This window comes from Mustela nivalis (assembly GCF_964662115.1).
Source record: "Mustela nivalis genome assembly, chromosome: 5".
NCBI lineage: Eukaryota > Metazoa > Chordata > Mammalia > Carnivora > Mustelidae > Mustela > Mustela nivalis.
Genome location: NC_139024.1, coordinates 144,964,751 through 145,033,810, shown reverse-complemented (window position 1 = coordinate 145,033,810; position 69,060 = coordinate 144,964,751). Strand labels below are relative to the sequence as shown.

The window sequence follows — 69,060 nt, the reverse complement described above, 5'->3', positions numbered from 1 at the left end:
CCTATAGTAGCTATTCGAACTAGCCTATCACCTTGGTCAGAATTGGTACCCAAAAGGTGCCCAAAAAGCACCAAAAAGGCAGGGCCCACTTTCTTTGGTAGTTAGGGAGACCGTATGTGCACTTTACTGATTGGATGTCTCCACCTGGCCTGACTCATGCTTGTATTCTGGGCTCTGTTATCAGGGACTGGTCAGCCATATTTTACTGGTTTCACAGACTTGCTTTTAAGTAAGTTCCCCTGGGGGTGGGGGCGGGGTCAGTTTAAGTTTTACTGCATAAACAACAAAATCACTGTTTAACCGAGATGGAATTGCTCTGGCTAAATAGGTCCTTACAAGCCAAATGTGGGACTCGATTGCAGTGGGGAGGGGTTCGTGACCTGAGCTGACCCTGGGGTCATGACCTGAGCTGAAGGCGGCCGCTTAACCAACTGAGCCACCCAGACATCCTGATTGTGTTACATATTAAAATGCCAACTTTAATTTTTATTTCTGTTCATTGTAATTATATCGTCTTTCAGTAGGGAAACTTCAGTTTTGGAGAAAACTATAAAGACCATTGAAACAATTTATTTTGCAACTTCTTTTCCATTTACTTTAGATTTTCTATGTAAACTATTAAGTTTTCTTTAATTTGAGTACACTTGATTTTTTAATCCTTTAGATCTTTCCTGTCCTAATGATGTAATTTTAAGGTATAGGTGAGGTTTGGTGGGGTGAGGTCTGGAGGCCTCAAACAAGAAAGAATTCTGGAGACGTCTTTGGTGCAAAATGGTGGCTCTATTAATAGACAGAGACAGGACCCTTAGGCAGAAAGAGTAGCAGAGTGGCTGGGAGAGGGGTGAGGGGTGGCTGATTATATACTTGGGAGTTGGGGGTAGGGAAAAAGGGAGGTTTTCAAAAGAATTTTCTTTTTTTTTTTTTAAGATTTTATTTATTTATTTGACAGACAGAGATCACAATCAGGCAGAGAAACAGGAAGGGAAGCAGGCTCCCCGCTGAGCAGAGAGCCCCTTGTGGAGGCTCTATCCCAGGACCCTGGAATCATGACCTGAGCTGAAGGCAGAGGCTTTAACCCACTGAGCCACCCTCAAAAGAACTTCCATACACTGAAGAGGACCTACAAGATACTGGAGGCCTTGCCATTGTCAAGGCTGTGTTTCTCTCTAGTAAGGCATTAACATTAAGTAAGTTGGCACTTCCAGGAGGAATGTTACACATATCCCACCCAGGAGGTGGGGGAGGGGAAGTTGCCAGGTGTTCTCATCACTAAGTAAACAAATCATGTGAAAATCTTCATTATTACAACATACCTAGTGATTTTGCTGAAATGAAGGAAAGAAATCGTTTAGAGTAGATAAAAAGGTATTAACTAGTAAAGTCTTTATTTTAGCATTCGTCTACATGCTGCTGGCCCAGGAACAGAACACCCATATGTGGCCAGTGACAATGACATTCATCATCTTCATTGATTTGGCAAATTACGGTCATGTAGAAACAACATAAAACCATGAAAACCATTGCTTATCCACATATTTTGTAATTTGTCAATAAGAAAGTGTATTTGTCAAGCGTGAGAGAGGAAACTCTGTTTTCCCCTTCTCCAGCTTAAGGTCATTGGTTGGGGTCCGTAAATTAGACTGATAAAAGATTTACAAGAAAAAAACAAGCAAAAGTTTACTAACTGTTTTGTCCCAATAGTGGGTCCGGGATTAAAGGAGCGAGACTGATACAAAGCGAAGGTCAAGCAAAGCTTTATTTCACGCCAAGCATCAAGAATCTAACCGAACTTTCGGGGCCACACCTCTTCCAAGAGAGGGCAACCCTTCTGTTTCACAGACTAGCTTTTAAGGGCAAAGGCCATGCGGTCAGGCCTGGCCACGCACAGGTGGCCAATGAGATTGTAACACACACAGGAAACTCCACAGTGATGCTAGGTGACCAATTGAGTTACAATTTACCCTAGTAGACATTTGAACCAGCCTATTACACCTTGATTGGGATTGGCACCCAAAAGGCTCCCAAAGGGCGGGGCCCATACTCCTTGGTAACCAGGGAGACAGTATGCATCCCCCCACTGATTGGATGCCTCCACCTGGCCTGACCCACCTTTGTATCTGGGCTTTGTTACCTGTAAATCCCCTGGGGGAAAGGGAGCAGGGACAGTTTCTAAATAGGTCCTTACATTAACTGTACAGTGGTCAGAGATGAGTAAGTAGGCATGGGTTAGAATTTGGGCTTACACAGCATTTTAACAAAGAACTCTTATTTTGTAGGGAAGTAGCAAGACAAAGGATGAGGACTTCCGAGCTTCCTGGGACAGCAAATTGTAGGAAAGTGAAACCTATGGAGAAGTAATGATAGCTAAGAGCTAGTTGTAGAAAAGGTTTATAATGTAGTCCTCTGATTCAATCTCTGGGCTGATCTAGAGTTCCCTCTGATAATTCATTTCTGTCCTTCCTGGTAGTGAAAAGAGAGGGGACACCATTACAGATCTTTGTCCTGCTTTTAGAAAATAGAGAACTTTCCTTGTATTGACTTCCTCTCAGTTGCTTTCAGTTCAAAACAATCCTTGTGTCAAAGTGGCATATTTGGGGATGGCATTTTCTGCTCCCCTCCACGAAAAAGGAGGTTGGACCATATTGTATTTAATGGTCTCTTGGCTTGATTGATAATGTCTAAATATTTGGGTATATAGGTAATGGCTCCTTCATTTGTTCTCTTGCTCTGATCCTTACAGATGTAGAGAGCACAGAGTAAGGAACAGAATTGGTATAGCAAAAAATAAAATTATTCTCGGAGAAGCAGACTTCAGGTGATCGAAGTAAATGCAGGAGAACAAAAAGCAATCATAGCCCTTCCAAAGAATAGAACAGATGTGGAAAATGAAAGTGACCCAACATATGATAGTCATCCCTGAAATAGAAACTCAGCCAAGAGTGGTTATGTTTTAACCCTTCCTTGAATCCTCTAAGTTGCCATCACAGTCTTCAGTGACAACTGTACTGTCACATACCTTTCTTTCTTCTTTTAGATTTTATTTTATTTTTTAAATTTTTTTAAAGTCATCCCCACACCCAACGTGGGGCTTGAACTTGCGACCCCGAGATGAAGAGTCCCACGCTCTACCAATTGAGCCAGCCAGGTTCCCCTATTGATGTAGTTGTTGAGTGTTTTTTGGTGATGTTGGTGTGTTGGTGGGGTCGCAAGCCAACAACCAAGAAAGAATTCTTGCGATGTCTTTGGTGCAAAATGGTGGTCTAATTAAAGCACCAGGACAGGACCCATGGGCAGAAAGAGCTGCTGCCTCCACGAGATTGTGAGGAGCAACTGAAGATATACTTTGGGGGAAGGAAATATTAGGGAAGTTTCAAAACCCGAGGTTTAGCTATTGTCAACAAAAGGCTGTTCTTCATTCCAGCAAGGCATTAACATTAAGACTGTTGGCAGCTTTCTGGAGGAACTGTATACTCTTCTCACCTCTGGTGTTTGTCAATGGGCTGCAGGTTATAAGGGCATTTAATTTTTATCTACATTTCCTTCTGCCTTTGTTTCCCACATCACTGTCACATACCTTTCTTACTTTACCTTATGCATAAGTTTCTTATTTCTCCTCCCTTTTAACTTACTGTTTCTCACCCAATAAGACTGTGAGATGGGCTAATGTATTTACTATCATACAAAAGAAGGGTAAATGGGCACAGAATGAGTGTCCAAAGGCCTTTGTGTGGCATAAAGAGCTCAGGGTTGATAACTCAGAGCCATCCTTCACTTTCAGTTTCAGGGTTATGTTCTTAAACTCTGAAATTGTCAAAAAGATGGCCTCCCTAAAAGGGAAGAGGAAGGAAATAGCAAGGAGAACTCTCTTTGAAGTTCATCTCAGCCCACATTAGAAGGTACATTCATTGGGATTTTTACCTCCTAGGGAAGCACTAAGAAGAATCCCCTCTTTCCTTATCCCTCCAACCTATTTACATCCTTCAAACAGAAATGAGTTTCCTATAAACTGTGTAGTTTGTGTAAGGACCTATTTAGAAACTGTCCCTGGTGTTTACAGGTAACAAAGCCCAGATACAAAGGTGGGTCAGGCCAGGTGGAGACATCCAATCAGTGGGGGGATGCATACTGTCTCCCTGGTTACCAAGGAGTATGGGCCCCGCCCTTTGGGAAGCCTTTTGGGTGCCAATCCCAATCAAGGTGTAATAGGCTGGTTCAAATGTCTACTAGGGTAAATTGTAACTCAATTGGTCACCTAGCATCACTGTGGAGTTTCCTGTATGTGTTACAATCTCATTGGCCACCTGTGCGTGGCTAGACCTGACCGCATGGCCTTTGCCCTTAAAAGCTAGTCTGTGAAACAGAGAAGGGTTGCCCTCTCTTGGAAGAGGTGTGGCCCCAAAAGTTCAGTTAGATTCTTGATGCTTGGTGTGAAATAAAGCTTTGCTTGACCTTCGCTTTGTATCAGTTTCGCTCCTTTAATCACGGACCCATTATTCGGGCATAACAGTTAGGTCATTGTTTCTTTTTTCTTTTACTTTTTAATTCATCAAATAATCTGTTTTTCTTTCTTTCTTTCTTTCTTTTTTTAAGATTTATTTGTTTGACAAAAATGCAGCGAGAGAGGGAACACAAGCAGAGGGTGTGGGAAAGGGAGAAGCAGGCTTCCTGCTGAGCAGGGAGCCCAGTTTGGGGCTCGATCCCAGGACCCTGGGACCATGATCTGAGCCAGAGGCTAAGGCTCAATGACTGAGCCACCCAGGCACCCCAATCTCTGTCTTTCAATTGGTGTGCTTAGACCACAGTTGGCAGACAATGGCCCCTTGGCCAAGTCCAGTCTACCACCGTTTTGGGAGAAGAAGAATATGTCACAGACATTGTATATGGCCCATAAAGTCAAGAATATTTACTATCTGGCCTTTTAAAAACTTTGTTGACCCCTGGTTTATATCATTTAGATCTTACTATTTCATTATTTGGATTTAGATCATACTATTTCATTATTTGCTTTTAGCTGATTCCATTTTTTTAAATTTTCTACTTCCCTTTTCCTTTCTCTTTTTGAATTCTTTGAACATATTTTATTATTATATTTTATTTATTGTGTATTTTAACTCTATTTATGTGAATAGTGTGTTTATGGGTTGCTCTAGGCATTACAATGTCCATATTAACTTTTTTAAGTCTACTTGGAATCAGTATTTAGCCCTTGCAGCATAATGCAGAAAACTTACCACCATATAAATCTCTTTATTCTTGCCCCTTTATTTTGTACTTATGTTATACATTATCTCCACGGATACTGAAAACTCCATCAGACATTGGAGGTTTTCTTTCCTTTTCTTTCCCTTTTTTTTTTTTTTTTTTTTTGCTTTCAACCATTAAGCATGTTTTAAAGAAGAAAAAGAAGAATAGTGCATTACATTTACCTAGGTATTTACTATTTTTATTGCTCTTCCTTCATTCCGAATGTTCCAAGCTTCCTTTTGCTATCATTTCCCTTCCACCTAGTGAATTTCTTTTAGCAATTTTTTTTTTACAAGATTTTATTTATTTGTTTGAGAGAGAGAATGAGAGAGAGAAAGCATGTGAGTAGGGAGGGTCCGAGGGAGAGGCAGACTCCTGGCTGAGTAGGGAGCCTTGGAGACTCCAGGATCATGATCTGAGCTGAAGGCAGTTGCTTAAGCACCCGAGCCACCCAGGCACCCCTCCTTTAGCAATTCGTTTAGAACAAGTCTGCTAGCAAAAATATCGTCTTAGATTTCCTCCATCTGAGAACATTTTTTTGACATTTTTATTCTAACTTCATTCCTGATGGAATTTTTGTTGGAGATAAGATTCTGGGTTGACAGTAAAGGCTAGAAGGATGCCACAGGGGAACAAATCCTATGAACTGAACATCAGTTAGATGGTACTTTGAATTTTTGTCTTCAATGATCTGCTTGCTACTATTCAGTTTTCAGAGTCCCCAAATACCTGCTCTATGCTTTCCGTCCAGATTTTATAGCTGTGTTGAGTTGAAGAGACCGGATGGGGTATGCATTCTCCATCTTACCTGGAATCGGATTCCTCTCCTGCCCTTTACTACTCTTCCATTATGGAGAAGAGTTAATCTGATTAGTATAAGCTGATCTCTCCTGGTCTATGTTTACTTGTAAAAAGGGTCATTCTTTATGTTAAAAGTCATACTCCGCAAGTTCCAGTTCCTTTGTTCTGTCTTTGACTTGCTTGCAACAAGACAATGAGCCCTGGATCTTTCTGTCATCACCGGGTAACTATATAGAGGGCAGGCCCAGAGGCTCTTCCAGAGACAGCTCTGGCCATCATTCCTTTCTTCTCTGCTGGTACGGCAGAGTATGAGAGGCCCACCTAGAGTTCTCACTGTTATGCCCCAATAATGAGTCTGTGATTAAAGGAGCGAGACTGATACAAAGCGAAGGTCAAGCAAAGCTTTATTTCACGCCAAGCATCAAGAATCTAACCGAACTTTCGGGGCCACACCTCTTCCAAGAGAGGGCAACCCTTCTCTGTTTCACAGACTAGCTTTTAAGGGCAAAGGCCATGCGGTCAGGTCTGGCCACGCACAGGTGGCCAATGAGATTGTAACACACACAGGAAACTCCACAGTGATGCTAGGTAACCAATTGAGTTACAATTTACCCTAGTAGACATTTGAACCAGCCTATTACACCTTGATTGGGATTGGCGCCAAAAGGGCTCCCAAAGGGCGGGGCCCATACTCCTTGGTAACCAGGGAGACAGTATGCATCCCCTCCCCACACACACTGATATGTCCACTGGTCCTGACCCACCTTTGTATCTGGGCTTTGTTACCTGTAAATCCCCTGGGGGAAAGGGAGCAGGGACAGTTTCTAAATAGGTCCTTACACACAGTTGTAGTGTCTCAGAGGGTCTGCTCTGTGAACCCATCTCTGCTCATGGAAGGTCCCCAAGTCTAGATGTGGGGGGGAGTAGAAGGGCCCCACTTTGGCTCCAGGTCAAAGTGTATTCTCCAATTCAACTTTGCCAGAACCTCCTGAACCTTGGAGGTTGTTCGGCCCCTGCCTTAAGTCTTAAAATGTTGATACTTCTTTTTTAACTTGGCCATTGGATCTCTGCATTTAGCCTCTCCATTCATTAGATTCCCGTGCTTAGAATAAGAGACACAAAGCCTACTGGTTTAAACAAAAGCCGTTTGTTGGTTTCTATAAATAAAAAGGTCAATTTCAGGTTAAGCTAGAACCAAGACATTGTTCTTCATCCTTCAGGTCTGTTTTCTTCATAATGCCTTCAGTCTCAGGCCACATGGTAACCCCAAGAGCTCAAGGTTCAAAACATCCTACACCTACCTAGGTATCAGCATAAAATAAGCCCTTCTCTTTCCCAGTAACTCCTAAAAAACTCCTAGTCTCAAAGCGCATTGATTCTCATTGGGTAACATGCCCTTGCCTGTGGTCTGGAGAAAAGTTGGCCAACCCAAACCACATGGACTAAGAGCAGGGACAAGGGGCTCCCCATGGAAAATTGGGGTGTTGAGACAAAAAAAAAAAAAAAAAAAAGAGGAGATGCTTTGGAAAGTGAGTAACATGTATTACACATTTTACCCAGCGGAAAGTCTTATTGAACCTATAATTGGTACTGACACTTACTAGTGCCTGCATGGCAGGCATTGTGCTAAGCACTTGACTGCATTTCATTACTGACAATGACAGTTTTTAAAACAACATGAAAAGGTACTCTACATCATTACTCATCAAGGAAATGTACGTTAAAACCACAGTGAGATACAATTCCATTAGGAGAGAATATATCATAATGTGGCTAGGAGATGGAATGATTGAAATTCAGCTACTGCTGGTGAGAGTATAAAGGGGTATGATTACTTTGGAAAACAACTTGACTGTTTCTGTAGCGTTAACCTACACTTGGGGCACTTGGCTATCTCAGCTAGGAAAGCCTGTAACTTTTGATCTCGGGGTCATGAGTTTAAGCCCCATGTAGAGTGTAGAGATTACTTAAATAAATAAAATTTTTAAAAAATTTAAACTACACTTAACATATGAATCAGCAGTTTGACGCTTAGATCCTTTCCCAAGAGGATGACAAAGATTTTGTCATTAACCAAATGTTGTTCAGGTTCTACAGAACTCCTTTCCTTTTTTCTTTCTTCCTTTCTTTCTTTTTAAGATTTTATTTATTTGACAGAGAGAGAGAGATCACAAGTAGGCAGAGAGAGGGGGAACTAGGCTTCCCGTTAAGCAGAGAGCCCAATGAGGGGCTCCATCCCAGGACCCTGAGATCATGACCTGAGCTGAAGGCAGAGGCTTAACCCACTGGAACCACCCAGGCACCCCTACAGAATTCCTTTCAAACTAAGCCTGACTTTTGGACTTCCCTGTTCCTTTCTGCATGGTCCAATTTTTAGCAAAATTCCCCATAAAAGAATTTAACCAGGATCCCCCATCCTTCATATCTGATCACCCTGATCTGCCTTCAGTAAGAATCCTGGAGGTTGGTCTAGCCAGAATCCAGCCAGAATCTTAGTCCTGATGTTTTCTCATAGTAATTCCCCATCCACTGACCCCCACATCATGCTCTGTGGCTATAAATTCCCACCTGTCTCCACTGTACTTGAAGTTGAGCCCAATCTCTCCCTCCATCACTACAAAATTCCATGGCACTGCTCCCAAAACCTGTGAAGATCGTCCTCTACCCTTGAACAAAGTCAAGGCACTTTAATTTAAAGTTAATGCACTTACTGTGCGTTAACAAGTGTTATTGAATATTTATTTCTTTAATTAGAGATAAATAACATATGTCCACACAAAGACTTATACAAGAATGTTCATAATAGCCTTATTCATAATACCCCAAAAAACTAGAAACAAACTACATGCCATCGATTTATGAACGTAAAAGGCTGTTGATACATATTGCTAAATTGCTTTCCCTAACAGTTCTACAAAAGTGTAACTCCTACTTTTAATGAGAATGTCTGCTTAAACCTTAATATTTCTAGTTGTTTGTATCTTGATAGCAGCTTAAACATCTCTTTCACCTCTCCCATAGCCTTATGTACTCTCCTCTGTCTAAGCAGCACTTTGTAGCTCTTAAGGCTCAGAACATGTTTTTCTTCCATCACATATGTGGACAAATAGAAGTGTATCAGAAAACTCCCGGAGGACAAGAACAGCCTCATTTTTCTTCTATCTCCAAGCCTGCAGCCTAGTGCATATTTCATTCATTCACTCCGTGAACATTTACTGAGTTCACATAATGGAACAGTACCTGAGACTGTGCATCACACATTCAAAACGCTTCCTGAACTGAACACCACTAGTTTCAGATCTCCTACGCCAGGAGGTCTCAGTTAACATTCATACCCCATGTTTTAAATTCCCCAGATTGAGACTTTATCCTTTCTTGATGTGCTAATCCGGAAACAAAAGCTCTGAAGTTTAGCCTTTTAATGTTTTGACTATGTAAACGACTCTCCTTTGCCCCTGCTAATTCCTTAGCATGCACCCCACCGCCAAGTTTTGGGGAACTTCAAATGAGGATGGTAAAATCTAAGCAGCCTGGCGGTGCAGGGACTTTCCTGTGGACTCTGAAGGGCGCCCGTGGCAGCAAACCGTGGCAGCCAGGAAGGCATCACAGATCAGGGAGCCCCCGCAGCCTCCTCTCCACCGAGCCGGACCCAAGCTCGCGCAGGACCCGCGCTCGCTTCGCTCTCGGGGCCTAGGATGGAGCCCCGCCCGCCTGGCCCCGCCCCGGCCCCGCCCCTCCTGGCCCCGCCCCGGCGCGCGCCCGGACCCCGCCCGCCCGACAGGAAAGGGCGGGCCCGGCGCCACCCTCCACGCAGCTCCGGCTGTGGACTCGAGCCCGCGCGGCGCGCGAGCGGGATGAGCGCGCGCCCGGGCCTGTGACCGCCGTGGCGATGGACTGCGGCTTCGTCGCGGGCGGGAGACCGAAGCGCCCGGCGGGCCGCCGGCGGCTTGTGCTCTTCCTGCCTTCAGGCCGCTGCGGAAGCCCGGGCGGCCGCGGCGTCCCGGTACGCCACTGCCTGTCCGCGCTGTCCGTGGGTCTGGGGGCGCTGAAGCCTCGCGCCCCGGCGGCCCCCCGCGGCGCGACACGTGCCTCCCCGCTGCTCCTCCTCCTGCTCGTGCCCTCCCCGCGCCTGGCCACGGTCGCCCCGCGCCGGCCCCTCGCGGACCGGGAGCGCTCGCGCCCAGGGCCCTCTGTCCCCGCGGCTGGCCGCGGCGGCGCGGGAAGGTGCCTGCCGGGCCTCACCCCGGGCGTCGCCTGGGCCGCCGGCGCCCTCCACCTGTGCCGCGGCCGAGTGGCCGCCCTCACTTCGTCCAGGAGAGGTGAGGGCCGCGCGGCCGGGGCAGCAGGGGGAATCTTCTCGCCGGGCCGGGGGCGGGACCAGCTTTGGCTTTGACCTTCCGGGCAGGACGGGACGGGGAGGCTCGGCGACCCAGAGGTCGGATGAGCCGAGGTCGCCGCGCTTCTCCGGGCGTGGGACGAAGGTCTGTCTGCCCCCGCCCCGGTGACCCGGAGTCCGGGGCACAAGGTGTGTTGGCTGCGGTTGGCGGGGATGCCGGGAGGGCCGTGCGCGCTGGGCGGGGAGCTGGTGCTCGCCGGCGGGTGGAGCCGCCGGATGGGCGCCGGTGACGCGTCCCTCGGGTCACCACTCGGGTGCGGGCGACTGCGGGAGATTCTGCGAGATTGAGGAGCGAAGCTGTGGGAACTGCAGTTTCACTCCCGACTGTCGGGGATTTATTAACTCACGGACACTAGTTGCCTGTTCTGCGCTTGGCTGGCGCTTTTCTGGGTACTTGGGAAAAATCAGAAAAGTCTGGGACCTTCACTCTAGTACCGGAGATGATGTAGATAGAAAGCTATAATTTATGTGTACGCATATAATTTACATATGATCGCGTACGGAAGTGGAAAGTACCGTGGGGGGGCGGGGAATGGAGGTGGTGAGGCTTAGGAAGTGAGGTGGGCCTCCAGCAGTGAGCTTAAATGGGGTTATCAGAATAGTTTTTATGGAGAAGGTGGCGTTTGGTTAAATACTTGAGAGAGGTGAGAGCAGTCACAGCCTGGCATAGAGATGAGGAAGTCTGAAACAGGCTCATTTTACTAAATAGCAAATTGTTGATGAAAATACCATTTGGGATAATCTTTACTAGCAAAGGGCTAAAAATACCACTTTGGGTGGTCTGTCCTATCAATCCATAGCCATCAGTAACCATACTGATGGCTCCCTCCTTTCTCTTTTTCTTAAGAGAAAAGCCCAGTAAATGTGGACTGTTGTGGTTTTTTTTTTTTGTTTTTTTTTTAAAGATTTTATTTATTTATTTATTTGACAGAGAGAAATCACAAGTAGATGGAGAGGCAGGCAGAGAGAGAGAGGGAAGCAGGCTCCCGGCCGAGCAGAGAGCCCGATGCGGGACTCGATCCCAAGACCCTGAGATCATGACCTGAGCCGAAGGCAGCAGCTTAACCCACTGAGCCACCCAGGCGCCCCACTGTTGTGTTTTTTTAAAGAAATTTTCCCCTCGTGGGTTTTTTTTTTTTTTTTTTTTTTTTTTAAGATTTTACTTGTTTATTTGACAGAGAGATCACAAGTAGGGACAGAGGCAGGCAGAGAGAGAGGAGGATGCAGAATCCCTGCTGAGCGGAGAGCCTGATTCAGGGCTGGATCCCAGGACCCTGAGATCATGACCTGAGCCAAAGGCAGAGGCTTAACCCACTGAGCCACCCAGGCACCCTGTTGACAGTTTCTAAAGTATAAAAATATCCACATCTGGGGAAAGACTGGAAGGACAAAAAAAGTGAAGGAAGGAAGCTTTACATACAAAGTGTGGGGAATGAGTGGTGAACTCTGTCAGTGTTACACAATAATTAGGAGTTCGAGATGACTTTGATCTTTATTTCAGTACTTCTGTCTTTTGTTGCTCTTCTTTTTTTTTTATAAGCTCTGACTTTTGATGTATTTTTATCCCCTCATTCAAGACTGTGGGGCAAAAGGGAAGAGTTCTCATGAGTTTTCTGATTTTGTCAGGAAGGTGGTACTTACTGAATTAGGCTCAGAGGATCTCCTTTCTTCAGAGAGTGAGGATAGGTAAATAAATACGGGACAAGCCACAGTTAAGGAACCACTCAGCCAACTGAGTTTTGTTTCTTTGCGTTCAGCCTAGTGATTTGTTCGGTGCCGCAGTTCTCAGTAGGGCTACTGAGACTTAAGGATGTTGTGAGTAGTAAGTTTGTACTTGGTTTCCTCCTCTGTTCAGGCCTAACTCCGGGCTGCTTTTGTGTGTGTGTTTTAATAAATCCCTTTGATATTCTGAAAGTCCCTCCAAGGGAGAATTACGCATTGCACTTTAAACTCCATTTACTTGCTTCCTGGTTATTAGTGGTAATTCATAGTTCTTGGGCCTCACTTTGTTGTCACAATAAAGGAGGAAAAATGAGTCTGAGGTATTCTAAATGCCAAGAGTATTGCTCCTCCTCAGGCTTCGCCCTTTGACAGAAGGCAAGATGGCATTCAGCTTCCATCAGTGGGGGTTGGCCTGCCAAGTGAGAAGGGGCCAGACCTTTTCAACACTTTTCAGATGACAGTACATAGTTTGTTGAAGTAAGCTTACAGTTTAAATGAATTCCAGTTGTTGTTTTATTTTATTTTATTTTATTTTATTTTTATTTGACAGAGAGATCGAGCACAAGTAGGCAGAGCAGGAGGGAGGAGAAGCAGGCTCTCCACTGAACAGGGAGCCCCATGGAGGGCTCCATCCCAGGACCCTGGGATCATGACCTGAGCCGAACCAACTGAGCCACCCAGGTGCCTCTAATTCCAGTTGTTTTGAGCAAGAAAAAAATCTGCAGCGTCTAAATTGGAATTAGCTCTTGCTTAGAAAGTAGTCATGATAGTCGGGGCGCCTGGGTGGCTCAGTGGGTTAAGCCTCTGCCTTTGGCTCAGGTCATGATCCCAGGGTCCTGGGATTGAGCCCCGCATTGGGCTCTCTGCTGGGCAGGGAGCCGGCTTCCTGCCTCTCTGCTTACTTGTGATCTCTGTCTGTCAAATAAATAAATTCTTTAAAAAAAAAAAAAGAAAGTAGTCATGATAGTTTATTTTGGGGATGTGTGTGTGTAAGAGAGAGAGAGAGGGAGATGTTTTAAGTCACACAGATGATTAATTTGGTCCTAGAAAAATCCCATCACTCTTCACTAGCCAGTTCTAGACTCAAATTGTTTTCAAACTTCCTGACCCATGGGACAGTTGAGCACAGTTTTAAATATGGGTGGCTTAGCCTCTAGAGGGCCCCTTGAGAGATCCGTTCGTTCATTCATTCATCACTGCTGTTTTTCAAGCTCGGTCTGTTCTGTCATCAGGCAGACATTGGGGGTCTCTTCTCCTGGAGGCCAGTTTTGTCTCAGACTGGGGTTAATGAAAAAAAAAAAAAAAAAAAAAAAGGAGGGACGAATGAAAAAAGAGGGACCAGATTTAACTGAGTTAATTTATGTACAAAGAGAAGGTCGTAGGTAAGGAGGTGAAAGGGGTTGATTGCAAATTTTCTTTCTAGACAGTCTCATGATCCAGATTGAGAGGTCTCTTACACAATTATTTCTGGCCTGCACTTGGCCAGGCCTTCTGCTATATGCTACTAATGTGAAAATGACTAAGACTGGCTGCTCTTGGGATATTTGGACCTAGTAGATGATACAGATGTGGAAACAGTGTGGTGAGTGCTGTGATAGAGGTGTGCGGGCTGGGCAGAGAACACAAGGAGCAATCCAGGCTGCCCTCTGACCTGGGTGGAACTAGCAGCTGGAACCACACAGTGTAGCATAATTCCCTCCCCAGAGCATAATGTTTACTTAGCAGATTATAAAATTAAATGGAGAGGGGTTGAAATGATGCTAAAATTTGCCAGTTGAAAAAGGGGGTCAAGCCAGACATCAGGATAGAGTACCAAGATATACAAGTACAGGACACAGAATAACTTAGGTGTCAAGAAAGAAAGATGAAAGGGTAGGTGTAGGCTAAATTAGGACAGGCTTTGTATTTGTGTGCCTTGCCAAGGACCTGATACTGTAGGCTAGTGTTTCCCTGAATGTAAGGACCTTTTTTTTTTAAGATTTTATGTATTTATTTGATGGAGAGAGACACAGCAAGAGAGGGAACACAAGCAGGGGAAATGGGAGTGCTCTAGGCTTCTAGACAAACATCTGATCTGTAGGGTTCTGTCCATGTCATGGTTTTGCTTACATGCAATTTCCTTTAGAGCGTTTAGAGGTGGAGGATTGACAGTAGGAGCTGATTCGTTGAAGTAGCTTTCCAGTCACTTAGGGGATTTACCTCAGACTTCTAAACTTCAAGTTAGTAGTGACTGTTTAGTAGTCACTATTACTTCTTTTACCACTCTTCTACGAACTTGGCATCATAGAAAAGTAAACACAGACATGTAGTAAAATTTTCATTTAGCTATGTTTATTACATTTAAATGAAAGTTTTTAAATTTTATATTGCCCATCTCTCTTTTTTTTTTCTTCTGCAGTCAAAATGTCTTTTATAGTATGATTGTAAGAATAAGGAGCTATTGTGTTTAATTGTCCTTCCTGGATAGAATTTCTAGTTGGCACTGCAATTGATACATATTTTTTCAACTATTTTTATGGTTCATGAAGTACAAAAGCCAGAGAACCATTACCATGCTACCGTCTTCAGATGAGCACCTTGAAACAAGCTTAGAAGAGGAGTTGGATCTGTGGCTAAATGCACAGAAATTCATAAGAAAGGTGAACGTACAAATTATTAGAACGCATCCCTCTAAAGATAGGTTTTTAGGTTTTTGTAGAGGCATCACAAAGATAACTATTGACCAATACCTCTTATGAACAAAGATAAAAATCCTCAACAAAATACTCAGCAAATCAAATCCAGCTATATGTTAAGGATTATACATCATGACTGAAGGGGATTCTATCCCAGGAACAACAGGTTCATTTAACATCTGAAAATCAATTCCTGTACGCACCATATTTAAAAAAACAGAAGAAGAAAAAAAGAAAAACATGTGATCATCTCAGAAGACAAAGAAAAGCAATTTGGCAAAATTAAGCACCCTTTATGATAAAAAATACTTGACAAGTTAGGAATGGAAGGAGCTTCCTCATTAATAAAGGGAATCTGTGAAACACTCATAGCTGACATCATACTTAATAGTGAAGGATGAGAGTTTTCCCTCCAAAGGTCAGGAGCAAGGATGTCTGCCATCACCAGCCATGCAACATTGTACTAGAAGTTCTAACCAGTGCAAGACAATGAAAAGGAGGAAATAAAACTATCATTGTTCACAGATGACAGGACCCTGTAAGAAAAATCTAAGGAATTCACTAAAAAACTACTAATTGGCAAGCTGAAGAAGATTGCAGGATATGAGATCAACATAAAAAATATAATTTAAAAAAATCAGTTGCATTACTCTACACTAGAATGAATAATCTAAAAAAAAATTACCTTTATAGTAGCATCAAAAAAGAGTAAAGTACTTAGGGACAAATTTAACAAAAAACACACAAAACTTATAGGATTGACCCTTGAACAGCACAGGGCTTCGGAGTGCCAACTCCTACACAGTTGAAAATCTGTGTATAACTTCTGACTTCCCCCAAATTTAACTACTAATAGCTTACTATTGGCCAGAAGCTTTACCATAACAGACAGTCAATTAACACATTTTATATATCACATGTGTTCTTAGAATAGTGAAAGCTAGAGAAAAGAAAATTTTAAGAAAATCATAAAGAAGAGGAAATAGAGTATGGAAAAAAAAAATCCGTGTATAAGTGGACCCATGTGGTCTAAACCAGTGTTCCAAGGGTCAGCTGTAGTGTGAAATCTGCATAACCCCATTAAAGAAATTAAAGAGCTAAAGAAGTGGAAAAACATCCTATGTTCATGAATTAGAAGACTTTGTACTCCACCAAATTGATCTACAGACTTATAAAAAAGGAAATTGATAAGCTGATGCTAAAGTACATATGGAAATGCAAGGGAGTCAGAATAGCCCTTGCAATCTTGAAAAAGAACAAAACTCGATATAAAAACTTACCACAGAGTTATAAGTCATCAAGAAAATGTGTCACTGGCATAGGACAGATATAAATCAGTAGCATAGAGTGGAGACCCCAGAGAAGATTTACTGTGAACTGATTTTTGACAAGTTCCAAGATAATGCTAAACAACTGGATTTCCACATGCAGAAGAAGTCGAAGCCTCATCTCACGCCACGTAAAAGTTAACTCAAATGGATCAGAGACCTATATGTAAGTGCTAAAGCTGTGAAATTCTTAGAAAAAAAAAATGGTGTAAATCTTTGTGTTCTGGAATTAGCCAGTAGTTTCTTAGATATGACACCAAAAGCACAAGAACAAAAATAAGTTGGACTTCATTAAAATTAAAAATTAATTATGTTTTGAAAGGCACTATCGAGAAAGTGAAAGCCAGCCCACAGAATGGGAGAGAATATTCGCAAAGTATATATACAGTTAGGAACTTGTATCTAAAATGTATAAAGAAGGGCACCTGGGTGGCTCAGTCAGTTAGGCATCTGCCTTCTGCTCAGGTCATGATCCTGGAGTGGCTCAGCAGTTTATCTGCTGCTCCCTCAGACCCTGCCCCTTCTCGTGCTTTCTCTCTTATGCTCTCTCTCAAATAAATGAATAAAATCTTCAGAAATAAATATATAAAATGTATATATGTGTTTAGATTTTTATTTATTTGAGAGTGAGCGCGTGCGCAAGAGAGAGAGCACCAGAAACCACCAACCAGGGGAGAGGCAGAGAAGCCGAGTTCCCTGCTGAGCAGGGAGCCTGACACGGGACTCCATCCCAGGGCTCCAGGATCGTAACCTGAGCCGAAGTCAGACGCTCAACCAACTGAGCCACCCACGTGCCCCTAAAATTGTATAAAGAGTTCTTAATGACCAACTGAATCACAGAAAGATAACCCAATTTTTTTAAATGATTTATTTATTAGAGCATGAGCGGGAAGAGCAGAGAGAGGGAGAGAGAATCTCAAACAGACTCTGCACTGAGCTTGGAACCTGATTTGGGGCTCAGCCTCACAGCCCTGAGGTCACTACCTGAGCTGAAACCAAGAGTTGGTCGCTTAACCAACTGCCACCCAAGCACCCCCAAAAATAACCCAATTTTCTGAATGGCCAAAGGGTCTGAATAGATGTTTCTCCAGAGATAGACAAATGGCCAATAAGCAATGAAAAGATGCTCAACATCATTAGGCATCAAGGAAGTTAAAGTCAAAACTGCTAGCCCCATGTTTATTGCGGCATTATTTACAATAGCCAGATTATGGAAGCACCCAAGTGTCCACTTAATGGATGGATAAAGAGGTGATGCATATATATATATATATATATAAAGATAGATATACAGATATAAAAAAACTATATATGTAATAGACTATTAGTCAGTGATAGAAAATAATGAAATCTTAACCATTTGCAATGATGTGATAGAGTTGGAGGGTATTACCCTAAGCAAAATAAGTCAGAGAAAGACAAATACCATAAAATTTCACTCATATGTGGGATTTAAGAAACAAATGAACAAAAAAAGAAATGAGAGACAAGCCAAGAAACACTTTTAATTATAGAGAACAAATAAATAAGTAAATACCATAGTTGAAGAGAAATCTAAAAAATAAAATTAAATTGCAGTGGGATACCACTTTATACCCACTAGGATGGTTATAATAAAAAAGACAGACAATAACAAGTGTTGATAATGTAGAGAAATTGCAACCCTCAGACACTGCTGTTGGGAATGAAAAATGGTGTAGCCACTTTGGAAAATAATCTGGCATAACCTCATAAGGCTAAACACAGTCACTGTGTGATCCAACAATTCATTTTCTGGGTATATACCCAAGAGAACTGAAAACTTGCTCATACAGAATCGCATGCACAGATGTTCCCAACAGCATTGTTCAAAGCAGCCAAGTGGAAACAACTTCATAGGTAAGAAGAAATTGGTATATTCCTAAAACAATGTGATTCAGCAATAAAAAGATAACAAAGTGCACATTAATTATAAGGTAGATGTACCTTGAAAACCTCACCTAAGTGAAAAAACTACACACAATACCACATCCCTTATTCTGTTCATATGTGATGCCCGGAGTAGGCAAGTCCGTAAAGATAGTAGGTAAGGGGTTGCCTGGGTTTGAGGGAGTTGGGAGATTGGGGCATGATAGCTAAAAGGTATGGGGTTTTTTTTTTGGGATGAAGAAGATGTTCTAGAGGATTGTGCAGAAGGTGGCAGAACTCTCTAGTAAAGATAAAATTGAACACTTGAAATGGGCAAATTGTATGGTATGTGAATTTCATCTCAGTAAAGCACCAGCCAGGTAGGCTTTTGAGGTATGCCATATTCTTCCATGGCTTTTGTTTACCATCATCATGTTTTGAGCCTAATTGTTCTTCACATTCTAGAGCTAAGCCTCTCGGCTGGGAGCCTACAGTTGGAGCACAGGAGAGATCTGGAGCACAAAAGGCGAGATTTCACCTCCTGCGGGAACAAGAAGCTCTACTTTGACACCCACGCCTTAGTGTGTCTACTAGAAGAAAATGGTAATCCTTTTGTGGGTTGCTCAGGGCCGGGAGTGCCTTGGAAAAACACTAAATGATAAGTTCTCCTGATCTTATCTAACTTCTATTTCTCCTTGACATTTAAGTCTACAAATGATCTTTTGGTCAATCTCTTTTTTTTTTTAAGTTCCTTTTTTTTTTTTTTTTAAATCTTTTTAAAGATCTTATATATTTATCGGACAGAGGAAAGAGAGAGAGATCACAAGTGGGCAGAGAGACAGGCAAAGAGAGGGGGGAGCCGGCTCCCCGCTGAGCAGAGAGTCCTATGCAGGACTTGATCCCGGACCCCGAGATAATGACCCCACCTGAAAGGTTTTTTTTTTTTTTTTTAATTTAATTTATTTGTTTGACTGACAGAAATCACAAGTAGGCAGAGAGAGAGGAAGGGAAGCAGGCTCCCCACTGAGCAGAGAGCCCGATGTGGGGCTCGATCCCAGGACCCTGAGATCACAACCCGAGCAGAAGGCAGAGGCTTTAACCCACTGAGCCACGCAGGCACCCCGAGGGTTCTTATTTTTTAAGGACATTTTGCTTCCGCTAGACCAGTTGAGACTTATTGTATACATTTTCTCTTTGTCCCTAAGAAATTCTTGTATACGTTTTCTCTTGGTCCCTGAGAAGCATATTTTTACAACATCTCTCTGGAGGTAGAGTGTTACAGATAACAAGTTAGACACAAGTTAGCAAAACTCAGGAATGTTTCCTAGGACACTTGCTTGATGCACAAAAGTGGTAGTTTTGTTACTGGGCGTGTTGTGTGCTTTTAAAATTGTTATGAAATTAAAATGTTGCTGAGCAGCCATTGCTAATTTCAACTTGTAGGGTTTTTTTAATAGTTCAACTAATATTTTCTTAATCACTATTAATGCAAAAGATGCTCCAACATATATGACGTTTATTGAAAGTGGATTCAGTGCATAGATAACATTCTCTTTGAATCTTCTAGACAGACCGACTCTAATTCTCTGTATTATGCGTGTTCACGACGCTCTAGATCTTGCCCCAGCTGTACGTGTTCGTATCTGCAGAACTGCTCTCCGGACCTGGGCTTCACTCACCAGGGCCAAGCAGGTGGCGGGAGCTCTGTGCTCACCTGGGGAGTTAGAAGCTCTGGGTTCAAGCTCCGCCAGGGCCCAGCTGCAAAGCGGGGCAGTTCTCTCCTCCTTCCCAGTTTTTTTTCTTTTTTTTTTTTTTAGATTCTGTTTATTTGAGACAGAGATAAAATGCACGAGCAGGGGAGAAGCAGACTCCCTGCTGAGTGGGGAACCCAGTGCAGGGTCGATCCCGGGACTCCACGATCACAGACCTTAACTGAAGGCAGACACTTAACTGACTCAGCCACCCAGGTGTCCCGGTCCTTCCTGGTCTCTGTCTCCTCATCTCATTAGCAGTGTGGGCACAGTAAAAATTCCAAAGGGTCCTTTGAGTATTAAAGGAAATACAGTGTACCTGAGTACACTTCAGAAAAACTGTTAAGTACCATATCATAATCTTCATTGCTTTCCTTCTTAAACTTGAAACATTGGGGGTTTTTTGACCAAAAACCTCTTTCGGTTCAGAATTTAGAAAAGTAGAATGGAAAAGAGAGGCATCAGAAATTATGTGGATAAGCAGAAGTCTTCCTGCTTTTTCCTTTTTTCTGTGGATCTAATGTTCTTGCATTCAAAGTAACCCATTGTAAAAAGCCATATTGGAGAGAACGGGGTGTTTCTCTACACACTGGGTTTGATGAGTAAGGGAGCCTCTTAAGTCGTTAAATGGCAAGATAGCAGCAGTGGGCTCGAGATGGCCACAGATCTTTCTCCCATTAACAGGTGGGGTTTATTTCTCCTCCCCCACCAAAAAAGTCTGTTTATTTACTTTTGATAAATAAAAATTGTTCACCTTAAAGTGTGATGTTTTGATAGATGTACTTCCTGCTTTTCTTCATTTCAAACCTTGACACATGAATTTTGGGGTATCTCAAGACTGGTGTTATGGGGACCCTGCCAAGATGTAGGGCGCAAGGCCTCTTAGACGAATGATGGATATTTAAGATGCTATAGGGGAGGGCCAGAAGGACCTGTCCAGGAGCACTCCCACCTACCATCCTTACCTTCTCCAGAGCTGCGCCTCCTGCTTCACAAAACTTTCTGCGTGTGTATAATCTCTCTAACACTGATGGTGTCTTGTTCTCTCATTATTGTTTTTTAAAGATTTTATTTGACAGACAGAATCACAAGTAGGCAGAGAGGCAGGTGGAGAGAGAGGAGGAAGCAGGCTCCCTGCTCAATTTCAGGACCCTGGGATCATGACCTGAGCCAAAGGCAGGGGCTTTAACCCACTGAAGCCACCCAGGCTCCCCCTACAGAGCATTATTTTGTATCTGGTAACCTGGTAGGTTTTCAGACCTAACTTTTGGTTTTTCTTACCCCTTTCTCCTCCCATAGGTGGTTATAAATTATAAGGCTGTGGAGTATATTAACAGCGTAAGTACTCCGCTGGTCTCTTTTTCTTTTCTTCATAATTGCCAAACCTAACTATGTTTAGCTATGAGCACTTTTTCCAAAAGTTTTAAAAATTGTATTTTCATTTTCAAAAAATGTAGGCAGAAAAGAAATAGGAAAAATATTCTGAATCCCAATACCCCAGAGCAAGCCAATGTAACATTTTGGTGGGTAACCTTTTGGATGATTTTTCTAGATGCACATGACCCACATGTTGAAAATCAAAGGAGTTTGAATAAATGAAGGAAATAGGTCTTTGGAGGTCTTTTTGTCTCTTTCAAATCTCTTTGTTTCTTATTATAGTTGGGGGCTGCGTGGGTGGCTCAGTCCCCTAGGACCCTTGATTTTGGCTCAGGTTAGGATCTCAGTGCTCAGAGCTGGAGATCTTGGCTTCGAGCTCAGCAGGGAGTCTGCTTGAGATTCTCTCTCCACTCTCCTGCCCACCCCCCTTCCCACTTGTGTATGTGAGCAAGCACGTCTGCACTCACACTCAATAAAATTTAAAAAAAAAATTATAGTCAGGGCACCTGGGTGGCTTAGTCGATTAAGCCTCTGCCTTCAGCTCGGGTGATGATCCCAGGGTCCTGAGATCGAGCCCCACATCAGGCTGCCTGCTCAGCGGAGCGCCTGCTTCTCCCTCTCCCTCTGCCTGTTGCTCTGCCTGCTGGTACTTGCTCTCTCTGTGTGTGTGTCAGATAAACAAAATCTTTAAAAAGAAAATACATAGTCGGGGCACCTGGGTGGCTCAGTGGGTTAAACCTCTGCCTTCAGCTCAGATCATGATCTCAGGATCCTGGGTTCGAGCCCCACGTTGGGCTCTCTGCTCAGCAGGGAGCCTGCTTCCCCCTTTCTCTGCCTGCCTCTCTGCCTACTTGTGATCTCTCTGTTAAGTAAGTAAATAAAATATTAAAAAAAAAATACATAGCCTGAACTTAATCTCATCCAAATTGTATCACTTACAATTTATGCAAACAAATGTGCCTTTAATTACAGGAATCAGTAGATTCTTCTGTAGTTCTTACAGGTGGAAGTATTTAATGAAAAAATTAACTTTCAGCATCTTGGTTTAAGCCTGTTATTAGAATTGCCAATGTGAAATATAAATTACTATCTAAAGTTATTTTTTTATTTCCAGCTTTTTAAAAAATTTAATATAAATTCAGTTAATTAGCATACAGTGTTTTATTAGCTTCACAGGTAGTACTATCTAAAATTATTAAACACAGTAACACTGCTGAGTTAGATCTTTCAATTCAGCATCTGAGTTTACTGAGTATCAAAGCTATTTTTTTTTTTTTTTTTCATCCTGGTCCTCTCTCCACAAGTGACTGAAGAGACTTGTGGAGGAAAAATAAAAAGAACAAATTTTTCCTTTTAACATCAGATGAATTGATAGCTAAATTACTAGTCGGGACGCCTGGGTGGCTCAGTTGGTTGGACGACTGCTTTCGACTCAGGTCATGATCCCGGAGTCCCGGGATCGAGTCCCGCATCGGGCTCCCAGCTGCATGGGGAGTCTGCTTCTCCCTCTGACCTTCTCTTCGCTCATGCTCTCTCTCACTGTCTCTCTCTCTCTCTCAAATAAATAAATAAAATCTTAAAAAAAAAAAATTACTAGTTGTCTTTATATGGTCAATGATTTGATGGATTTATGCTGGATGTGAAATAATTGAGCTTTCCTACTTAAGTAAATTATTCTTTACTAACGTGTGCACTTTAAAATAGGGAAATCAAGTCCTAGAAAATTTAAGCCACAGGGAAGGAAATAAAGATTACCTAGAATTTTTGTTAAGTTACAAAAGCAGTAAATTGCATCTCTAATTTTTATCTTGCTTTCCTTTCCTTGACCCCGCATTGTAGGCTTCCTCTATGTCATGAGACAGTCTCAGGAAATAGGATTGTTTGCAGCTAGGTAGGACGGTAGAGGACACCAGCCCAGCCCTTTACCTTTACATGTAGAAATAGATGTGTCATGCTTCTAGAGAGACAGACACAGCACAGCCTGCGATTCCAGTCTTCTGAATTCAAAACATGTTCTCCCCTTCTGTGAAGGGTTTTTTTTGTTTTGTTTTGTTTTGTTTTTTCTTTTTTTTCCCCCCCAACAAATAGAGTCGCCAGAGTGTGACTGTCTTTGTGTGTTTGCTTAGGCTTCACCACCCAGCAAGCAGAAATCACGGTCTCTGCCTTGGTCAAGATCACGGACGCCAACATGGATATCGTCTACAAGGATATGGTCACCAAGATGCAGCAGGTTAGCTTTGTCGGGGCATGGTAGCAAATTTAAAGTCTGAAGGTTGTTGTTTGTAATACGTATTTTTGGATAATACTGTATTGAAAAACATATAGTACTTTTTAAGATTTTGTTTATTTATTTGAGAGAGAGAGAGAGAACAGAAGCAGGAGGAGGGGCAGAGGGAGAAGCAGGGCTCTATCCCAGGACCCTGGGACCACCACCCAAGCTGAAGGCAGACACTTAACCAACTGAGCCACCCAGGCTCCCTAAAAAGCATATAGTACTTTTAACCATAGTTGAGAAGGAAATGATCCTAGTGGTATAAAAAGTAGTTTATTCAAGGGGCAACTGCGTGGTTCAGTCTTTTAACCATCCAACTCAATCTCAGCTCGGGTCTTGATCTCAGAGTCATGAATTCAAGCCCCACATTGGGCTCCACGCTGGGCACGGAGCCTACCTTAAATATTAAGCCTACCTTAAATAAAATACATATACTTGTATTTCTTTTTTCAAAGCTATCTTCTCAACTGTTGTAGAGTCATATTGGAAAACTCAGCTGTGTTGAAAATGGACTCTTCCAGTCCACCGTACTGAACACAGGGAGATGTGGCTGGGATCACAGCAGAGTGTTCTTGAGCTGCTGGTCCTCAGACCGCCACCCTTTGAACTGGCTCACTTGATGGGGATACTGGACTTGAGTCTTTATTCTTCTCCTTTCTTCATTCTGGAATAGAGGATGACCGTGCTTAACCTCTCTCCTCGTGTCCTTATTCTCCTGGTTTCTCACTAAGATGATTCCAGGTGGGAGGCAGACGTCCTAGGCCAGCCTAGGTTAATGTTTCGTTTCTCTTTTTTCCTAGGAGATCACTGTTCAGCAAATAATGTCTCAGATTGCCAATGTGAAAAAGGATATGATTATTTTGGAGAAGAGCGAATTTTCGGCCCTCAGAGCCGAAAATGAGGTAAAACTAAAGAGCTGCTCGTACTAATAAAATGCTCGCTGTTGAGACGTTGAGACATAAATACACAGACAAAAGTGGACAGGTTAGATGTGTTTTCACCAAGTGTCCACCACCAGATCAAAACATGGTATATTCTGGCACCCCAGAAGCCTGCTAACCCCTGCTAGGAAGACCCCTATATCCTGTGTCACCGTTGACTGGTTTTGCCTTTTCCAGAACTTCATCTGGGGGAATCCTGTGGTGTGTCTTAATGGTGGGTTGGTCTTGCTCATTGTCTGTAGTGTTAAATAAATGTGCCTCGTTACTCTACTGTGATGTATGCTTGACCCCTGAACAACACGGGTTTCAACCAACCAGCCAACCACTTCACACAGTTTAGTCAGTGTTTTCTCTTCCATATGATTTTCTTTAATACTTGCTTTTCTCTGGCTTTCTTTATTCTGAGAAGATGGTATGTAATACATATAACATTCAAAATACATCATATTATCAGTAAGGCTTCTGGTCGACAACAGGCTATTGAGTTTTCGGGGAGTCAGAAGTTACATATAGAGGTTGTTGGTTTTTTTTTTTAAGATTTTATTTATTTATTTGACAGAGATCACAAGTAGGCAGAGAGAGAGGGGAAGCAGGTTTCCTGCTGAGCAGAGAGCCCATTGCAGGGCTTGATCCTGGGACCCGAGATCATGATCTAAGCTGAAGGCACAGGCTTAACCCACTGAGCCACCCAGGCACCCCTATATATGGAGATTTTTTAACGGGGAGGGGGTGATTAGTGCCCCTCACCCCCTGTGTTGTTCAGGGGCCAACTGCATATTAGAATTGTTTCCAGCTTCCGGTTATCACAAAGTGTTGCTGTAAAATATCCCTTGGTTTGGCGGGGGTGGGGGGTGGGGTTCTTTTGTTGTTTGTTTGTTTAATTCAGTTTAGTTAACATACAGTATATTACAAGTTTCGGGGGTAGAATTTAATGATTCATCACTTACATTTAACGCCCAGTGTTCATTCCCTCACGTGCCCTCCTTAATGCCCGTCACCCAGTCACCCCGTCCTCCCTCCCCCCCACCAGCAACCCCCAAGTTTGTTCTCACGATTAGGAGTCTCTTATAGTTTGCTTCCCTCTCTGTTGTTACCTTACTCTATTTTTCCTTCACTTCCCATATGTTCATCTGTTTCTTAAATTCCACGTATGAGTGAAATCATGGTATTTCTCTGATTAACCTATTTCACTTAGCATAATACCCTCTAATTCCATCCACGTTGTTGCAAATATATCCCTTGCTTTCTTAAGTGAGGCGTTCAGCACTGAAGTGAGTGCTGTGTTTGCATCCTTCCTTTTGTTTTCGGTCCTAGCTAAAGTCTCATAAATGAAGTCCATTTATTAGTGATTCATCTTGGTCTTATGAACGGCCTTCTAGCAAGAGAATCCTTTTGCTAGAAAACAGTAGTTGGATACTTTCACATTTGCCCTTGAAATCAGCTATTTGAAGGCAGGATTTGTTAAAAGAAAAATTGAAGAAGGTATAAAGACAGCAGGGCCTCTGGAGGCAAACGTGTATGTTAAAAACAATGTGTTACTGGGATGGCTCAGTCAGTAAGCCTCTGACTTGATCTTGGCTCAGGTCTTGATCTCGGGGCCATAAGTCATGATCTTGGGGTCCTAAGAAACATGAGCCCCGCGCTGGCCTCCACACTAGGGAGCCTACTTTAAAAAAAATTAAACTGTGTTACTGATTTTATGTATCCTTCAGGATGAAACTGACCTCAAGATAGGCACATGCGAGTTTTTTGTTGTTGTTTTTTGGTTTTTTTCTATTTTTAATTATTTATTTGGACAGAGCAAGAGAGAGAGGGAACGCAAGCAGGGGAGTGGGAGAGGGAGAAGTCGATTTCCTGCTGAGCGGGGAGCCCGATAGGACTCTGGGATCATGACCTGAGCCGGAAGCAGATGCTTAACGACTGAGCCACCGAGACCCCCAAATAGGCGCATGCGTCGTAATCCCATTCTGGTATGACAGATAATCGTGTCTCCTCCCAAGACTTTCCAGCTCATGCTTCATTCTGAATGCAGCCAGAACTGTGCACGAAAATATGTTCCAATGTATGTTTATCACCAAGTTTTAGGTATTTTTTTCTAACCTTCTAGCCATATCCTTGACTTGTTTTTTTTTTTTTTATGTGTTTTTAGAAGATAAACGTGGAGCTACATCGATTAAAACAACAAATAATGGTGAGATCCTCACTTCTCCTTGCGTGCTTGTAGGCAGTTACTTAAACATAGTAATAAATACCATGTCAGAAGTTCTTTAGGTGTTCTTAAAAACTTAATCCCATGTTGAGCATTTGTGTAATATGTCTCAAAAGTACACACTGAAAGGTTTAGCTAAGAACACAGTGAATAAGTTGGTGAGGTCTGTAAACAAATTCATTAAGAAAATTGTGTTCTAGGATGAATGGAGTTATCTTTAAATTAAATGTTGAAGTTGCAACATATGGAGTCTTTAGGTTCTGTTAGAACAGACTGGGTTTAGAGAATTACATGTGATTTCAAAATGCTGACTATGCCAGCTGTTGGATTTCTTTTTTTTTCTTTCTTTCTTTTTTTTTTTTTTCTTTTTTAAAGTAGAAAGGACATGGATGTTAAGAAAGAAAAGGTTGTGATGAGTGTTAGAAAGAGGCTTTATTTAAACCAGAATTTCATATTTTCCTCCTTTGAGTCCTTCTCTGCTTTCCAGAGTTGGCCAGGGAACAGCTTCAGTCATAAATTCCATAAGGAGATTACACTGGGAGTCTCAAGATTAAAAGCTGCAGGAACCCACTCTGGCCTTACGCCTAAGCAGGCGTTATTTGTATAATGACTGGGGAGTCCCAGGCTTCACATCCCAAGAGGGTTTCCATTTCTCACTTTGGATTTCTTTCTCTCTTTGTTTGCCCTCCTGCCAGGATGAAGTGGTCAAAGTCCGAACAGATACCAAGTTAGACTTCAATCTAGAAAAGAGCAGAGTGAAGGAATTGGTATGTTTCTTTATTCAAAACAGAGTGTGAATTCATCGCTTTGTAGGATGGAATGCTCGGTCTGGTCTGGTCTGAGTATAGAGACAGTTCACCTGTGCATCGTTGATAGACACAGTTTTCTCTTTCATTATATTCTAGCTTAGAGCTTAAGTTTGATACTTTGAAAAATAAAATGAAAATCTTCGGAGGCGCCTGGCTCCCAATCTTGGGTCAGTCGGTAGAGCATGTATGACTGTTGATCTTGAGGTAATGAGTTCAAGTCCTGCATTGTGTAGACATTACTTAAAAGTAAAACCTTATTAAAAAATGAAACTCTTGGTTAAATCAAGTTTGAATCTCATTTTATTTCAGAGAGGGAGAGAGACTAAATTACGTGTGATTTAGATATTACCAAAGAAATCAAACCATGGTTTAATCTCACCCTATTTCATCTAACTTAAACCTCCACAAGTCCAGATTTTTCTAAAGTTAAGTTGATCGTCTGCCTTGAATAAATTAAATTGTACACTGAAATTCAAGATTAAAAAAATTTCCATATAGTCTTTTTAAAAAAATTTTTTTAAGATTTTATGTATTTGACAGAAAGAGATCACAAGTAGGCAGAGAGGCGGCAGGAGGGGACGGGGTGCAGGCTCCCCCCTGAGCAGAGAGCCTGATGTAGGGCTTGATCCCAGGACCCTGAAATCATGACCTGAGCGGAAGGCAGAGTCTCAACTCACTGAGCCACCCAGGCGCCCCCCATATAGCCTTTTTAAACTTTTAAATAGAGAAATCTTAATGACTTGATTGCATTGCTTCCAAATATAAATTCAAAACAATTTTTTAAGTTACATTAAATTAAAAGTTTTGTTTTGTTTTGTTTTTTAAATTATTTAATATTTTTTTTTTTTTAAAGATTTTATTTATTTATTTGACAGAGAGAGATCACAAGTAGGCAGAGACGCAGGCAGAGAGAGAGAGAGAGGAGGAAGCAGGCTCCCCTTGAGCAGAGAGCCCGATGTGGGACTCGATCCCAGGACCCTGAGATCATGACCTGAGCCGAAGGCAGCAGCTTAACCCACCGAGCCACCCAGGCGCCCTATTTAATATTTATTTGACAGAGATCACAAGTAGGCAGAGAGGTAGGCAGAGAGAGAGGAGGAAGCAAGCTTCCCACGGAGCAGAGAGCCTGATGTGGGGCTCGATCCCAGGACCCTGGGATCACGACCCAAGCCGAAGGCAGAGGCTTTAACCCACTGAGCCACCCAGGTGCCCCTAAATTGAAAGTTTTAATTATGAAAAGTACTTCTGTGCATTTGCTACCAGAAAGATCTCGGGAGAGGTGCCTGAGTGGTTCAGTTGGTTGAGCGTCTGCCTTTGTTTCAGGTCATGTTCCTAGGGTCCTGGGTCCCTCATCAGGCCCTCTGCTTGGTGAAGAGCCTGCTACTCCCTCCCTCTCTGCCCTTACCCTTGCTCATGTGTGAACACGTACGTGCGTGCTCGCGTGCACGTGCTCTCTCTCTCTGTCACGCTCTCTCTCTCAAATAAATAAATAAATAAATCTATCTTTAAAAAAAGAAAAGGGGGTCTCAGAAATGTAGGCTGTAAATAAGTAAATGGAAGGGCACTTGCCCCTATGTGGTTAACTTGTGGGATTGTGTACAGGACTCAAGAAAGTGTGCAGATACAGTTCTGCTGCCCTTGGTTTTTCAAAAATAATGCATAAACTACTATTTTTTTTTCCCAAGTTTGCACAGCAACACTTTTCAATTTTTTATTTTACTCAGTTAAAATTGACATAGAAGGCATTATGTTAGTTTCAGGGGAACAACATGATGATCTGCTACTTGCATACACTGCAGGGTGGTCACCACCGTAAGTCTAGTTACCATCTGTCATCACACGTAGGTACAAAATTTTTTTCTTGTGATGAGAACTTTTGAGTTCTGTTCTCTTAGCAACTTTCAAATAGTGTATTGTTACTCACTGCAGTCTCCATGCATGACATCCCAGGACTTAAATTATTTTACAGCTGTAAGTTTGTATCTTTTTTTTTTCTAAAGAGTTTATTTATTTGACAGACAGAGATCAGAAGTAGGCAGAGAGCCAGGCAGAGAGAGAGGGGGAAGCAGGCTCCCTGCTGAGCAGAGAACCCGATGTGGGGCTCGATCCCAGGACCCTGAGATGGTGACCTGAGCTAAAGGCAGAGGCTTACCTCACTGAGAGCCACACAGGCGCCCCTCTAATAATAATGTTGAGTTGCCTTTTGTGACTTTTAACCCATCTATCTTCTCATTCAGGCTTTATTTGAATTTGATAGCAGTGGTTAGATACCTTCTTTATTCTTAGAATAATGAGAAATGGGCTATGTGAAGCATATTTTAACTAATACAGAACTGGATTCACATGTAGAAACTGGGTATACACAGTTGTTCATTGTCTCCTGGTTTTTCAGTTTGCTTTTAACCAAAATGTACTACAATGATAAGTGAAGCTAATACTGAAGTTCAAATAAGTACTTAACTCTATTTTGGAACCACCTCTGGATTTCAAGAGTTAAGTTGAGCTTTGTTGTACAAAATCATTATTCCCATGTCACCTGTCTTTCTTGTCTCAAAAACCACTTTTCAACAGTAAAGATTAATTCACCTAGCATCACTAAAATATTTAACAGGTGCTAGTGTATGATTAGTCTCTAGAAAAGGAAAAAAATTTTAATTAGGATGAATAATGCTTCAGTAGTAAAATACTTAAATTAACATAAGATCTATGACATGAAATATCCAAACTTTTCTTTTGCCTTAGGTGTCAAATGTCTCTGCATAGCACTGTTATTTAGAATTTTAATTTCAAATTCTTCTACAATACTCTTTTTTTTTAACCATCTTAACAGATTAGATCTTTTAAATTTAAATTCAGTTAATTAACATATAGTGTATTACTAGTTTTAGTGGTTCCTCAGTCTTGTTTATATATTACCCAGTGTATATTACATCACGAGCCCTCCTTAATGTCCATCCCCCAGGTACCCCATCCCACACCCCCATCCCCAAGGAGAAACTTTTTTTATTTATTTATTCAGCAGACAGATCACAAGTAGGCAGAGAGGTTGGGGGGGCAGGAATCAGGCTCCCACTGAGCAGAGAGGCTGATGCTGGGCTCCATGGGGCTCCAGGAGCATGACCTGCTGAAGGCAGAGCATTTTTTTTTTTAAGACTTTATTTGTTTGACAGACAGAGATCACAAGTAGGCAAAGGCAGGCAGAGAGAGGAGGATGCAGGCTCCCCACGGAGCAAAGAGCCTGATGCGGGGCTCGATCCCAGGATCCCTGGGATCATTACCTGAGCCAAGGCAGAGGCTTTAACCCACTGAGCCACCCAGATGCCCGAAGGAGAAACTCTTTTAATTACCTTTGACCTTACGGGTTTTGTACTTAGCAAAAAATCTGAATGCACTTGATTTAGGAAGATGCCCATAGCTAAGAGCTGTGCACCTGCTGAACATGGGTGAAAGCCCGTGAGTGGATGGGCCTTTCTAACCTAGTTGAGAAGTGGTTTTTGGTCATCCTAAACTGAGAAGACTTGAGTACAGGACAGCAGTGTGTATTCACTGCGCATTGGTAGAGGAGTGACAGGACCTTCCCTCTCCTTGTTGAGTAAAGTTCTGTTTCAGTTCTATAACTGGTGCTACTTACAGCCAGGTTCAGAGCAGTATGACCTCTAAGCCACCGTGGGGTACAGGGAGATAGAGTCACATAGATGTTAATTTAAAAATCACGGCAGGACCAAGATTGAGGCTTGGCTTTTCTCTAGAGGCGGGTGAATACTGACTGAAAAATCCGGTCCACCCTGCCCTCTTGTGGCATTTCGATGCATAGCTCCTTCCTCTTCTAAAACCCTGAAGTTTAGACTAGATCAGCATTCTTTGGTCCTGATTGGTACTTGGTTTAGGGTTTGGGGGGTTTTCTCCAACTTCTAAAAAAAATTTTTTTTAATTTAAAAATTTCTGAGCAATATTATTTTTTATATCCTAGCACCCTGGTAGTCCAGGGGAACATTTTATAGCTAGAAAGTTTTCTAGATACATAAGCACTGATTTTCTCCTCTATCATAGTGTGACCTTACTGAAGAATTAAATACTAATTTTTCATTTGCTCAATTAAACCCTAATACCTACTACTAAGGAGATGTGTCTGATTTTGGTCTCGGTGTCAACAAAATTGCACTAAATTTTTGCATAAATGTCAATACCCAACCCCCAAAAAGTCAATAGCCAAAGGCAGGATACCACTTTGATTCTGGGGAGTGCTGGTGAGTTCCTTCAGTAACACTGGATTGTGACACACCCAAGTGGGTGGTTGTTTAATTTAAATCAACATGTGATGGTTTAATGCTTATCTTGTACCAGTGTATTTATATTGTATCTTTAGGCAATGCCTGTCACATAAAAATATTCCTTGAAACCATTTTTCCCCCAATTTTATAACATTCCGAACTTTGTCTAAGCCTCAGGTAGTGACCAGTTTTGTGATTGTGACAGGTTAGCTCCCAAACTAAATTGTTCCCCACTTTTACAACCCTCTGAAAAGCAGCAGAAAGCACATGACTCAGCAGCCATGCAAACTGGTGCCCGGAGAATGCTGTGACAGTAGGGGGAGGGGCCACATGGCATCACAGAGAACAGATGACAGGAGCAGAGAGGTGAAAGGTGACAAAGGGAACCTAGATACTGGAGCAGTGAGTGGCTTAGAAATAAGACACTTCAGGGGCCCAGTCAGTTAAGCATCTGCCTTTCCCTCAGGTCGTGATCCAGGGTCCTGGGATCGAGCCCCATCATCAGGCTCCCTGCTCCGTGGGGAGTCTGCTTCTCTCTGCCTGCCGCTCCCCCTGCTTGTGCGCTGACTCTCTCAAGTTAACAAACAAAATCTTCAAAAAAGAAAAGGAGAAAGGAAAGAAACTTCAAAAAAATATATCTAAAGGAAAGGGGCAAGTAGGCTACTTGATTCCAGATGTGATGTCTAGTGTCCTATATTCTTGGAAGTACTGAGACCAGAATATTTAAGGCAGCAGGAAAGGAGAGAGAGGAATACATCAGAATCTGACCTGTGTTCCGTGTTCATTGGTTTCAGTACTCGTTGAACGAAAGGAAGCTGCTGGAAATGAGGACAGAAATGGTGGCATTGGTAAGAAATGAGACTACTTTTCGTGGTCATTGTTCTCATCTTGGCTTCATCCACGTGTGGTTATTGTCCTTTGTAATGATACGTTATGGGGGCGGGTTCTCAAGTTTTGTGTCTTAGGGTGTGTTTTGGGGTTTTTTTTTCATTGTAGTAAAGTATACATAAAATTACCATCTTAACCATTTTTAGGCGAACAGTTCAGTGGCATTAAGAACATTCACACCCTTATACAACCATCACTGGCACTCATCCACAGAGCTCTTTACATCTTGTAGCCCTGAAACGACTTGTCACACGCTAACTCCCATTCCCTTCTCCCCAGCCCCTGCCTACCGCCATTCTGCTCTCTGTCCCTATGAACTGACTACTCTAGGAACCTCATATAAGTAGAATCACACAATATTTGTTTTGTGACTGACTGACTTCGCTTAGCATAATGTCCACAAGGTTCATCCATGTCGTAGCCTGTCAGAATTTCCCTCCTTTTTAAAGCTAAATAACATTCCATTTGCGGATAGACCCCAGCTGGATTATCCTGCCAGTGGACACGTTGGCGTCATCTTTTGGCCATTGGGAGTCACGCTGCTGTGGGCGTGGTTGTGCCAGTATCTGTTGGGAGTCCCTGTTTTGACTTCTCTGGGGCAGGTACCCAGAAGTGCGGTATCCTAGAATTTTCTTGGCACTTAATAGAATATTTGTTTATGTTCATGAAAGTTTAAATCCCAGTGATTGAAGAATAATAAGGAATGGCGATTTTTTAGATTACTTTTCAAATTTACAACATGCTTTACTTTTTTTCCGCCTTCTGTTACTTGGGACCTCTTAAACGTGCAAGACACTTCCATCAGAGAATAGTAGAGTATTACTCTGGAATATGTTTCTGCTCATCCAGACTTCTATTTCCTTGTTCATTACCAGACTTGTTAGCCATAAGGAACTACATACAAATGACCCTTGAACAGTAGGGAGGTTAGGGACCCTCCCACATAGTCAAAAATCTGCATATAACTTTTGACTCCCCAGAAACTTAACTACTAATAGCCCACTGTTGACCGGAAGCCTTCCTGATAACATAAACAGTCAGTTAACACATATTTTTTATGTTATGTGTATTATACACTAAAACAAAGTAAGCTGTTATTAAAATCATAAGAAAGAGAAAATAAATTTATAGCACCGTACCATATTGAAACAAATCAGGTGTAAGTGGACCCATGCACTTTAAACCATTGTTAAAGGGTCTGGGCACCTGGGTGGCTCAGTGGGCTAAGCCTCTGCCTTCAGCTCAGGTCATGATCTCAGGGTCCTGGGATTGAGCCCCACATTGGGCTCTCTGCTCGGCAGGGAGCCTGCTTCCTCCTCTCTCTGCCTGCCTCTCTGCTTACTTGTAATCTCTCTCTGTCAAATAAAATTAAATAAAATCTTAAAAAAAAAAAAATTGTTAAAGGGTCCATTGTACTTACTTGTCCTAGGATATTTAGTGAATTATTTTTGTGCATTAATGAAATGTTACAACCCCTTTATAACATCAGCCAAACTTGCCACCCTTAGAGGATGGTTGTGTATCTATTTTAACTGTATTGTATTTGGAAAAGAACAGAAATAAGTCTTTGGTATAACCACACCTTATACTCATAAAATACTTGGTGTTTGAACTTTGAAAGAAGAAAAGTTTAAAATGTGAATAGGAATTGTGTCAAGGCAAATACTTTTAGATTATCTAAGATTGCATTCACTTTTTTTTTTTAATTTAATTTTATTTTATTTATTTATTTGTCAGAGAGAGAGGAAGCACAAGCAGGGAGAGTGGCAGGTGGAGAGAGGGAGAAGCAGGCTCCCCGCTAAGCAGGGAGCCGAAAGCAGGGCTCGATCCCATGACCCTGAGATCATGACCTGAGCCAAAGGCAGACACTCAGCCGACTGACAGGCATCCCTGTGTTCACTTTTGAAAGCATTTTTTGTATACCTCTCACCAAGAGGGAAAAAAATGACGTACCTTTATTGTCTTTGAGTACAGACTGCCTTTTCACTTTAACCTTAATTTGTAGACCAGTGTATCCTTTACAGAAGCTTTTTTTTACATTATCACATTTGGTTGTCCTGTGTGAGGACAGGGCCAGTGGTGTTTGTTTTGGGGTTTTGGTGAGTTTTTTGGCTTTTTTTTTTTTTTTTTTTTTTTTTTTTCAAATTAAAGTAAACAGGCCCAGAGACAGTAAAGGCCCTGACCAACGCAACATAACGGAGGATACTGGAACTAAAGCTAAAGCCCAGGTCTCCCTAAGCGTAGGGAGCATAGCCCGTCTTTCCTGTGGGACGGCGGGAGCCGAGGGGACGGCAGGTGTATCCCAGGTGGTTTAATGCTGTGAATCTCTTTGTTTTGAAAGCATGCCCAGCAAGATCGGGCTGTCACCCAGACAGACAGGAAGATAGACACTGAGGTTGCTGGCCTCAAAACCATGCTGGAGTCACACAAGCTCGATAACATTAAATATTTAGCAGGTAAGCTCTTTTTCGTCTGGATAGTTCAAACAAGCGGAAAATACATAAAATTTGGGAAAACTGCGTTTCTTTGATTCTAACACATTTTTTTTTACCTTTTAATGTCTCTGAAATTAGAAGGCAGGTTTTCTGATAGGTGGAGTATCATACAGTAATTGGTATTTTTTTTTTCCTTAGTAGTAAAATAATGTGCTTTACAACCAGTGGAATCTTAAGTTTTATAAGATACTGTCATTGAACTGTCGTTACTTGGGATTTTTTTTAGTGAAATTCAAGACAGTATTTTTTGGATGGAAGGAAAGTCTTTTGAGTTGCGATCTTTCTGCTTCAATCGGGGACACTCCTTGTAAGGAGTTAATTTTGGTTTTGTAATTTTTGAGCCAAAAAAGGGAATGAAAATTCACATGTAAAAACAACCCGGTGATTATTATAATTCACATCTAACATTTTGGATTAATCAATATATTCAAGTTATACTAGCAGTTAGAAGTGGAATTTTGTTGGTGACATTTTAAAGGGTGTGGCCCTCTATAGTACATACACATATCCTTTGTGATCACAGAATTTCTGAGGTTCATTGAAAAGTTTTCGCTGACTCTTGGATACTTTTCTACTTTGAAGACTGTTGCAGAGAGCGGAGTGTTTTAGTGGGCAGGTGTGTCGTCCAATGTGGCACCTCCCATGTGATCTGAGTTTCCTGGGTTGGTTTTTCTGTTTGGTGGATAGGTAGAAAAGCACCTGTATGTTTTCTTAATAAAACGTTTTCTTTTAAGTAACTCTTAACACAAATAATACTGTGCTAAATTTTTTTTTTCTTACAGGATCCGTATTTACGTGCCTAACAGTAGCTCTGGGATTTTATCGCCTGTGGATATAATAAAATGTCTATTTAAAGAGATCCCTATTGTTCTGCCTTAAGAACACCAGATTGCTGGGTCTCTTCCCCCCCGCCCCCCATTTCCAGATTTTAACCCTAGTTTTGACTTAATATATATTATTTATTTTATGCAGATTATGGACATAAAACCAAGGAATAATGGTTCCTTTTGTCTTTTCTGTTTAGTTGTCTTTGTACCGCTGAGTGGTGGTGGACAAAACACGGAAGACCCCACTCAGCCGGACCAGTGAACTTGGTCTAACCTGTGGGACATGCCCACAGTAAATATTTATATAACCCTACAATTTTTAATCTTCTGTCACATAGAGGATTTGGGGGGCCTCCATTTAAAAGGCACAACGACTTCACTAAGTGCTAAAGGATCACCGAAACTAAACCAAGAGCACCAGACCCTCTGTCCCTCCGACCCGGCCCTTCCCCTCAGCCAGTGCCCACGTTAGGGGGCAGCCCCAGTGGGTTGGTGTGCTAATGATTCACCTGTACTATCCCCCTAAAGCAGTTATTTTTCTATTAATTTCCATTGTCTTAATAAGTTGTCATGGTTATTTTTCACGTGCCTTTCAGCCAGAAAATCTTGTTGCCTAATGAAATTTTGTAATCATTACAAATGGGGACTCTGGTTTTGCCTCTCAGAGTGCTAGATTTCTCTCCCACCCTTGCACTGTGTGTGTGTGTGTGTGTGTGTGTGTGCCTGCTGGGGTTCTTACCGAGAAGGACATTCTCCCGTTATTTGAATGACTGGTGTGGGAGAGAATAAGCATTTTAAAAACGAAAATGTGGAGAGCGTGTTTGTGTCTTTCTCTGCATACACGCACATGCACGGGACCTGGTACAGGGGAGAAACCACATGTGCACTTGTTGATCGATGTTGATCAAATCGGTAGGATAAATCATCCGCTGTCACTGTTGTAACCGCATTAGCAAAAAAGTTACCTTTGTCCTTTGGATGTCTTTCTAAACTTCAGAAAATGTAAGTCGGTGTCTTTTTTTTTTTTTTTTTTTTTTGAAACATATGTTTAGCACAAAGCTGCTGAACTCCAGATGAGCCTGAAAATCGAGTACTTTGGCATCAGTGGGATCAGTTTCAAAATGAATAATTATTTGATTGTTTTAAACTTGATCCAAAATTATCTCAACGGCTTCGTAAAATACTGTAGCCATTTGTGCTTCCTCTTTCAGAAAAGGATCCCCAGAAAATACTGCACATTGAGCAGTTGCCTTAAGTATTACAAATTTAAGTAAATGACATCCCATTAAGACCACATTTGCAACTATTTAATATAACTATTGTTAGTAAGAGCTTGGAGAAAGGGCCTGGAGCACAGACACTCCTCCAAAATCAAAAGAATCCCCAAGAGGAAAAAAGCACTGTATGCAATTATGTTTCAAAGCAAACACTTAACTTGCATAGGTTAGAAACAAGCAAAGTGACCTTACTTCCTGATAAAATATTTGAAAATATCATTCAGTGGGGTGACACTCTTTTATCTAACAAAAGTATTCCAGATGACATTCCTACTGGTTTATACTGGCTGCAGCAGTCACTTAATTTGGGCCTTGGATTGTGGTGTGTAGTTTTCTGCAGTACAGAACAGACTCCCAGTACCCGCAGCGTCGGGAACAATGAACTTGCCTTTTGGTGGCTCAGATTGCATGCATAGATGGAGGTTAGGAAGGTTCGGGACTGTGTTCCCTTTGTTTGGTCAAATGCAATCTGTTTCAAAAGCATATAAACCAGAAATACAAGCATACCCTTCCCACTGCTGGCTGGCCCAGGCTTCTGTGAACACCAGAAGCATGGTGGGACAGCTTTCTGAACTAGCTTGGTTCAGAGGGATTCGGATCCTCTAGGAACTTCGGCCTTAGCCTAATTTCAGAAGGGAGAGGATGCCTGGCACAACTTCCAGGTAACCCAGGCCGTAGCACCTGGGAAACTCACCAGGGCCAGGTAACACACATGTAACCTGCTACGCCTTTGCTACAAATGCCCAAAGCAGAACGTCAAATGGACAGACTCTGGCTTTCCTTTCCATTCTTGGGGGCGCCTCTGCATTCCTACACTCTGCTCTCCCCTGCCCTTTCCTTGTTTAAAGAGCCTAAACTCCAATTCTCTGTCGTTTCCTGTTCCATTAATAAGCAAAACCTGTCTGTCCATACCATTCTTTACAGGACACAGGATTTTGATTTCTGGGCTGTTCTTATCCCTTAAGCTGCTTTTCTACCTTAATATCTAAGAAAAATAAATCTGAGTGTATTCATTTTTTCCCTTAAGTATGCCAAGTACCTCAGTTGTGAAGTCAAGTTCAAGAAGAAAGGCTTGACTCAAACCAGACATCTTGCTGGAATTTGTCTCGGAACACTCTAAAAATAAAAATCCCAAGCCGGGCTTTTCCCTTTCTAGCTGCACAGAGTGACGTGAGCTTCCCTCCCCGTGTCCCGGCCTCCAGCCGCCTCCTTTGCCGCCTCTGCCTGTTACTTAACCATTCAGCTTGGGCGCACTTCCCCTCCACCCCCCCGCCCCCACCCCCCTCTCCCGCCGTGCTCTGTTGATGGGGTTGGCATCATTTCTGAACAAATAACACATAAATGGTACTACAGAACTCATGTCTAGAAAACTTGGGCTTTACCATATGTTTATCAAATTTGTGGCTTTCCTGACACTAAAGAGAACATGTTAAACAGAAACCACTTATTCTTGATGTACTCTTTGTGTTTGAGAATGTTCAGCCCTTCACTGGAATTTTGTTTTGAAAATATCTGTCCTTCTAGATTTACATTCATGTTCTTCTGATTCTATTCTTTTGATTATAAAAAATCAATTTATTAACCATTGTATCACTTAACCGAATAGTCAGTTACATATTGTTATATGAGTGGGTATAATATTTTTATTATGAAAAATATTTAATTGTTTCTATGTAACTACTACACCTTTTATTTGAATTACTCAGTGGATTGGCAAATGGAAAACAACTTCTGCCTGCACTGTATTTTAATGTTACTCCCTCCATTGTATATGACAGCACTGGTGTATTACAAGAAAACCTAATACCCTAAAACAGGGGGGTTGTATAGACGATAACTTTGAAAGTGCTTACTTGATTTGCAAAATAAATTTTTTATTCAAAAGAATTAACATGCTCGTGTAAAATACTTGAGAGGAAGTGCTTTAAGAGAAAAAGATTTTTTTCACTCATCTGTGTACATTGGAATTCACAGAAAACTGTGACTCGAGATAGTTAGAACTGGGGGCTTACATAGAGGGGTAAATGAGTTTTAATCACAAGTTTTTAGAAGTATCTGCGCGGACTCAGTTTTCGAGTAATCGAAGTCCCGATCAGGCTAGCTGGAGCAAGAAGGAATTTGCCTTTGGCTTATGATTAAAGTTCAAGAAGGGCAAAAGTCAAAATGCAATCAACCCCTCTCTGCACCTCTTACCTCGCCTTTGGGTGGGCAGAATTCTCAGACCAGCTTCCGTTGTGGACAACTGAAACACCTGCACATCCCTGACCGCTTAGTGATTGGAGGGTTCGTTCACCTAGATGAAGCCTTGAAGAAAGGATTGGAAGCGAGCAGCCGCAGTGGCAGCCTGCGGACTTGAACAAGGAGGGAGCTCTTCAAGAGTCAACTCCGTGCAGGTGGCCTTCTGTGTAACAACGTCTGTCTGCTTCAGAGAAAAGCAAACCCCTTGGGAACGTGGATGAATGAAATAGCCCAGAAATTAATGTTAGGTACCTTTCATTTTCTCCAATCAGAAGTCTACCCAAGTTAGTCAAATAAACCAGACCTGAGGTGAGCCATAAAGGTCCTGAAAGTCCCCAAATTTTTGCAGACTTTTGCAGACAGATTTGCAGACTCAGCCCCGTATTTATAGAGCAAGTGTGGGGTGCAGGGTGTGGGGCGCTGTGCACAGCCTCCCACCTGGTCCTGCTTTCACATCTGAGGGTGCGGCAACCTGAAAACCTAATCTTTGCCTGGGGCCTTTGATGGCTTTCAAAATAAGAACACACTTCAAAGAATGACATTTTCTAGAAACAGCTTTCTCTCTGGAACCAAAACCTCCAGCTTTCCACAGCAGAGCTCTGACCACACAGCGTCGTCCTGCTAGTGGCACCTCTACTTTAACTCCGCAGCTTCCGGGCGAGGGTCCGGGATAGCAGGATGCTGGGGAGGGGTCTGGGCACCGGGCATCTGCATCCTTGACGTAAACAGGCAACACCCAGCTTCAGGTCGCTTTTACATGTTGCAAACATGCTCTTGACTGTTACTACTCCTGCACTCTCAGGAACAAGGAGTGGAACATTTTACAAAGTCCCAATTCTTTTTCTCTCAGTTTAAATTAATCCCCACCCTCACCGCCCACTCATCGGTTCATGATTCTGAAGCTTCAGGTCAACTTAATGTTAAAGCCCAGGGAGCTGCGCTCATGGTTTTTCCTCAGCACGTCCTTCTCGCACTTACTGTCTCGCACAGGTGCTTGAATTCTTCCTCGGCCACCTCTGACTCCATCCACAACGTGTGTTCTCCCAGGAGGGAAGAAACAGCTGCTGCGTGGCCTCTTGTCCCTTGCATAAAAGTCAGTGTCTTTACCTACTACAGAAGCATTTTTTACTATTTCTCTTGCTTTTGTAGAAGTTTATAGTGTGCATGAGCCTCACATCATCCTGAAAGACGCTGTAACAGGTGGTGTCTCTGGGCTATTCGTGAAAAAGTGTGATGAGATTTTAGGGAGAAAAGATGGAAGCCTGCTCCCTTCCAAAAGATCGAAATACTTGGTGAACCCATGAGAGCACTTGTGAATTCTTTCTTTTTTTTTTACATCATAGCTGTTGGATGCTTTCAAACAAATAGCGGCTAATACCAAATGACATTTATTACTTAATTGAGTCTAGAAATAAAGGTGATCCTCAGGGTTGGTTTGGCAGCTCGACATTGCTTTCAAGGACCCAGCTCTTTCCATCTTGCCATTGTTAGCCTCCTCTGTGTGTTAGCTTTCAGCTTCAGCCTTGGTATTATCTGGTCACAAAACGGCTGCCACAGCTGCAGGCATCACATCCTCACATGGCAGCGTGCAAAACAAAAAGAAAGTGAGGTGCACAAGGGCTCTTTTCATAGGTCTGTCTCCTTTTAGTCAAGGAGAAAGCTCTATCCCACTCCCACAAAAACCCTGGATGTCTCATAGGCCAGGATGAGGTCACATAGCTACCTACAGCAAGACAGGTTGCAAAAGAGAATGTTTAGGTTTTGCAGCCCTTCTGGCGGGAGCAGGACAAGGAAGAGGGAAGCTGGAAGTCTTTGTTGGGTTGGCATTCAACAGTGTCGGTTACAGTGTTTGTGTGATTAACACAGGCTGTGCACTAGGGAGAAGGATGTAATTAAGTCACCACCCTTTCGTGGCTAGAAATGCTTTAGGATGTCCTTTCCCTTTATTTCCAAGAACCTGTGGCTAATTTTATTTTACTCTATGCCACAGAATATTTTTACTGGTTCTCTGACCAAATTTTAATTCCTATTTTTTTTTAATTCTAAAATGAATTATTGGGATTTGTTCCAAATAACTTGCATATTTGAGGAAAAATAAATCTGTTAATGAACAAATTCACATACATGCTTATTTCTCAAAACTCCTCCCCAATCTGCAGGGCAATATACCCTCAGTTTTGCTGAATTATTTTGGCCAAAGCACAGCATAACCCAGATAACCACTCCCCTTCCATTCAATAGCGCTGTACCCCCGTATCCTGATGTTTATTTTTGCCTCGGTTTGCCTTTGGCTGCACGGCAGAAGCATGCGTTTCCCCCAACTGTCCTATCTGTTCTTGACCTCTGTTCCCAGCTTCTTGGTTTCTTCTCTTCCAACTATCTCCTATAAGAATAACTCAGAACATACATACTAGATCTGAAATTCACATGGTTGAGGGACAGTAAAAAAGTGAGTCTACAAAAAAAAAAGTGAGTTTACATCTGGTAGAAGTCAGGTTTGGGGGAGGAACGGCTGTGGCACAGTTGGTGACCATCAGGCTTGCGAAGGGGGCAGCGGAACTTACTGAACATCATGTTCTTTGTGGGATCCTGCAGATTTTTAGCGAAGCCAATTCCTTCATGCAACCTAGGACAGGTGCACCTGCAAAAAGTCTGCTTAAGATCTGTGAATGCAGTTAAACCAGAAGGCCACTGCTCAGTGAGAATGAAAAAGCTGTTGAACTGAGCATGGTCAGGTCATTCCGAGTCTTCCCTATTAATACTTATGTGAAAGCCTTTGCTTGGTTATGAACACCGCAAGTGCTGGGAGACAGAAGAGCATCCAAGTCATCCAAGGTTTAGCAAACACTAAGGCAAAAAGTTTAAGGTTTGGAAAAATCTATTAACTTCTGCTTGCCAGTTAATAAAAAACTGCGATGATTTTGTTTTAGCGGCACAATATCTTGTTTTGGTTGCTAACCACCAGTTTTTACGGGCAGATAATTTCACAACCACTAATGCGATGAGTCAGGAGATCTGGGTTCAGCTCCCAGCCTGGCCACTTGCTGTGCTCTTGGGAAAACCACTGGACCTTGCCAAGCCAATGGTTCCCACATTTCTAAAATAACAGCAACAATAATAATGAGAATGGGAATCATTATGGAGCTTTGGTTTCGTGTATTTCAGGCACGGTTCTAAAGTCTTTCCACGCTCACTTACTCTTCATCACATCCCTAGGAAGTAAGCACTGAAATAATCTCTTTACAGAGGGGGAAATCAAGGCAGAGACCAAGTAACGTGCCCCACAGGCACCCAGCTGATACACTCGGTGACTCCAGATTCAAACCCAAGCATTCTGACTCTGAGGAATAGAGACTCTACCCACTGATAGCACTTGGTAAGCATCAAATGAGGTAATTTTTTAAAAAGTGAAATAAATCCATTTGTGCAATTAACTGGAATCACCTACTCATAATTACCAGTAACGTTGCTTATACCACTACCCAAATAAGTATATTTCCCTTAACTCTACTCCCTCGCAACCTCAGAGTACCAAGACAGATGAAGTTATTGAGAAAGATGCAGTATCCTAGCAAAAAACTAGTCCTGGCACACTGGGTGGCTCAGTCAGTTAAGCGTCTGCCTTCAGCTCAAGTCATGATCCCGGGGTCCTGGGATTGAGCCCCATATTGGGCTCCCTGCTCTCCCTCTCCCTCTGCCTCTCTCCCTGCTTGTGCTCTCTCTCTCTCTTTAAATAAATAAGTAAATAAATAAATAAATAACACAATTCCTTAGAAAAGCTGGAGTATAGATTATAGCAGGGATTGGAGGAACACAGATTACCTCAAGGAAATAACCATAAGCTCTCAAGTATTATATTATACCAGCCCTTGATATAAATCCCAGGGCGACTGTGAATGCTCATAATTTTATTTGGGGGTCTTTATATAAAAGAATTAATGTTGACATGAAGGCCACTGTCCAAGCCTTAGATTCATCCAAAGTGTAGACCTTAAATAATTCCTTATTATTTAGTTAGTATCTTTTTTTTTTTTTTGGTGATGTGATAATTAGGATATTTCATTCTTTTTCTTCTTAAAAATTTTTTTTTAAGATTTTATTTATTTATCAGAGAGAGGGGGGGGAGAGAGCGAGCACAGGCAGACAGAATGGCAGGCAGAGGGAGAAGCAGGCTCCCTGCTGAGCAAGGAGCCCGATGTGGGACTCGATCCCAGGATGCTGGGATCATGACCTGAGCCAAAGGCAGCCACTTAACCAACTGAGCCACCCAGGCGTCCCTTAAAGATTTTATTTTTTAAAAAAGATTTTATTTATTTATTTGACAGAGAGGGAGATCACAATTAGGCAGATAGCAGGCAGAGAAAGAGGGGGAAGCAGGCTCCCCGCAGAGCAGAGAGCCCGATATGGGGCTCAATCCCAGGACCCTGAGATCATGACCTGAGCTGAAGGCAGAGGCTTAACCCACTGAGCCACCCAGGTGCCCCTAAAGATTTTTTTTTTTAAGATTTTATTTATTTACTTGACAGAGAGAGAGAGCACAAGCAGGCAGAGCAGTAGAGAGAGAAGGAGAAGCAGGCTCCCCACCGAGCAGGGAGCCCAATGTGGGGCTCGATCCCAGGACCCTGGGATCATGACCTGAGCTGATGGCAGTCACTTAACCAACTGAGCCACCCAGGCACCCCCTAAAGATTTTATTTTTAAATAATAATCTTTACACCGAATGCAGGGCTCAAACTCACAACCTTGAGATCAAGAGTTGCACACTCCACCGGTTAAGCCAGCCGGGGTCCCTTGGATATTTCATTCCTAATCAACCAAGTCAACCATCTCTCTGTAGGACTACATGAGAAAAAAAAAAAAAAAAATCAGCCACTTTTCAAAATTTCCCAGAAAGCTGGGCTACCCAAATCCTGTCTGGGCCCCTGGTAGCATTCACATCTTATCCAAATTCTTTCTTTGCATAAAACCCTTCTTGCCTGCTTTCGGCTTACCATGGAAACCATGTGGGTCCTGCTCTTCCCAAGCAAAGTGGGAATTTAGATTTCAGATGGTAGGAAGAAGGGGCACACTTGAAGGGCACACTCGCTTTTTACCCCAGCTTCTTGTATGTTAAAAAAAAGTATATATGTATAAAATGTGTGTGTACACACACACACACACACACACACACACACACACAGCTTCACCAGAATAAGAAAATCCATAGAGACAGAAAGGGGATTGGTATCTGCCTGGGGCTGAGGGGGTGGAGAGTGAGTGTAGAGGGTACAAGGTTCCTTTTTGGGGTGATGACAATGTTCTAAAAATGGATTATGGTGACGGTTGCCCAACTCTGTGAATATAACACACTTCAAATCAGTAACTTGTACACTGAACTCATTAAAAAACTGCTTTTTTAAAAACCTTGTCCATCCTATATCAGTTTTCGGAGGGAGAACCCAAGCCAGGGAATTGTGCAGTTGACTTCCTGGGTCACAGAGCGGGTTGCTCACTGGAGGCCCCACCTACTCCGGGAATAAGTGATTCCAGTTTCTTGCACATAGGGTCTTACAGTTTATTAAACATTTTCACATTTTTGACCTCATTTTTGACCTTGTGACCTTTGACCTTGGCTGCACACCCCAGGACTCCCACCCAGTCTCCCAAGATGATGTTCTGGCTTCCGATAAATCCTAAATTTTTATTTAGTGATTAAGGGTCAGTGATAACTAAATGAAATGACCTAGTGCATCCCTCTGTTTAAAATGTTGAGGAAGGGCGCCTGGGTGGCCCAGTGGGTTTAGCATCTCCCTTTGGATCAGGTCACCGGATGGATTCTCCATCTGGCTCCCAGGTGGGAGGGGGTGGGGGGTGCTTCTCCCTCTCCTTCTGCCCCTTCCCCTTCATGCTCTCGCTCTCTCTTTCAAATACGTAAAATCTTTTAAATAATACAATAAGTAAAATGTTTCATGAGGAGCAGAGCCGGCTCCTGGTCTGCACAAGGAGAGAAACTGAGCTGGTGGGTTTGGAAATGTTCCCCCCCCCCCTACACACACAGCCGCCTGGCGGGCGCCCCTCACTCCCGGGGGGGGGGGGGGGGGGGGGGGCAGGCTCAGCACGGCGCCCAGGGCACTCCCCTTGGGCCCAGGCCACCCATCCTCACCACGGGCCTCTCTTCTGCGGAGTGAGCGGACAAGGGGGCCAGAACCGGGCGCTACGCTACGACCCGCAGCAGGCGCAGAGGTCAGCCGTCGGGGGGCCCAGACCAGCCGGCCCCACCCGGAAGGGCCCTGCGCCAAGACCTCCGCCTGCCCCCGGCCCCGGCTTCGGCGCCGGGGAAAGGACACTGGGCTGGGTGGCCCTGGCGTCCCGGGCCTGTCCGGGAGTGCAGGGCGAGCAGAGCCGCTGCACGGAAGGCCGGAGCCCGCGAGGAGGCCCACGGGGTCGCTCTCAGCTGGGGCCCCTTGTCTCTGAAAGGGGGCGGCTCAGCCTGGGGACCCGATCGCTCTCCGTCTAGACCCACAGCTCCGGGAACACCGGCCCCCAGGGCCTGACGCAGGCCTAAGGACTGAAGCTACGAAGAAACTTGCTCCTAGGGTCATTACAGGTAACGGGGGCCAGGGCCGCCTGGGGGGGAGGGGCCGGAAGCCACCGACTCTCGGTTTCACTCAGGTCATGACCTTAGGGTGGGGAGATCGAGCCCCGCCTGGGGCTCCACACTCATCTGGGAGTCTTCTTAAGATTTTCTCTCTCTGCCCCTCCCCCACTCGTGCTGTGTCTCTCTCTCTGCCCCTCCCCCACTCGTGCTGTGTCTCTCTCTCTGCCCCTCCCCTTCTCGTGCTGTGTCTCTCTCTCTCTCAAATAAATAAATCTATCTTAAGAAAAAGGCAACATGGCTTAGCAAGAAGGGGAACCTAAGTTTTTTAGTTGGTTGTTTTTTTTTTTTTTTTTTTTTTTACCTCTTGCTCATTCTCATTTACCAACAACATGGCCCTGAATCCCCACCAGCCTCCTGAACCCATACCTCCTCCAGGGGGCCGTCTGCATGAACCCCATTCTTCCCTGCGCTCCTTCCTGTTAGCCTCCTGCATCAGGGTCGGGAGCTCAGCCTCCAGAATCAGCCTGCTTCGGTTTGAAATCCCTTGACCTTGGGAAAAGGACTTAAGCGCCCAGTGCCTCCGTTTGCTTATCGGTGCAATGGAGATAATGACAGGACTTAGGCTGGGGCTCCTGACCCGGGTCACAATAGTTTAGACACAGTGGTACCTAGGAAGGAGGCCGAGCCTTGTTGTCTTTGCGTCTTATCTTCTCTATCTTCGTTGTTAACTTGTTTTATAGTCGTTTCTAAGCCTGGAGGGACTGTCCCCTCACTGATGTCCTTTCCCAGTGCTCAGTTAAAGCCACGCACTAGCATAGGCTTCAAGAAATGCCTGCTGTTGGGGCACCTGGGTGGCTCAGTGGGTTAAGCCTCTGCCTTCAGCTCAGGTCATGATCTCCGGGTTCTGAGATCGAGTCCCGCATCGGGCTCTCTGCTCGGCAGGGAGCCTGCTCCCTCCTCTCTCTCTCTCTCTGCTTGCCTCTCTGCCTACTTGTGATTTCTGTCAAATCAATAAAATCTTTAAAAAAAGAAAAAAGAAATGCCTGCTGTTTCCCGGAGCCAGCGGTTTCGAACTAGGAGAACATTTATCAGAACTTTTAACAAAGCTGATCTGCCCATGTTTCAAACTCTGGGTGACAGTTGGAGAAAAGAGTTGTCCCCTTCTTGTTTGTCTTGTTTCTCGTAAGCCTTGTTTCGTGTTTTCCCTGAAAGGGCCCTCTAGCTGCAGCTACCCTGGTACCTTGGGACTGCCCCCAACTGGGCTTCAGATCACAGGTTAAAATTAGGCACCTCACTCTCGTGGTCGGTTCCAGGAGAGGCCGGGGTGTGTCAGAAGTGGATGGAGGAGACCTCCGATGGAGACCACAGTGTAGGGGAATAGAGGCAAGAGCCCCCTGCCCCCCTCAAATGTTGGCATCCCCTGAGTGGGCATAGAGCCTGGGGATCCCCGAGGTTAGAAAAAATCCCCGATCCTTGTCATGGCCTGTGTCTCCTGTGCAAGGTCTGCTGCTGCTACATTTTAGCTGTGTTGACAGCTGGAATCTTCCGGATTGTTCCTTTTGTGATTATAAACTGTCTTTGGAGTAGCGGGCTGTGGGTGGATGCCGTTTATAGACCTCCTTGGACCAATCAGCCTGCTCCCCAAAGGAACACTCTCGCCTTACCCTCTGCCGGCGTCTTCCCTGCAAAACAACAGAATATGACAATCTGTTTGGGGAGAAAGGAAAGGAAAAAGGACGTCATTCAGTTTAGGGACAGGAAGAAATACCCAAGCAGAGGCCAGACCTGAGTAGAATTCAGCAGGATTCTCTTTTCTGCAACCTCCCTCCTCTCCCTGGACCTTTTCTCCATTCTGGTATCCCTTCTTCTGTCAGATGCCCTAACCCATGGAGATATATATGCACAGAAGCTTCTGATCTCAGGAAGAGGGCAAAGCTCACCCTTTTGGGGCTTCATTATGACAGTGGGCTTTGACAACACAGAGATCCTAGCTTTTCTGCTAGGATCCAACCCTAGCTTTTCTGCTTCCTAGGGGTCTGAGCTATACTGCAAATCAGCTGGCCTCTCCCACGTAAGAGACAGATCATCACGCTCTGTGTGTTTGGAGGTGCCTTTCAGCTGCAAGAAACCAGAAGCCAACTCACAGGGGTCTAAGCAGTAAGGAAATTGACGGACATTCCCTACCCCACCCGCCCTAATTCAAAGTTCAAAGGAATCACAGTCTGCCTGAATCCTGCTGCCAGGGACCCAGGCTCCGTGGGCCTCCCTGCCTTCCATTCTCGAGGGCAGCCGCATCTTAAGGCTGGCTCCTTTCACAGAGTGACTGTCACCGGAATGGACGGACGGACCATGCCCTCGGGCACAGACTCATCACTGACACCAGGGGAATGCCAGGTGCTGCTTGACTGAGGCCTGGGTCCTTAAAGCGGTCACTAGCAAGGCATGGACAGGGTTACTGGGGTTGGTATACGGGTGGGAGTTCTCACACTTGCGCATATGTCGGGATTACCCGAAGGACGCATAAAAACACAAATCACTGGACAGATAACTGGGCCTCGGTGCTTGAATTTCTGATTCTACAGGTCTAGAGAAGAGACTGAGGATTTACTTTTCTTTCTTTCTTTCTTTCTTTCTTTCTTTCTTTCTTTCTTTCTTTCTTTCTTTCTTTCTTTCTTTGACAGAGAGAGAGAGAGAGCCAGAGCAGGGAGGACCAGAGCCAGAGGGAGAAGCAGGCTCCCACTTAGCAGGGAGCCTGATTCAGGATTCGATCTCAGAACCCTGAGATCATGACCTGAGCCGAAGGCAGACACTTAACTGACTGAGCCACCCAGACGTCCCAGAATTTGCCTTTTGAATGAGTTCTGAGATAACACTGAAGCCACAGGGATCACACTTTGAAAACCACTAGCATAGTCTGATGAGGGGTACGCCAGGGGAACCCAGATTGCACAGTGAAGAAGAGTGAAATGGATGTTGGAGCGTTCACTGTGGTTTTCAGAATCTTGGAGAGTGTCTCAGCAATCTCTGGCTGGATAACAAAGCCTTCCGAAATCTAGTGGTCTAAAGCACCGATTTCTTATGATTTCTAATGTTCTGCGGATTGAGTGGGCTCTTCTGGGCAATTTTCACTGAGGGTCATCAGATTCCGGGTCGGGGCCCAATCGTCTGAAGAGGACGTTGCGACTGCATGGAGCTGGCTTCTTCGTTTACGTGTCTGGCACCTGCTGCAGGACGGCGGGACTAGCCGAGGGCCACCGCCAGCATCGCTCTCCGCTCAGCCATTCCACATGACTTGCGTGGGCTTTCTCCCAACATGGCAGGTTCAGGGGAATTGGATTTCTCATCTGGCAACTGAGTTTCCCCCTAGAATGCCTTTTCCAAGAAACCAAGGTGGCAGGCTTCTCCCGGGCTAGGCTTGGAGACCTCACAGTATCCCTTCCGCCCCATGCTGCTGGTTACGTGTGCGTCCCAGAGCCAGCCCAGGTTCAAGGGAAGGGCGCTGCACCAGGGCGTCTATGTATGTAGAGGCCAGGTCATGGAGGGGTCATCCTGGGGACCAGCCACCACAGGGATTAAAGGAGATCATTCATGTAAAGTCCTGAGTATGAATGTAAGCATCTACCGTAAGTAAGCATTCAGGAAATGAGCATTATTGTCATTGCTGATTTTGCTTCTTTCGCCTTCTCCACTGTTGAGGACCTGAAGGCTTTCTCAACTCAGAAAGGATTTTTTAGGCAGGAGCCAGCAGGTGAGGCAGTATTTCCGTGCAACGTGATCGTTCTAGTGTCCCGGAAACCAGACATAAAAGTCTCTCTTTCCTTAACCAGGAGTAAGACGTGCTCTCCCAGGTGTATCTGCTATATGATGGAAACGTTCCTTTTCTACTGCTTTCCATATGGTTCCTATTTTAGAGTGTTGGCTTTTGATGAGAAATTTTTACTCAGGTTCCCTGTAGATTGGCTGACTCCGCTAAAAATTAGGACAGCTCTTTTATTATTCTGTACTGGGACTTAGGTAAGAGCAAGTCCTCTGGTGTTCCCCACTCCCGTGTCAATTATGAAAAAGTCTCTAGAACGGCAGCTTCTCATGTTACTCCGTATCGCTCCCATCAGCCACTGCTATCCTGAAGCCAAAGACACCACTTCCCGATTTGAGCGATACTGTGCGTGACCTAGCTTCAGAATGGCCTCCTAGACAGAATGATTTTCCTTGTTTCTGCCAAACATGCACACATGGGTGTGTTTCTTTATACCTGCTGGTGTTTCTTCCTTTCCTTCCGAGTGCGAGCGAGTTGGGTTTTGGTCCAGCTGCATGATGGGGAGAGCTTTCGGCTTCTGCGTGTTGGGGGCAGGGGATGGACTGGTGTGGTCCAATCCATAAGAATCTGCTGGTTCGGAGGGAAAAGCACAGAGAGCCTGAGGAACTAGAGTGTCTGTCTATCTGTCGGCCAATGTACCCGAGCAGCCCTGCCAAGCTCTGATGTGTTTAGACTTGAGCTTGAAGGGGAAGGTTGCACAAAGGCAAGTTCCTGGGATTTGTTCTGCCGTCTGAGTAGGCTGGGTGTTCTCACCGGGCTATTTCTGTACAAAAAGCTGTCTGGAACCATCTGAGAATCCACTCACCACTGCGGTTTACTGGAATATACCTACTAGTCATGCTGTTGCATCATTTCCCCTCCATTTTCTGCTGTAGAGGACGACTGTGTATGTGTGTACGTGTGTATATCCGTGTAAGTGTGTGTGGTTATGCATGTTCCAAAGTTATGTTGCCATGGAGAGTTATTTGGAAAAGCTATCTTACAAACCACTTCAGCTGAACCTATAAAAACGCATTTCAAAAAATCAAAGCTCCTCTTGTATGCATAGACTCTGTTGGGAAGGCCCCACAAAAAAATGGTAACTGGTTTCCTCTGGGGAACGGACCTGTAAGGGGGACAATCAGTGTGCTGAGGGAGGTTTACTCTTCACTGTGTGCTGTTTACTTTTTTCTTAACATGAGCATATAATAGTTTTTAAAAATGAAAACTGGAGGGGCGCCTGGGTGGCTCAGTGGGTTAAGCCACTGCCTTCGGCTCAGGTCATGATCTCAGGGTCCTGGGATCGAGTCCCACATCAGGCTCTGCTTGGCAGGGAGCCTGCTTCCCTCTCTCTCTCTCTCTCTCTCTCTCTCTGCCTGCCTCTCCATCTACTTGTGATCTCTCTCTATCAAATAAATAAATAAAATCTTAAAAAAAAAAAAATGAAAACTGGAGGGGCGCCTGGTGGCTCAGTGGGTTTAGCATCCGACTCTTGATTTTGGCTTCGGTCAAGATTCATGTTGTGAGATGGAGCCCCACATCGGGCTCCATGCTGGGCGTGGAACCTGCTGAAGATTCTCTGTCTCCCTACCCTCTAAAAAAAAAAAAGAAAGAAAAGAAAACTGAGTTTAAGTGCTGCAGCTTCTCTTGGAAAACATTCACTGGACTCCCGCACCCCCTTGGCTTCCGCACTCAGCTCCCCAGGAGAAAACTGGGAATCTCTGAGCCATCTTGGGCTGAGTATGAAGAATGAATCTGACCGCCTTCTTGGACGCACACTACGTGTTCTCAAGGACACTCTTCACCTCTAGCCATCGCAGTGGACAAAGTACCGTGTTACTACCGGATTTAGTAGTAACTTTAAACGTATCCCGCCTAGCGATCTCCCAGAGAAAACACAGCAGCTGGACTCGGAAGCTCTGTACCTGGTCACGTAGAAAAATATTAAAACCTTCATGATGTGTCTACACATGTTTCAATTCCCTAACAGATGATGGCTTAGACTTCAGAGAATACGGGGACCTTACTGTGTATTTTTACATTCTCTTTGCTGAGCTCATGCCCTGCTTCCAAACCAAGAGCACAAATTACAAGTGAACACCCCAACATTTCCTCCTCCGTCTTCACTATCCTGGGAGTCCATTAAAATAATGAATGTCTCTCGTTACACAGCCTCTCTTTGACACTGTGTATGCAACGTGAGCTAACTGGATTGTACCAGACAGAGGCTATTCATTGGAAATCCTTCACCAACTTGAGAGGGAGGAAAATAGAATAAAAAAAAGAAAAACACTGCCCATCACAAAAATAACTCGAGCATTATGCAATCTGCCAACATTGGTCATTCATGTTGAACTTGCTTTCACCGCTCTGTTAAATATACCACACCCTGCCCCCGAAACGATTACTCCCTTCCTTGGGAGTAGCAAAGTAATGGGAACTAGAAAAGCTTCTGTGAAATTGGCAAGGTTTAGTATAAATGTTTCCATTAAATCTGGCAAAAGCGAGGATAGTATTCATTCTGCGTTAGGGCTACCTGTCTGTTAAAGGCTGCCGTTCAGTGGAGGCAAAGCCAGGCTTCCGTCGGCTTGAGCTAACTGCCCGGACCCGGTGGACCCAGCCGGCCGTGGAACTTTGCCACTCAGGTTGCTGTTGTATTGTTCTGAGATGTTTGAAATTCTCACAACCCTTCATGTAATGCTAATGTTTTCTCGAGGGAAATACTAGATTTTTGCACACGGAGGCTACTGAGACTCAAAGCTGCCTCTTGAGGACACAGTGCCACTCCGCTGAACACAATAGGCCAGATGTTACCGAGGATCTCAGGATAGTCGGGGAAGTTTGCTGACTGCCCGCCACGTGCCAGACGTCTTCATGTGTCCTCCTGTGCTGATGACAGCCTCTCTGCAAGGCTGACGTCATCAACTGTGCTTTCCAGGGGGTGGGGAGCTAAAGCACAGAGAATTGAGGGGCTAGCACGAGGGCGGCCCCACAGTAAGCGGCAGAGCTGGGATGTGCACCTGGACGCGAACTTTCTTCCCTGCAGCAGAGACACTGCCTGTCAGTGGCCTCTCTGATGCTGCTGATGAAAGGGTGGCTCATCATCTGAACAGGGCTTACAGGGAGGTCGACCAGATCGTGGGTGGCACATGGATGAGAGTGGGGTCTTGGATTGCAGGGGGAGGTTCCGATACTCAACAACACAAGGGCACCTGGAGAGTGAGAGGTAGGATTCCTGCTAATCGAATAGCAGATAGAGGGGGACGACGCTGGAGAGGAGGTAATAAGGCAGACCCTCCACCAAGTCGTGGAGGATACGATGGGAGCCATGAAAGACATTGAATCATCATCAAAGAGATCAAAGGAGTCAAGGTGGAAAGCCACACGGCAGGACTTTGTCACAGAGGATAGAACAGTGGCCAGTGACCAGCATCAGGTCAGAGCGAGACCAGCAGCATCCTGACTTGGTGCTGAGTCCCGACCCTGTGGCAGGAGCCAGGGAATGAATAACAGTGAACAAAACAGGTGAGGTCCATGCCCTACGAAGCAAGTGTGCAATGGGAGAAATGAACCAGGAAATATTTATCACGTGATCACAAAGACCGTAGAAAACCGTGCAGCCTGATGAGGCTCCACCACACTCATTAAATCGTGTCCAAGCGATGACAGGAGAGGACGTGGTGATGGCGGTGCTGTTTTAGTCAGGAAGGGCCGCTCTCTACGGGATGTTCCGGAGAGATGGGAAGGGAGGGAGAGAGGGAGCTGCGCGAGCATCTAGGAGAAGAGCTCTGGGAGGTCTGGGAGCCTCCTGGTGGGTTCCAGAAAGAGCAAAGGGATCAGTTTCCCAGGCCGGGTTCCCCAGGAAGCAGTGTCTGTCTGAGGTGGCGATTGGTGCCCGGGGAGTTCACGGGGGAGTGCGCTTGGGATCAGCTTGTGGAAGGGAAGGGGGAAGGCAGTGAGACCAGGTTCAGGAGGAGCTGTCTCCCGTGTCGGGAGTTCTGGAGATAGGACGAACCTCCAGAGCTGTCCCAGAGCTGTGGAGGGCGCTGGCCCCTTGCACCCCGCTTTCATTCAGCAATGGCTGCCCTGGGACAGGGGTGGGGTGGGCTGTTGATGGGAGGGGGAGCCGGAGGCCACCCTCCTGCCCTGAGGCCATCCTCAGCGCCCAAGGAGCGCCCAAGGGCTGTCCATGGGCAGCGCTGCCTCTTGCGTGCCAGCGATGGGTGCAAAGTGAGCGAGTGTTGACCGAAAACCAGCTCAGAGAGGCATCCAGGGACCACGTCATACAGGCCGTGGAGACCCACCTAAGGATAGGCTTTCATTTCACACGAGTTGGGGCACCATGGAAGGTCCTAAGAAAGGAATGACAGGCTCTAATTTTTTTTTTTAAGATTTTATTTGTTTATTTGACAGACAGAAATCACAAGTAGACAGAGAGGCAGGCAGAGAGAGAGAGAGGGAAGCAGGCTCCCTGCCGAGCAGAGAGCCTGATGCGGGACTCGATCCCAGGACCCTGAGATCAGGACCCGAGCCGAAGGCAGCGGCTTAACCCACTGAGCCACTCAGGCGCCCCATGACAGGCTCTAATTTATGTTTTAACCTGATGGCTCTAGCAACTGAGTGTCACAGACCGTAGCTGAGCAAGAGGGGACATAGGAAGACTGTGTGAACCTGGAGTTCAGAGGAGAGGCCCCAACTGAAACATGACTTTGGCAGCTGTTTTGATGCTTCTAAAGCCACGTGACCACAGATGCCCCTTAGGAAGTGAATGCAGAGAGGAGGAGAGAAAAAGTCCGAGGACTGAGTTCCGGAATGTTCCAGGGGCTGGGGGGTGGGGGAGATGAGGAGGATGCGGCAAAGAGAGACGAGCGAGGCTGCAGGAGACGCATGGGGGAGTGGTGGTCCCAAGGCCAAGTGCGGAAAGGGTTCCACAGCGGGGAAGAATCAGCTGGTGAGAGGTCGAGTGAGAGGAGAGGGGGAGGGGTGCCCATCAGGCCTGGCGAGTGACCTGGACAAGAGCGGTGGCAAGGGAGCGGCAGGGTGAGAGCCTGATGGAACTGCATTAAAAGATAATGGGAGAGGAATTGAAGACGATCGGTACAGACAACTTCCTGGAGAGTTCTGCTGGAAAGAGGAGCAGAGCAACGGGGGCATGGCTGGATGCGTTCGGGATCCAGAGCCGACTGGGGGGCCTTGGGTCTCCCAGGGACAGTCCAGCTCCAGAGTCTGGGCTGGGGGGGAGTCCGTGGCTGAGCACAGAGGGGCCCGACTGAAGGCTGGAGACAGTAGGATTTCTGGAAGAGGAGGACATGCAAACCCTGATGTGCTGAGTGGAGGGGAGGAGAACAGGACATTCAGACGGGCCTGCCTTTATCCAACGACTGTCCTCCTACCGACGCTGAGAATTTGACTATGGATTGAATTTCTCTTGAACACTTGATCTTTTTAACTACACGGGGGGAAATTATTTAAAGGAAGACAGTGGTGATTTTTTTTTTTTTAATGTGAAAAATGCTCTCAGAATAGAGCTGTGTTAGGAGAATTTCCATGTATCAGTTTTTCCAAAACATGGGTACCCCCATAACTGCACTTTGGACTCTTGGCTACATCTAGTATGAAACTAAGTATCATTATACAATATTTTCTTCAAAGGCTCTTAAACAAAAACATTGAGGCCATCCCAATCTGACTGTGAGATTTTAGAACAGCCTGTCGTTTTAAAAGCTTAAAGATGGCGTCGGAAAGTTCTTTTCCAGATGTCCCTGAGGAAGCCTGGCCAAGCCTGGCAATGAGGCAAGAAAACAGGAATCTGGGGCCAGAAGGCCAGTTGTCCTCCGGACCCGAGGGAGATAGATACGCATCACAAGCCCCAAGGCTTTAGGGAGGGCTTCGAAAATTAAAGGACCAGCCTCTAACGTGAACAGGACCCTGGATAGCAGCATTGGGGCAGGGGGACAGAAGACATGACCGCCCAAGGATGGTTGCCGAGCACGTGGGCGTAACAGGCTTGGTCCACATGAAGGAGAAGGTGCCCACCCTGTGCTTGGAGCTTCAAGGCTGTTGGGTGTCACTGTGAAACTGACATCTCCAAGATGGAAGTAACATCTTCAAGAAGTGCCGGCCACCCAGGGGCCTTTGACATGTGGTCCCTCTGCTGGGACTACTCAGCCCTCCCCTCTATCCCCAGTGGACTCTTACTCAGCCTTGAGGTCTCATCTCAAACCTGACAGCCTTCCTGACTCCCCTCCCTGAAACCTCGTTTTATTTTTCTGTAGTGCAGATGTGGATTCCCAGCTTCTCCTTCCTTGCTTGGTCTTTGTGCACCTGCCGTGGTTCCACTTTCATTCCCTCCGGCTCTGATTTCCTCATTCCCCTTGGCTCAAAGCAAGCTCCTGATGGGCAGTTCGCTCACACACTGCCGTCTCCAGTGCTCGTCTCTGGCTCCAGCCGTCATGCGAGGTCAGTCCCCCGTTTCACGGGATAGACCGTTTCAGCTGTGCCGTATCTGTTCGGTCAAAGGTGCCCTCCTGCTTTGCCAGTCACATTCTTTTTCTTTTCTTTTTTTTTTTTTTTAAAGATTTTATTGACATATTTGACAGAGAGAGAGAGAGATCACAAGTAGGCAGAGAGTCAGGCAGAGAGGGAGGGGGTAGCAGGCTCCCTGCTGAGCAGAGAGCCCGATGTAGGGCTCGATCCCAGGACCCTGAGATCATGACCTGAGCCAAAGGTAGATACTTAATGACTGAGCCACCCAGACGCCATTGCCAGTCACATTTGAAGGAAACCCTTTGGTCTCCTGACAAGAGATATTTCTGCAGATAATATTCCAGATAATCACCAAGAAGCAATTTGATCTGCATCCAAGGTCACCCCTGAGACTTCCCATTGCTGCATGGACACCTTCCTTCCTTAAGGATTTTGGGAGGACTCCGTGAGGTCCCACATCATTGACGATTTCAAATATTCTACTGAAAGAGAGAAGCGCGAGAACGTGAGGACACCGGTTATCACCTTCTAGCGCCTTCCATCACCTTCCGAGGCTGTTGCATCGGAGCTGTTTGCTTTCCCTCACTGTAACCAGGACAAGACACAGGCCATGTACCTTAGAGTACCCCATCCAGAAACCAAGCCAAGGCACCCAGCTCCTCTAGGCCTGTGACACTTCTATCACGTTTTCCTTCTTCCAGAGACAAGCGTGGCTTAGAAACTTCAGAACCTACATCAAAGACTCACCATGGCTTTGGGTTATGGTTTCCTGAATCTGCTTCCTGGAATGCCAGGGAGCCATAGAATATCTTTGCACACCAAGACCCCAAACCACTGCTTATTACCACTTTAGGTACCAAAGTGGCGGCCACCAAGCCAAGCCATCCTTAGCTATGCTTTCAGAGCAGTGCCATCTACAAGTATAAAACCTGGTATTAAGAAGTCCCATCCTTGGGGTGCCTGCGTGGCTCATTAGGTTGAGCGTTTGACTCTTGGTTTCGGCTCACATCATGATCTTGGGGTCGTGAGAGCGAGACCCGCATTGGCCATGCTCAGAAGGGAGTCAACTTGAAATTCTCTCTCTCCCTCTCTGTCTGCACCACCCACCCCTGCATGTGCATAGACACTGTCTCCTTCTCTCTCCCATGTTCTCTCTTTCAAATAAATAAATCTTTTAAAAAAAATATTTTTATTTATTTGACAGAGAGAGACACAACCAGAGAGGGAACACAAGCAGGGGAAGTGGGAGAGGGAGAAGCAGGCCTCCCACTGAGCAAGGAGCCTGATGCGGGGCTCGATCCCAGGACCTTAAGATCATGACCTGAGCCAAAGGCAGACACCTAACCACTGCGCCACCCAGGTGCCCCTAAATAAATAAATCTTGAAGAAGGAGACGAAGAAGGGGTCCTATCCTTGCCTCTGTGGAGGCAAATTAGACAAATTTTAACTTCTGATATTCATATGCATCTGACAAGGGCTTGCTTGTATGCAAATATATTTACAAAAAAAAACACACAAACAACTCTTACAAATCAATAATAAGAAGACAAGCATCCCATTTCTTTAATGGGTAAAAAATTTAAACATTTCACAAGAAGAGACCTACAATTGACCAATAAACGCAGGAAAAATGCTCAACATTTTTATTTATCAGAGAAATGCAAACTAAAGCCACAAAAAGATGCCACCACACATCCACTGGAATGGCTAACATGTGAAAAACCGACACCACCACCAAGTGTGGTAAGGATGTGGAGTGACAGAACCCTCAGACCCTGAAGGTGAAAACCAAAATGGTACAACCACCATTGTTGGAAAACAGTTTGGTCATTTCTCATAAAGTTACACTAACCATATGACCCAGCAATTCTACTCCTGTTGTTTTTACCCAAGAGCATTGAAAATCTGTGTCTACACAAAGACCTGTACATGAGTGTTCATGGAAGCTTTATTCATAACAGCAAAACAAAATTGAAAATACCCAAAATGACTGTCTGTCAGCCAGCGAAGAGATAAACGAATTCTGGTAGATTCATATCTTAGAATGCTTCTCAGCAATAAAAAGGAACAAAGTTCTGGTATACAAGACAGGAGCGAATTTCAGAAACATTACACTCAGTGAGAAAAGCCAAATACCCCCGAGCATACACGATCTGATCCCATTTTTATGAAATTCTAGAAAAGGGGAAAATAACCTATAATGACAGAAACATTCTCAACTTCATACACAATTAAAAAAAAAAAAGACAAAGTAAAACCACAATGAGGTGGTTTTTTAATCTCCAGGACTGCAAAAAATATGTGCTTTGAGCAGAACACAAGTCTAGATTAGAGGTCAGAGACAGAGTTTGGGGACTGATTGCAGAGAGCCACAAGGGAACATTTTGTGGTGACAGAAATGTTCTATATTTTGATGAGAGAGTGACTACCCAAGAGTATGCGTTTGTCAACATCTACCGAAATGTACACTTAAGATGGGGATTTTATTGGGTACAAATTGTACCGCAACCAGGGGAATAGGGAGTTATTGTTTAATGGGTACAGAGTTTCAGTCAGGGATGACAAAAAAGTTCAGCCTTTTCATGGTGTGATGGATGTCACTTTTTTTAAAAAAGATTTTATTTATTTATTTGACAGAGAGAGATCACCAGTAGGCAGAGAGGCAGGCAGAGAGAGAGAGAGAGGAGGAAGCAGGCTCCCTGCCGAGCAGAGAGCCCGATGTGGGACTCGATCCCAGGACCCTGAGATCATGACCTGAGCCAAAGGCAGAGGCTTAACCCACTGAGCCACCCAAGCGCCCATGGATGTCACTTTTAATGTAAATTTTAAATTCTTCATGTAAACTGTTAAGCAACAATGTGAGCGTACATAATGCCAAAGAATGGTACACTTGAAAATGGCTGCAATGTTAATTTTTGTATTGTGTGTATTTTACCACAATGAAAAATTCTACCTCTGGAAGGGAGTCAACTTGAATCAATTTTTTTTTTTTCCAGAGCAAGTTGGGATCCAATCTCTTTATTGTCAGGGTACCCTCCCTGTGACCCTCCTCTTTCCAACCTATAGAAAAACCCCAAGCCTGGGAGTGTCCTGGGAGGGGAGGTAGAATGTAGGGAAACCTCTGTGCTCTGCCGTCTGGCCTGGGCAGTGCCAAAAGGGAGGGCACTTGGGAAGGGGAAGCCAATAACTCCACCTGCAGAGGATGTGGCACTGGCTGGGATGTGTGGAGGAGGAGGTGCCTGCTGCCAGCTCTCCTGGAACCCGCTGGGGGTAGTCTCCAGGGGTGGGTGCCCAGCTTTAGGCCTGGTACAGTGCATGCCCTTCTCCTGCCGGTGGCCATCACTCCTGCCAGGCTGCTTACTGCAAGGCCCCATCCTCTGCGTCTGTGTCCTGGCTGTGCTCCAGTTCTTCCTCACTGTGTGTCAGCAGTCCCTCCTCATCGCCGTCGTCTCGAGTCTGTGCTTCTCCCTGGGGCGTGCCTGCCTCAGAAGGGGGGCTGCCCCTGGGGGGCTTGGGTGGCTCAGTCAGTTGACTCTTGGTTTCAGCTCAGGTTGTGATCTCAGTGTTGTGAGATGGAGCCCTTCGTTAGGGTCTACGCTCAGTGGGGAGTCTGCGTGTCCCTCTCCCTCTCCCCTCTGTTCCTCCCTCACCCCCCCCCCAAATAAATAAAGAAAACCTTGAACAAAAAATTCTACCTCCCTAACATTAATTTTACAAAAATGGAAGAGGATATTCCAAATAGAAGTTGGGGAAAGAATGAACTACAATGCCTTGGGAATGAATATATAAATGAAAATGAATGGAAATGAATATACAAAATCTGGAAAAGCTGACGGAGGATCTACGGATGCTAGCTGGCCGCCATGGGCTCCTGGGCCGTCAAAGAGGAGAGACATGGCGGCCATAGGGCAGAGAAAGAGCTGAGATCAAAAGCCAGAGTTGTAGCTCCTGCCCTGTTCACTTGTGTGGCCTGGCTGTGTCACTTTTCCTCTTTGAGGAACACATAAAACGTGTGGGGGCTGGTATGTGGGGGTTGGGCTGGCTTGCATCCAAGGAGGGCCCTGCCGCACGCAGGGTTGACACTGTTTTTATGTCCATCAGGGATTTCCTTCCCTACAGAGTGAGAGAGTCAAGCAAGTGGAGAAGCTAGAGCTTACGTCAGACAGACCTAACGTGTGCTTTAGAGAAGTAAACAGTATTTGCATCCATGATAATAATTATGATTATATAACATTAGATAGTAATTATTATTTCTCTTAAGGAAGTCTTGCCAGTTTTTTCTTTGTTCCAATTAACTTCTGCTAAGCACTCCTGTGTTGTGTCCAGGCCTCTCCCTCTCTATTTCTCTCTCTCTCTCTCTCCCTCTGTCTCTCTCCCCAACCCCAACCTCACCCCACCCCCAGGGCCTTCCCTCCCTTTCTGTTTTTTTTTTTCTTTCTTGTGACTCAAAAACCCGCCTATCAACAATCCCCCAAACCTGTTCTACAAAGGTCACAGTGACCTGCTTCCTCATTGCTGATTCCAGAACACTCTTTATTTTTTTTTTTTAAGGTTTTGTTTATTCACCTGACAGGGAGAGAGGGAGCACAAGTAGGGGGAGGGGGAGTGGGAGAGGAAGAAGCAGACTCGCCATTGAGCAAGGAGCCTGATGGAGGGCTCGAACCCCGGACCCTGAGATCACAACCTGAGCCAACGGTAGATGCTTAACCAACGGAGCCACCCAGATGCCCCAGATTAAGTCTTGATCCTTCCTGAACTCTTGGCCAAACTTGACACCGAGAAGCCCTTGGCTAAGAGAACTGGGGACGCTTCCCTGCGGAGCTGCCATCCGTCTGAGTCCTCTGCTGCCTCCCAGCCTGCGCCAGCCTCCCCCATCCCGCCTCCTCTTTTTTCTTTTTATCCCTTCCAGCACCAGAAACGCAAATGTTTTCTGCAAAGGGCCAGATCGCCAATATTTCAGGTCTAGGGGGCCATGAGGTCCCTGTTGCACATTCTTTTGTTCTTTCTTTCTTTGGCGATGTAAGGTATATTACAATGTATGATACATTGTATAAGCCATGCTCTCGGTCTCTCACTTCGTGGGTCGCTCCTGGGCCATTCTGCCCACCACCCCCACTCAACGCCCACCTGTAACCCCACGGCCTAATGGGAAGGTTTCTAAGTTCCACCATCCCAGAAGAGGGGTGTCGAGGATGCCCCGTCTTCCACATTCCAAGGAAACTGGTAGATTCACAAGAGCAAACGGGCCAAGTATGGGCCCAGATGATTTACAAAAATAACTGTCGGTGGCTTTTAAGCTTGTTAACATTCTCAACCTCAAACAGGATGAAAGAAAGGCGAAGTAAAACCACAAGGAGATGTGTTTTTTTGATCCTGTACAACAACAACAATGAAAGGGTAATAACATAAGGTATTGATAATTCAATGGAGAAATAAAGCATCTGTGAAGCTTTTTGTATTGTTAGAATATTTTTATCTTATGCATATAATATTATGACCAAAAAAAAAAAAGCCATAAATGAATGAATGGAGATGGATGACGGATGGATGGATGGATAGGAATAGGAATATCTTATAAACAAAGAGAAAGGAGTACTGGAGATAGAAGGGACCATGGTGATCATCTCCTCCAAAGCCATCATTTGCCGATAAGGAAACTGAGTCCGGAGCAGGTCCGTGACTGCTGAGAGCTCACTGTTGCTGACTGAGCTAGAGCTTGAGCTCGGGCTGCTAATTCTCAGTCCAGCACTGGTCCCTCTAGCTACAACATGGTGCATCACATCTCTTAGATGACCCTTGGATGCAGGAAGTTTAGCTGTGTAATTTGAACTTGAGGAAGAAATACAAATATTTGTAAAAATGATCATTTGCTGGGGCGCCTGGGTGACTCAGCCGGTTCTCTTGGTTTTGGCTCAGGTCATGACCCAAGCTCCAAGCTCAGCAGGGGGTCTACTTCAGATGCTCTCTCTCCTTTTCTGTCCCCTCCCCTCCAAGCTGGTGCTCTCTCCCTCTCTTTCCCCCTCTCTCCCCCTCACTCCTTCTGCCCCTATCTCTGCTTGGGTTCTCTCTCAGTCTCTCGCTCTCTCTTAAAGAAATAAATCTTAAAAAAAAAAAAATCATTTGCAATGTATTTTCATGAACCAAAGGGAAAAAAAAAAAAAAAGACCCACTGTTGTATTTTTTAAATTACCAAAGTGTTAAATGCTTTGGTGTCTATTGAATTGATAGAAATTTAAATAATGCAGATGTGTGTTGTAGTGTTGTTTCCACAACAAGCGTTCCACCCCTCCCCCATCACGTCGCAGCCATGAGTGATTTATATGGGATCTACCATACTCCCAGCTCCAGGGGACACTTTGATCAATCTCAGTAGGACTCTTTGCCACAGTGGTTTATTTAGAGTATATAGGCCCAAGCTGATACTTCCCTGCCATTTCTCTGGCCCCCAGAGTTCATTCAGGGTTGGTTCCATCGACACCGAACCTGAAGACTTTTGCTAAGTAACAGAGGACATGAACACATCCCTGCTTCAGGATACAGTGGGGTGCTTATGTGAAGCCTGGAACCGCTGCAACCTTTTTGCCACCCTGAGGGAATCTTGCTTATGAATGCAGCTGACACAGCTGAAAGCAGAGTACAAAGATGGAAAGAATCCAGTTCCTTGAAGACTTCGCTCCATTGCCAAATCACACCAAACCCAGCCTTGTCAAACTGTCAAATCACACCAGACCTCTGGGCCTTCCAGTGGTATGAGCAACTGTTCCCCTGTAGTATTTCAGCTGGTTTGGGTTAGGCTTTCTGTCACTTATGAACTCAAGAGACCTAAATGATACCTATTTAAAGAAGTGAACGCCCCCCTATGTCCACATTTAAGGACTTGGTGTGTGTCCTTTTTCTTACATCACTCTGTGGGGGTGGGTTGTTGAAGTGGTATGTGTCCCTTTGTACCTACGCACACACCTAGTTTATTAAAAAAAAATCCATTTAACGGCTCATGTCATTTTATAACTTCCTTTTTTTCTACTTAATAAAATAACATGAGTAGTTTCCCTGTCGGTATGAATGAAGCTCTCTACTGCTGTAGGGCTTCCCAAGGTATGACTGTAACTCATTTATCAAACCATCCTTGTGATTTTATTTTCTTTTATTATTTTTAGATATTTTTTATTTATTCATTTGAGGTAGAGCAAGTGAGAGCACAAATAGGAGGGAGAGGTAGTGGGAGGGAGACAAGCAGACTCCACACTGAGCAGGGAGCCTGACGTGGGGCTGGATCCCAGGACCCTGAGATCATGACCTGAACCGAAGGCAGAGGCTTAACCGACTGAGCCACCCAGGCATCCCCGATCCTTCTGAAGTCCCCCATCCTTCTAATGCTAGAATCTTGGATTTTGTCTATTATAATAGTATAACCTCGTGCAAGTGTGAGGTATGCTAAAGGGAGTGATGATATACACAGGGTTTGGAATCAGACTTCCGGATTTAAATCCTGGCTCTGCTAATCACTCACCAAGAAAACTTAACTTCTCCAAGCCTTGGTTTCTTGGAAAATGGAGGTGATGATAGGTCATCTTGTGATGCAAATGACGTTGTCCTTGTGATGCACTTGGCGCGGCATCTGGTACACAGGAAGTGCTCTGTGAAGGCTGCCTATTGCTGTGTCACCCGAATGCATCTCCAGAACTGTACTTTCTGGACACAAGCTTATTTACCTTTTATATCATGGTAGATGCTGCCAATTGCCCTCCAGAAATAAACCAAACTATACCCTGGGATCATGCTTTTCACCCCCAGCTTTAGCAAGACTGAATCTTTTCCATTTCTGTCAACCCAGGAGGCAAAAAGTGACTCATTGCTGTTTTAACGTGCATATCTTGGGTCGGTAGCAGACCCTTTCCTTGTTTACCGGCCACTTGTATTACATGAACTGCTTGTGCAATCCCTCTGCCTACTGCTCTCCCTGCTTGTTCTCTCTCTCTCTCTCTCTTTCCTTCTGACAAATAAATAAATAAAATCTTGTCAGAGAGAGAGCACACAAGTGGGAGAAAGGGACATAGGGAGAAGGAGAAGCAGACTCCCCACTGAGCAGGGAGCCCGATGCGGGGTTTGATCCCAGGACCCTAAAATCATGACCTGAGCTGAAGGCAGCCGCTTAACCGACTGAGCCACCCAGGCGCCCCCTTTCATAAAACATTTAAATACAGGTAGTGATATTGACGAGATTGGTCCATTTAGTATTACGGAATACTTTAAAAAAATGGATCTGATTAATTATGATCTAAGATTCAACAACACCCAAAGAATTACCTTCTAAATGAGACAAATGAAAATGGCAGGCGTGGAAGGAGGCCTCCTGAACAAGGATCCGTTCCTTGGATTCTGCCCTGGGATCATGCGGGGGACATGACCTGGGGACTCCCTACACCTTTGAGCTCCACTCTTTCTTCTTTGGCTTTTAGGATCTTGGGGTAAGGGGAGTTTGGGTAAACGGAGGGCAAGGGAAGGCGGAGGTGCATAAGGATTGTTTGAATGTTTCATTATGATTTTAAAATCTCATACTGGAAAACCCTGGCCTGGAGATGAAACTTGTATTTGGTTTATAAAGTACTTTGGTTTATATTTAGTTTATAAAGTACTTTGTAATTTGCTCTTGAACACATCCTAGACTCATCTTTTTTTTTTTTTTTTTTTAAGATTTTATTTGTTTAGAAAGAGTGCACAGAGTATGAGCCGGGGTGGAGGGCAGGGCAGAGGGAGAGAGAGAGAGAGAATCTCAAGCAGACGAGGCACTGAGGGCAGAGCCTGTCACGGGGCTCTATCTCATCACTGCGAGACCATGACCTGAGCCGACCCAAGGGCTGGACGCTTAACTGACTGAGCCACCCGGGCCCCCCACCTCAGGCTCATCTTGATTCTCTTCTCTGCGTGGCCCTGTGCTCTCTGGTCTCTGTAGGGCCTTTGCAGGTGCCTGGCTGGCCTTCCTCCCATGACCACTCTGCCCACTCTTATAGGGTGAATTGTGTCCCTCCGAATTCACGTGCTGAGGTTCTAACTTCAAGTACCACAGAACGGGGCCTTATTTGGAAATAGAGCCTTGCAAATGTAATGAGTTAAATCAGGGGGAGGCCACACTGGGGATGGGGGGGGCCGGGGGGCCGGGCCCCTACGCCAAGAGGGACTGGTGTCCTTATGGAAAGGGGGACATTTGGACACAGAGCCCCGCAGGGAGGGTGCCGTGGGAAGATAGGAATCAGGTTGCCACAAGCCAAAGAGCCCCAAAGATTGCCTGTTAACCCCAGGGAACTGAAGGAGACGCCATGGAAAGGGGGAAAAAAGCCCAGCTTACAAATCATCTTCAGATGGAATCACTTTTTATAAATAATTTGGATGCAACTGACATATGGCAGGTTTTGAAGACATTCAGTTACATATGTATTTGATCTCATTTCTTTTTCATATTTTGGACATGATGCCTTTTATTTCCCCCCAAGGACTCAAACATTTTCCTAGTTCCTGGGAAACCTGGCCTTAAGCTCCCGCCTGTGGTGACCAGAGAACAGCCTTTGGCATCTGGGGCTTATTTTGCCGCAGAACCTGGCACCTGCTACGTAACGCTCGTCCCGTTGTGTTTTTCTTACGAGGCTATACCTTCCCGGGGGACCAGTCTTGACCTTATCTCTCTTTGTGTCTACGGCTCCCATGTAGCTTGCAGACTCATTTAATAAGCAATGATTTTTTTACAAAGTCCATTTTTTAAAACTTACAAAGTGGGGCAACCCTTAGTGTTTCTATTTTGAAGCTTAGATTGCAAGAAATAGTTAAACATGACACAAGGAAAAACCCAGGACACATTTTCTATATTTGAGGATATTTACATACGGAGACCATGATGACCATGAAACCACATTTCACATCATGAGGACAAAACCACGGTCACTTTGTTATTCCTAAGGAATAGGAGCAGAGGCGAACTGTTGGTAAGTAATTTAAGTGGATTTCTATCTCTCTTGGCCTCTTTTGGTTTTCCCAGGAGATGCGTCTTGTATTGGGTTCAACTCAAGCGTTTAGAACAGCTGCTAGAGAGAAAATGCCAGGCAGGAGAAGACAATGGACGGTCATCATAATGGCGGGAATGAGTGCCCTCTGGAAGAAAGTAGGCATACAAGGAAGTAGAAGGCAAAATGGAAAGAGAGAGTTGTCTCTGGAATAATAATGATGCTTCTGGTAAGACCGTAAGCAGGCGAGCAAGCAAGGGCTTGCTGGGAGCTCACTGGTGCCCCCAAACAGTGGTGAGTCCTTGCGTGCCTGTCTCCGTCTACCCTCCTGACAGCGATGAAGTTATCATTCTGTTCTGTACTGATGAAAGAGACTGAGGTTTAAATTTTGTTTTAAGATTTTATTTATTTATTTGACAGACAGAGATCACAAGTAGACAGAGAAGCAGGCAGAGAGAGAGAGGGAAGCAGGCTCCCTGCTGAGCAGAAAGCCCGATGCGTGGCTCCATCCCAGCACCCTGGGATCATGACCCAAGCTGAAGGCAGAGGCTTTAACCCACTGAGCCACCCAGGCGCCCCAGAAACTGAGATTTAGGGGGTTCATATGAGGTTAGCATGAAGGTCTTACAGCCGGTGATGGTGGAGCTGGTATCGAGAGATTGCGTGGTCCCAGCACCTAACTCCTCCCAAAGATCCCGCCCCTCCGGCAAGTTGTTCCCCTGGGTCTGTTACTTCCTTGTGTGGCCCCAGAAGGCAGACATTCCCTTCCATCTTGTACGATAGGTAGGCTTTCTGACTTTTTTTTTTTAAGATTCTATTTATTTATTTGACAGAGAGAGACACAGCGAGAGAGGGAACACAAGCAGGGGGAATGGGAGAGGGAGAAGCAGGCTCCCCCCTGAGCAGAGAGCCCAATATGGGGCTTGATCCCTGGACCCTGACCTGAGCCGAAGGAAGAGGCTTTAACTCACTGAGCCACCCAGGCACCCCCCCTCTGACTTTTTTCTTAATGGAAGAATATGTTAATTGCGTACCAAATCAGTGATTTTGATTGAGGAAAGCACATCTTAACTCTCCAAGTTGATTTCTCTTGTCATTCATCCCAATATTTATTTGAAAGCAATAATCCCTTGAATCAAGACCTGTTCTGTTAAAAACATCAAACAGTCAAACAATTTCACTTGCTGTATGGCTTTTACTCATGTTATCCTCTCAGGAACCCTCCAGGTAGAGCAGCAGCCTACAGTCTTGGAGGTGCCCCCTAACTCTGTGCAGCTCTCAGTCTGTACAACCGCATATGGTGACCCTGGCTGTAATCCTTAATATACCCATTTTATGGGTGAAGTAACTGAGGCATGGAGATGTTCAGAGAAACTTTCCTAGTTCAGGGTTTAAGCAAACACACCCTAACTACATAATACTATATTTAAGACTTGATAAGATAAAAACTGTATCAATCAGCCTAGTCCTAAGGGTGGTTATGGAAAGGGGATAGAACTTACATGCCTCGGAAAATGTGTGAGTTTTAGAGTGACTCATAAGACATCAGTTCTAGTGCATTAAATTACATCAGACCAAATAAAGTACTATCGGAATGTCTGTTGGAAGCAGTTCTGGCCCCCTAACGAAGGTTGATGTCTCATTTGCAATCAGAAACCATTAATATACTAAGATCCTCAAAATTAAAAAAAAAAAAAGCTGGGCTGGCTTTGTTTAGTGGCTTACATATGGCCCCCTCCAAGCTAGTGACTAGCTTGACAAATTATTTACTAAACAGTTTCTTCAATTTCTCAAAGCCTTCACCAGATTCCAAAGGAATATGTTGCAAGTCAGAATTGAGTTCAATAAGGTTTTACTCTATGGTTGAAGACTGAGTTTGGAAGGTCAGAGGCAGGAGTCTCAAGAGAAAAACATTTATAAACTGACAAAATACAACTTTTTTTTAAAAAAGATTTTATTTGTCAGAGAGAGAGAGAGAGAGCATAAACGGGGGGGGGGGGGGGGGGGGGGGTGGTGGCAGGAAGAGGGAGAAGCAGACTCCTGGCTGAGCAGGGAGCCCAACACGGGACTTGATCCTAGGACCCTGGGATCATGACCTGAGCAGAAGGCAGACACTTAACCAACTGAACCACCCAGGCGTTCCTGATGAATAACTCTTAAGCTAATAAGACAGGATGAAACCTAATTTGTGGCCAGGTTTGTTTGTTTGTTGTTTGGTCTAGTTTGTAAAATAAGCTGCTCAGTTAATAAAAACAATAGTCCACGGAATTCCAAGTAAAGTTTACCGATGCATATGTTAACATTTATTATTCTCATGAGACAGACACTAAGTGCTGCCTGATGGTTTGGGCTGCAGTCCCCTCGGCCTCCGAGATGTACAAGACTCCTCCTGGATCTCAGTGCTGTGCAGATCTGATCCAGGAGGTCTGGAGCGGGGCCAGAGAACTCGCATATTTGAGAAGTTCCCAACTGAAGATGATATGGAAGCATCTAGAACTCAGACTCTAGGAGCCAGAGAGTTGGAGCTAGATCAGACTTTTAGCTCTGCGACTTGTTAGATCTGTGTCCTTGGGCAAGGTGCCTCACCTGGCTTGTGGCATAGTTTCCTCATCTGCCAAATGGGGTGAAGACAATCGTATGTACATCATAAGGGGTGTCACAAGAATAAGATGATCTAGTAAGTGTGAAACAGAGTAACAAGTAACAAGTAACAAGAGTAACAAGTAACATTATACTCCACGTATGGTTACAACTTGCCTTTTTTTTTTTTTTTTACTGGGCATCTTTTTATGTCCACA

The 69,060-nt window shown here is 44.6% G+C and overlaps 1 protein-coding gene and 1 long non-coding RNA gene across 2 annotated transcripts; both read left to right on the top strand.

Moving 5' to 3' along the window:
- Positions 1-9,811: 9,811 nt before the first annotated feature.
- MCUR1 (mitochondrial calcium uniporter regulator 1) lies at positions 9,812-39,057 on the top strand. Its single transcript, XM_082730234.1, has 9 exons — positions 9,812-10,364; positions 18,519-18,656; positions 23,308-23,411; positions 24,254-24,355; positions 26,544-26,585; positions 27,299-27,370; positions 32,478-32,531; positions 34,913-35,027; positions 35,849-39,057. The coding sequence occupies exons 1-9, from the start codon at positions 9,935-9,937 to the stop codon at positions 35,902-35,904; spliced, it is 1,113 nt and encodes a 370-aa protein (XP_082586360.1). The 5' UTR covers positions 9,812-9,934; the 3' UTR covers positions 35,905-39,057.
- LOC309864578 lies at positions 11,541-15,811 on the top strand. Its single transcript, XR_014311618.1, has 2 exons — positions 11,541-12,862; positions 12,956-15,811. It is a non-coding gene; the product is annotated as an uncharacterized lncRNA (long non-coding RNA).
- Positions 39,058-69,060: the final 30,003 nt, after the last annotated feature.

What these genes read in the sequence shown, in the direction of transcription:
- MCUR1 (XM_082730234.1), top strand. Translation starts at nt 9,935, where the DNA reads ATGGACTGCGGCTTCGTCGCGGGCGGGAGACCGAAGCGCCCGGCGGGC. An exon ending in TGGTCACCAAGATGCAGCAG is followed by an intron (nt 23,412 to 24,253) that starts GTTAGCTTTGTC and finishes CTTTTTTCCTAG; the next exon opens with GAGATCACTGTTCAGCAAAT. An exon ending in GGACAGAAATGGTGGCATTG is followed by an intron (nt 32,532 to 34,912) that starts GTAAGAAATGAG and finishes TTGTTTTGAAAG; the next exon opens with CATGCCCAGCAAGATCGGGC.